This window comes from Manacus candei, unplaced genomic scaffold (assembly GCF_025592945.1).
Source record: "Manacus candei isolate 608988 ecotype Guabito, Panama unplaced genomic scaffold, ASM2559294v1 h1tg000008l, whole genome shotgun sequence".
Taxonomy (NCBI): domain Eukaryota; kingdom Metazoa; phylum Chordata; class Aves; order Passeriformes; family Pipridae; genus Manacus; species Manacus candei.
Genome location: NW_026138056.1, coordinates 13,939,191 through 14,011,279, shown reverse-complemented (window position 1 = coordinate 14,011,279; position 72,089 = coordinate 13,939,191). Strand labels below are relative to the sequence as shown.

General features: G+C 37.4%; 2 protein-coding genes across 2 annotated transcripts; one reads left to right on the top strand and one right to left on the bottom strand.

Moving 5' to 3' along the window:
- Window positions 1-28,236: 28,236 nt before the first annotated feature.
- On the bottom strand, window positions 28,237-41,099 carry LOC127465438 (translation initiation factor IF-2-like). The gene is made up of 2 exons (XM_051775915.1): window positions 40,381-41,099; window positions 28,237-28,917 (listed from the first exon to the last, which is right to left on the bottom strand). The coding sequence occupies exons 1-2, from the start codon at window positions 41,097-41,099 to the stop codon at window positions 28,908-28,910; spliced, it is 729 nt and encodes a 242-aa protein (XP_051631875.1). The 3' UTR covers window positions 28,237-28,907.
- Window positions 40,824-66,562, top strand: DSC1 (desmocollin 1). Its single transcript, XM_051775051.1, has 16 exons — window positions 40,824-41,136; window positions 43,617-43,701; window positions 46,288-46,490; window positions 46,969-47,088; window positions 48,301-48,456; window positions 49,336-49,480; window positions 50,652-50,818; window positions 53,035-53,169; window positions 54,515-54,700; window positions 56,077-56,336; window positions 56,547-56,689; window positions 57,856-58,071; window positions 58,304-58,537; window positions 61,220-61,341; window positions 62,401-62,637; window positions 63,411-66,562. The coding sequence occupies exons 1-16, from the start codon at window positions 41,098-41,100 to the stop codon at window positions 63,606-63,608; spliced, it is 2,646 nt and encodes an 881-aa protein (XP_051631011.1). The 5' UTR covers window positions 40,824-41,097; the 3' UTR covers window positions 63,609-66,562.
- The last annotated feature ends 5,527 nt before the right edge of the window (window positions 66,563-72,089 follow it).

Genomic DNA, 72,089 nt, shown 5'->3' with positions numbered 1-72,089 from the left:
TAGGGTCCCTGAAATAACTCCACACCATGGAAGCCAGAAGTGAGAAATCTTTGTCTATCTTCTGGTCAGTTTGATGAACCTCATAGTTTTCAGACTCTATGTAATTTCCAGCACATAGGTGAAATCTGTAGGTCTGCTACTCCAGACCAGTCAAGTTCTCAGGATATAACACACTTACCAAGTCAGCCTCACTGAAATCAGAAACATTTATTTACTTAGGAATTTATGATTTCTTCAGCTCAAACTTCTATTTACCGTCACAGTCAGAAATCACATTTATAGAGAAAAATCAAATAAAAAAAATTGCTTATGTATCTCAAATGTTTTTCCCTATTGTTAGCCCAGGAGGACTGAAGTTCTTCAAGGACTATCATGCCTATCTATATGACAGAAATCCTCTGAGCAACACCTTCCTCTTACCTGGCAAGACAGTCTCTCTCTGAAGATCACTATTTTATATCTGGGGTCAAGGACATTTTTCTGGCTTTGTCTTGTAAAAAGCTTCAGTGATTTATGAAGAAATCATTTAACATTAAGAATTAAAAAGCCTTTTCCTTCTTGTTTGTATTTCTTTAAAAAGCTGTATTACAATGAATCAATATCCTTTGACAAAAATATTCCAATTGCTAGGCATACACCATTCCCACAAATTGTATCAGAAATCCTATGGTCTTGTACTACACACTTGAATTACATCTTGTTACAGTAAGTATTAGAAGAGATTTATTACCAAAACTGAAGGAGATGAACCTGTGCATGTTCCACTCAAAGTGCATTATTTTCCCATGAATTAAAGCCATGTAAACAAAGAAGGGATCAGTGTTCTGCAGTGTCACCGAGGTTATAATTAAAGGACAGCAAACAACACATCTAATTATTAGGAGATAGGAACCGGATAACTTTGGAGAAAGGACACCTCTGACGTTTTGCTTACAACAACAAGGAGCTGGACTCAGTGAACCTGTAAAAGTCTTTTATAGCCTTATATTATCAATGTCAACTGTGGGCTGATTGTTTTATCGCCATTTAGTCAGCCTGAAGACAATGAGGACAAAGATTTGCTTGAACGTGTCAGTCTTTTGAATGTCAAGCAGATTTTGAATGCTTATTAAAACTTTGTCACTCTTTGGCTCTTACAAAAATATTTATTTTTATCAGGTTATTTAATCACTGAAAATATATCACTGTTACCCTGTATTACCTAAAATTCATTATGATCTGCTTTTCACCATACAATGGCTTGGCTGGGAAGGGATCTTATCTAGTTCTAACCCTTATGGCCAAGGGCAGGGACATCTTTGAGTAGAACAGGTTGCTCAAAGGCTCATCTGACCTGGCCTTGAACACTTCTGGGGACAGGGTATCCACAACTTTTCTGGGCCAGTGCTGAGCTTCTTGCCAAGAAGCTCCAAGTCCTTCCCTTCAGGGCTGCTCTAAACCCATTCTCTGCCCTGACTGTATTTGTGCTTGGGATTGTCCCAACCCAGGCACAGGACCTTACAATTGAAACTGGCCTTGAACTTCACGAGTTTCACATAGACCCACTCCTCAGGCTTTTCAAGGTCCATCTGGATGGCATCCCTTCCCTTCAGCACGTTGACCACACCACACAGCTTGGTATTGTCGGCAACCTTGCTGAGGATGTGCTCAATCCCACTCTTCATGTCACCGACAAAGATGTTAAACAGTGCCAGGCCTACTAATGCATTTTCTAAAAACAAAAGTTAGTTGTAAAGTTTGTATGATCTTAAAAATATATTTCTTATACATGGAAGGAGTGCGACTGCTGAGCCAAACTAGTGACAGGAGTGAGCTAATTGTTGGTAGTGTAGGATGGTTTACAAGATTAAGGTTTCTATTTTAAGTGTTTTAAAATGAAAAAAACTTGAAGTATTAGACAATTTAAAAATCACTCCTAATCATGATCTGTCTCTGAGACATCATTACACAGTCTTGCAAACCAATAAAATATTCAAGCCAGCAAAGCCCTGGATAAATCACTGGATACACAGATTGAACATACGTGATTGACATTGGTCAGTGAATGTGTTTCATGGACTAAGACGGAAAAAAGGTATCATACATGATGGAAGGAAGTAAGAGCTGCATGAAGTGGTGGTTAATGCAGCTTTCTACGAATAATTTAAAAATCCTGCTGCAATGGAGGAGGCAGATAGAGTGTTTCTGTGAGTGACACCCCAGGCACAGCACCACTTACTTCAGAGATGTGCAGACAATAGATGCTAGATGAAAAACTTATATTTGATGGAGTGTGTTTGCCTTCTATAGTTTACTGGTGTACAGCATAAATGTAATGGTCAGACAGAAACCAGATCCCAAATTTCATTGTCAACAATGAAAAAAGATGTAGGACCTTGTTTCTACTTTCACAATCATATGAACTTCAGATCTGAGCAGTCTGGTATGCAGGGAGCCTCACTGTGGCAGGTTTACATATCCTTTTTCATTTTTGTTTCTGTCTACACCAGTTAATCTGTATGAATTGGTGCAGAATATTATTTGCTACTATTAGCTCTCTGTGTCTATGAACTATCTACATTATTTTAAAACCTTTCAGACAGGATATACATTTTAAGCAAATGATAAAACATTTACCCCAGGCACTAAAGAGGTACTTTAAGCCTCAATGATATAGATTTTTTCCACAGTTTGATTAAAAATAACAATATATAATCTTTGGAGAATAAAAAATATGCCTTTGAAAGTAATAAAATTACTGGTTGGAATAGCTACTAGAATATGTTTGGTAATCTTTGATTCCCATTAATATTATTGGTGGGGTTTTTGTATTACAGAAACATTAATAATGCAGAAAATGCTATGGTGGGTTTTTTGTATTACAGAAACATTAATAATGCAGAAAATGCTATGACACCATAAAAACCTAGTAACTCCACTGAAAAGCTCTGGAGCATGTTTCTAAACAAAACTGAAGTAGTGAGATGGCCAGAGACAAACATGCAGTTTCTTCAGATTGTTATTTTCTCTGAAAAAAATGCTTATTATGTCTAACTTAAGTAAGAGGGCACAAATGACATTGACAGGGAACATGTGAAAAACATAGGTCTCAGAGAGTTTCTGGCTTTTACTAGTTGTTACTTTGAAAAGGGAAAATGTAAATGAATCAAGTTTCATCTTGTACAGAAGAGAAGGCCCTTCAAGTGATCGAAAAGAGTGGGAGGTGTTGACAAGTGATATCTGCAAGAGTGCTACTGGGAGAACTTGTATTGCTATTTCATTTGGACAGTGATAGGGAAATATAATATTCTTCATTATTATTAATTAGACTAATTCAGAATATTAGTACTGACCAAAATTAATTGTTGCAATTGTTAAAAATAATCAAGTTCTGTTTTCTTGATTACCAAATTTTCTTGATTATCCAAATGTTTTTGTGTTTATTACATGAGAAAATCAACCCCTTATGTTGCAACATCTCACATGTTAATGTGCAAGCTTATAAGCCAAATATTAGACACAAGATGTGCAACTGACAAACATCTAATTTGTATCGACAGTTATCACAATTATTTGCACAAATTGAATAATGTCATATACATATGTATAATTAGAAACGTTCAATAACCATTTTGTTTCCATACTGAAGTGTGCATCTTCCATAATTTCATGCTTTAGATCTCAAAGTTAAGCATTTGCTTTCTCCAAATAATACCCAGAGGTACATTTCTAAAGACACAAAACCAGCTGTTGTTTTGTTCTGTCTATATATCAGCTAGAGGAAAGTCATTGTGCTATCTTCTATCTTAGTATATTCTTCTTCTCTCTTAGTATAAAATATAGATATAATTACTATACTTAAAATACTGTAAATCTTCTTTCCCTCTACAATCGTCAAATCCCAGACACATATAGTTTTCCTCTTGCAGTGGAAACAACATGCAATTAGGCTATGCCCAGAGTAATTCTTTAAAAGAATTTAAACTGATGATGGAAATTAATCTTTTTTATGAAACCATCAGAGGTAGTATGGCAGTAATACTGAGGATGTGAAAGAAACCACAGAAAACAAAGAAGAGGCACTGGGTGAAGTTGCAGCCACTTACTGGATCAAAGTCACTCTTCTGTCTCACAGCGGTGCTTTTGCCTCTGGCTGTGATCCAGGAGAAGGGTGGAAAGGAGCGAGTGCTCCGTCCAAGGCCACGCCAGCTCCCTGGCGAGTCATGGCGTCTCTCCATGCAGGCATGACATCACCTACAAAATCAGACTTGGCCTCACCCTGCCTGAAAGCAACTCTCTGCCCAAGCTAGGAGTATCTAAGTTAACTTCTAAACTCAGTACCAAGCCCATTTTTAATTGGCAAGTTAATCGTGTGAAAATGCTGACTGAATGTCAGTCATAAGTACTAGCCTTTCAGTTAAGTACATTTGTAGGTGGGGCATATATAAGCATGAAAAAGCCTCAGGATAAATTAGAAATTGAGCTCTGGCAGCCACATTGTACCCAGATTGCAGCTCATAGGAGATGTCCACCAAAGCTACATAAACTTTGCAAACTATGTACAGTCTGGTAAACCCCATGAAATACAGCACTAGACAAACTTGACTTTCTCTTGATATTTGCATGTTGAATCCACTTTTGTGGTTTTCATCAAATTTTGAACATCTTTATACGACTGCAATTAGGTTGGATTAAAATCTGAATTAGAAGTGCAATAAAATTCTAAATTCTGAGTAATTTCAAACTAAAATCTGAAATGAAGTCAATAAAGCAAGTTCTCCATATCTTCACATTTAGGTCATAGACATGTCTTTGAAGTCAATTGCGTTACAATCCTCTAAAACAGTGTTACTGGCCTAATTCTAATTTAAAATCCAGTTTTATGACATTCCATTCATTTCCATGATGTTTGTTTCTCATTTTTAAAATGAGATTAAAATCAAATCCAGTGAGGTTTGCTGCAGAAGGTCAGATAACACTGAAAAAGTATCTCCAGGCCTTTTTTCCTATGGAAACAAGTCTTCTAAATCATGTTGGTTCTTGCAAAAGTATCAGGAATGATATTAAACAGCAGTTGTATTGTCTTAATTTTACTTGTTTGGTTTGTGTCTTATAGAATTATCAGAACTCCTCCACAGATATCTAAGGTTGTAAAAGCAACTGTACTGAGTTCAACTACATCTGGCCGAGTTCCCTCTCTCTGATAGTGGCCAATAATGGATCCAGGGAAGTGTATATCAACAAGGTAGGTGTATAGTGTGTTAGAGAAGTTCCTAACGAGCTCATGCAGCCTACAGCAATCTTTGGCACAGCGACTTCCCGAGGAAAAGTATGACATGCTTGTTTCTTAGGCAGAGTGCAAATCAAGAGTAATTGTACTGAAGTTTTGTGGAGTTATAAGGGTATACAACCAACAACAGCAGGTGTATTTTTTTTTTGATAGGTCTAGGCAAAACACTTGATTTAAACATCTTCCTGTCCTTGTGAAGTTGAAATTACGTCTAAAAATACAACATTTTATGACAATATCTCCTTACTTTATGGTGGTAGTAACGCAACTAGAAAAATAGTTTTGAAACATAAATGATAGTTATACTGAAGTCTGCTTGCAGTTATTACATTTGAATTCAACTTATTGATGTAAGAATTAACATTAAAATATCTTTATTATCAGTATCATTTATATGTTCCAACCATAACTTATATTGTAAACTTTAAAAGCTGATTTTTTTAAAATAAGTACACTGAAAAAGAGTTTTAGACATGTCTGTAATTCACTAAGAAGGTTCATGATCATTTACTGTCCGTATAGTGCCCCAGGTGCAGTGTGTGGATGGTGCTTTACAAATACAAATTTAGATAAGGTTCCTGCCCTGAGAAATTTGGAGCTTACTTAGAAAAACTACAAGACTAAAACCATTTAAGGATTAGGCACAGGAATAGATGTAAAGAGACAGAGGAGGTCCAAAAGGTTACCTGAAGGAGGTGGGATTTAATGGGACATTTGAAGATCATTTGACTAGCAGGTAGAGTAAACTTGTTCCAAAAAGAAATAGTGTCATGCAAGATTTCTTCAAAATATTTTTCGAAGGCCACTGACCTTCACAAAATACAGGAGATGAGAATTGATGCATATGATCTGTTCATATCTGAAAATGATGACTTCCTATGACCCGAATTTCATTCCTTTTTGCTTGCAACTGGCTGGCAAGTTAGTTCCTGAATTTATAGCTTTTGCCTTGTTCCAAACTAGTAAGAATTGCATGATTAGAGTTTTAATTTGCTCTAATCTGTTTCTATTTACAACCTTGAGGCCAAATTAGAGTAATTGCAGGGAAAGCCAAAATTTTCTAGAAACAAAAGACCAAAATTGGAGGACAGTCCTAAAACATCTCTTTCCTCTACAAACACGCAATGGGGCTGACACACTCCCAAGCCTTTTCCTTTGCTCTCCTTACTTTGTGAATTCATCCTCTGTCCCTACTTAGAAGGGGATGGTTGTGCCTGGTGGCCAGTACAGCTCACTGGAGAGCTTTCAGAACATACCCTTTGCCCAATAGCCTTACGATGCTTAAGGCACTGATTGGGTTTTGTCATGGCTAATCCACTGAACAGCTTGGACATGGACTCTGTAAACCTCTATGTGCTCCCAAGGCCACCCAGATAAGACATTTGTGGCCATGTGTTGTCTGCTGGAGCAGCTAGAACTTGTTACTAAACGTTTAAATCACTGCTAGCTTATACAGCATCTATAAATCACTTATTCACCTTAAAATATAGTGCTGACCACAATTCCTGGTTTTTGTGTCATGACATTTATGACTCCAGTGTTTTAGAGCTTAATTCATTTAAAAAAGAATCCAAGCCTGTGATTTTTTTTCTTGTTACAATCGTCTTCCTTCTCAGCATGAGCAATTGATTTTGGTTTTGTTTTTTTAGCTAATATGCAAGACACCTGCAGTTAGCAGCAACAACCATGACAGGTGCGACTGTGCCAAAAGTGTTGTGTAACTTCAGAAAGAAAACGTATAACTTGCTATTTTGAAAGTATCATTTCACTATTTGATTTTTTATTAGCAAATTAATTTTACGTGATGAAATGAGTAATTCGGGTTAGTTTTAAAGGTATACAGAGATGAAAGGAAATCCTCTAGTTAAGAGAAATACTGAACTATAACAAACCATCTCCTGAAATGTATTTTTTTGGAAATGTATGAGAAACAGAACAAATGCAAGCAGAAGCACATACCTATCATGTTAATGAGGTACCTTTACAACCTGGGTGAAGGGTATGCAATGCTGTATAGTATAGTAGATACTTTGCAATCTTTGCTTTTGCTTTTCAGTATTTTATTGCTGACTTTAGAGAGTTTGAAAAAAAATATAGCATGAAATTGCATAACTAAATCATAACTGGACCTCAATATAAAACTTAATCCTTCGAAAAAGCTATCATGACTGAAATGAAGTTCATGTCATGAAAGCAAGTAGGAACCTGTTAAATTATGCATTTTAACACAACTGTCTTCAAAAGGACACAAATGCAAAGGATACAAAAAATTATACTTAAAACCAGAAAAAATGAATAAAAACTACAGACACTTTGTAAATTGTGCTTCTTTGGTGCCACTCAGACTATGGTTGGAAAACTGAGATTTCAGCTCATAATTATAGAGACTTATCCTTTGTTATAGGTTGGTATTCATATGAAAAACAAAACAACAAAGAAATAATTTAGAATGACCAACAGCACATGATTCAGTCTCTATACTTGAGAAGGTACACAAAGACTTGCATGAAATGTATTTACTTCACACTGCAGCCAATGAAAGGAAGGAAATATAACCTAATAAACATCTGCATTTCACACAATATACTGTATCCGTAGAAAAAGAAATAACAGAGGAGTGGAAATGTCTTTTTTTTTAATCATATTTTAAAAGACACTGTGTTGATATTTCAAATCAGATCAGAAAAACAAAACAACAACAACAACCACCAACAACAACAAAAACCAAACCAAACCAAAACACAAAAACAACAAAAAAACCCCAAAACCAAACCAAAACAAAAACCAAAACAAAGATGAAATGTGAAGAAGAAACGCTGAAAAAATACATGTTTTAACTAATGGCACTGGAAATGAAGATGAACAATAACCACAGTGCCAAATGACAAGTACAGTTGCTTTCTCTGAGCAAACTGAAACAAGCCAAGACAGCTCCAGAGCATAATCCTGTGAAGCTACAGACCTGGCAAAGGTGGTGCTTCAAACACAGGGCTAAGGAGGAGCAAGCACAGCTGCAGCATACGCCCCAGTTCTGAGAAGTGGCCTTAAATATCCTTTCTGCACTCCAATCCAGCTTGGCTCTCCCTCTTAAGAACTGAAGCTGTTTCTGCAAGTCTGTAGTGGAAAAGCAAAAGCAAAAGGACTAGAAAGTCACTCTCTCACTGACAAAGTGGCCATAAAAGCAGATCAACTATTAACTATATTTAGTTAAACCACAAAAACCATTTTTAAAACAGAGCTAAATGGGGTCAAATCTATTTCCCATATAAGAAATTAATAAAAAGAAAATGCACCAATGGAAGCATCATCTTCTAAGAAGAGTTTAGCTTCCATGTCAAGAAACACAAAACTTGCCCGTATGTTCAGTTTCTCCCAGTCACTTTCTAACCCAGTCTGAACTCTGATTTTATACTTATGTATAAAAAATATGCTTCATGTGAACCTGTAAAGACTGTCTCTTAATTACCCAGGACTGGAAGAGGGACTGTTCATTTGACAATGGAAATGCACCAAGTCTTCATAGCTGAGGTCCATCCCTACAGACCTGAATAAGCCCCACAATACTGGTCTCTCTCCAGTAATGCAACAAGCCGAACATGGCTCAGCTCCCACATTCCCAGGACTTTCCCATGTACCTGTGTTTCTCTCTTTATTTTTCCCATGCTGAACCTTTTTTTTCAACACACTTAATAAGCAGGGAGAGAGATGCACAATTTCCATCACAGTGACCCAGGAAACAGGGATAATCGCCATAGGAGAAAGCTAGGAGATGGCACCACTTCCTGTCACTTATTTTCTGTCTCACTAGAGGAGAATTTGATTCCAGTCAAAATGGGGATCTCAGGGTGAATTTCTAAAGGAGTTAAGGGCAGGGAACACAGGGGCCTGGGGCAGCAGGTGAACACAATACCCTCCAAGCTGGGAGAAAGATGGGGGATAGAGAGACAGTGGTCTCTTGGCAGGGTGACAAGAAGAAACTTTGAGATCTCTGTTACTGTTTTTTTCTCTGCGAAATTTTGTAATACTGTGGGAAATCTGGGTTTAGGTTTAGGGAGGATGTGTGTGTGCGAATGTAAAATGTGAAAAGCAATGCATACCTGGAAAATGATGACAATAACATAACATATATATCACAAATCTTTTTAAGGAGAATTGTCTTATTATTTCATCTGAAAAGTTACCTATGAAATACATTTAATTTGTATCTCTGTTTGAAGCTAACTGTGAAGCTTCCTTAAAAAAACAAAGGAATAAAGGCATGCCCCCATGTTTGACAGATGTGGAAGTAGGATTGTAATCTTCAATATTGAAAGCAGTAGGGTAATGGGAGATAGAAACTAGCAAAAATCTTAAAAATAAATCTTAAAAATATTTTAATATTTATAAAATACTCCCTCACTTCCCCTTGAAAATCGCTAGAACTGTATGAATTGTAGAACTGTCATTTTCAAACTACTGAACTTCAATGTCCATGACTTAAAGATGCTTTAAGAGTCCTACTTTGGTAAGAGAATCTATAATCAAGATTTTCAAAAAGGATTTTTATCCTAAGGAACCCGTGTTGACAGAAGGTATGTTTTTTGGCAAAGAAGTTATTTACACAGACTGTTTACCATGGTGTTTACTTCTACTGATTAGTGAGTAGTGACTTCAGAGTTAGCAACTGGGTAATAGGACTGCTATTTAAATGGGAATTTCATGACAGTTTTCCAAAGCATGTATCTTTCTTGATCTCATGCATATACTGTAAAAGGTTTGTAGCTGATCCAAATTTGTTGGCCCTAATTAATAGGAAAACATATAATGGTAGTTCTATATAAGTAGGTCTAGGTAGACTCTACTGATCTGTGAATAAAATTGGATCTGCGAGACATGAGTAATATAACACAGGAGTCACTGATCTTGCTTTTTCTGTTGTTCCTTTGAGTAGGAACACATGAGAGTTTGCAGATCTAATATTTGAAACCGTACAGGAGTTTACTAATTATTTTTCAGAACCTTGATATGAAATAAAGAGATCAAAAGCTTTAAAGTACTAAACACAGTTATGAAATACTGCAACAGATGAAATTTCCTCATGAATCTGAAATATCTGATAAAATATTTCTGGCATGTATATACTACTATTATTATTTCAAAATCTGGTCTTGCAGAAGTGAGAAGCAAGGCAAACTTCTGTACAGTGACTACACCTACAATGAATAATTCAGTTGCAAGAGCACGTGAGTCACATTAAGATTTCACCTGACTGCCTGTTCCCTGGGATAAAGATTTTAGCAGATGCACTGCTACCCAGGGGAAGGTGTGGCTGCTGTCTTTATTTTTTACAAAATAGAAGTATTGATGTGGTTTGATTTGATTAATGAACTCAGATATAACTAGACAAGACCATTGGTAAAAAATTCCTTTGGGGGAATGGAACAGAATTATATTCAGAGACACCACAAGAACACCCCCCAATAGCTTATTGGAGCTATAAATAGTCTCAGTGAAAAATGTGAGACTATAATTGTTTTCAGATGGTACACTGCTCTGGTCCTGGACTAGGGAAGGTAGCTGGGTACAGAATGGCTGCAGAAGTGACACCTCACTTTTCCACTGAAAGGAAAAGTCACATCTGCTATTACACAGAAGGAGCACTTGATTACTCCTTCTCCTGACAGAGATGGCTAAACTCTTCCTGACTTCAAAGAGTCAGGACACCAATGAATTTTAACAGAGAGGAGTGACAGCTTCTGATAGATCTCCACAGAGCATTTTCTGGGCAAAACACAAGGTTGCCAACAGACTCTTCACCTTGAAAAAGAACCTTTCCACACCAATTTAGAGGTTAGAATATTTGCTAGAATAGCATTTATTAATCTTAAGATTCAAAATTCAAAAGATTGCTTTTCTGGCAATCTGAGGTAATTGGAGTGAGTCCAGAGGTGGGCCACCAACTTGTTTAGAGGGATGGAACACCTTTCCTATGAGGAAAGGCTGAGAGAACTGGGATTATTTCAGACTGGAAAAGAGAAGGCTTTGGGGTGACCTAATCATGGCCATTCAGTACCTGAAGAGAGCCTTCAAGAAAGAAGGAAGGAGACTTTTTACAAGCGCTTGTAGTGACAGAACAAGAGGGAATGGCTTCAAACTGAAAGGACGTAGGTTTAGATTAGATATTAGGAAAAAAATTTTACTGTGAGAATGATGAGGCACCGGAACAGGTTGCCCAGAGAAGTTGTGGATGCCCTATCCCTGGATGTGTTCAAAGCCAGGTTGAATGGAGCTCTTAGCCGCCTAGTCTGGTGGAAGGTGTCCCTTTCCACAGCAGAGGGGTTGGAACTAGGTGATCTTTAAGGTCCCTTCCAATTCAGGCCATCCTATGATTCTATGATACTACTGAAAATTTATTCAAACCTGTTGTACACTTCTCACAAGGATTTGTAACACTTTGAATAAAATGGACATTTAGAAATCTTGGTAGATGTGCCACAAACTACACTTTTGTTTTGAAAAGCCCTAATATTCATGTTGATGTATAATGTAACAGGCATATCTTCATATATCAAATGTCTAAACCACTCTGTTGCATATGTGCCAGTAAGTTCAGTGTGTGTGGGTATGTTGATGTGCATATGTGAGTGTTCACACAAATGGAACAGTATAGCTTACTTTACTTTACAATACTTGCCAAGATAAACATTTGTTTTGGGAATATACGATAAAAATACCTATTTTTATGAGGGTTGCAAGTGGAGATTTCTGTCATCTTCAAGATTTTCTTTTTCAAGTAGAGAACACCTTTCTCAAAGGCGTTATTTTTAAACACAGCCAATTCCAGAATCACAGAATTGTTAGGTTTGAAGGGACCACAATGATTCATCTGGTCCAACCTCCGTGCTCAAGAAGGGCCATCCTAGAGCACATGGCATATGATTGCACGCAGTCAGTTCTTGAATATCTGCAGTGAGAGAGACTCCACGACCGCTCTGAGGAATCTGTTCCAGTGTGCAGTCACTCTCACAGTAAAGAAGTTTTTCCTCATGTTCAGGTGGAACCTCCAGTGCATCAGTTTCTGCCCATTGCTTCTTGTCCTATTGCTTGGCACAGTTTCTGCACACCTGCTGAGATTCAGAATAATATGACCCTGAAATACAGCCAACAACTCACAACATGACAACATACATTTAAATGTTGAATATGTAACATTGCTTATTAAGAAATGTGAAATAAATTATTAAAGGCAGAGTGCAACTGACCTTTTCTTAGGGGACAAGGTAGATATTACTGTGTGGTTCTATCTCATGCCTGCAATAACCATGTTCCCAAAAACGTTATCCCAAAAACTTTCAACATGCTATGTATATTTCCGATTTTAATACTGGACACATTTCTTCCCTTCTGTGGTGAGTGGGCAAATCAAAGGCCATTATTACTTCCTATCATGCAAATATCAGGGAGTGTATGGGACTACTTTTGTATAAGAATACATGTCTTTTTAGGAAAAAGTTATACATTTAAATATACTAATAACTGCCTACCTACAACTGAGTATATAAGCAGATAAATGTTATAAAGATCAAGAATACAACTGTAATCTGACTTTGGTTTCTGAACTCCAGTTCTCCAACCAAATGCAATGCAAGTGTGGATTAGTAGAGTAGACAGATAATTTTCTCATTAATCCTTAGATAAAAGGAAGGTCTAAGTTTTGTGCTGTGCATAATATCGCCAGTGACTTCATTTACATTAACGGTAAAACTATTTGCTTAATTCACAATACTCAGCTGACGTGACAGCAGTGCAGTGCTCTTGCCTATCCAAAAGGCAGCTAAATTATTGATCAAATACTCCTTCTAGTATTACATTAAAAGTGTAATCACTTGCCTATTTTTTAATTGAAAATCCATTCTTGACTGTAACCTCTAGTTTACAAGTAACTATACCATGGCAGATACCTCTTCACATTTCTCTAACAGTGAGAAGAAAAAGAGTTTCTGGAGTTGTATGTACCTAATTTCAAGGCACTGCAGAATATTTCTCATTCTTTTCTTATTACTAGTTATACGAATGTGAAATGCAACTATTTTCAAAATTTCTCAGTCCCTCTGTGACATTTAGGTTATGTGTTCCACACAACATTTTTTTTTTCATCACTACTCATTTTTTGATTCAAGTCGTGATAAGAAAGGCAGATATTTCAGCACGGATTCTCACTGGGTACACATGTTCTGCCAATATCTTATTTGGCTTTGTATGTTATGCAATATAAGAATATTTGTTAAGCATATGTAAATAATCTTTTCTAATTCCCTAACCAAAAAAATGTCCTAATCTTGAAAACATTTAGTGATGTGCATAAGAACTACTAGCAATCTCAATGACTTACAGTTTAGCATGTGAAGAAATGTTTTTGAAGCTAGAGGACAAGAGTGTGCTTGAATTTAAAATACATTAATATTCATGGCATATAATATACGAAATGTATAAATTATATAATGGACTATGCATAAGCTTTCACATGTGTGAGCTTGCAGCCCATGGGAAACATCAATAACAAGCTTTCTACCATAGCATAGGGCTGGTTTCTTGCAGGAAAAGATCCTCAGCATATTGTGATTCTTGTAACTATTCATCTGACACAGGAAAAAACTTTCAAATCAAGAAGGTGGTATGTACAAGCATGTAATTGTTGAACATTGTTTCTTCTTAGTCGATAAAAAGTGTAATTTTTCATATTAGGTTTTTTACATAAAGTCTTCACTCCTGTCCCTCAACAATAAATCCATAGAATGTTGAAGAAACCTCAGTTCTACAAAACTTCAATGAATTATAAATATTGGCTAAAAATGTCTTGCAATGATAGATTCACTATGTAAACCCAGTTGCTGTGCACATTTTTTTCAAAAAAAAAAAGAATATATCAAATATGGTGCTTATACCGACTACAGGAAAAATTTTCTAAAACTCCTTCACAATTTTAATTTATTCATATTGCAATTTTAAAACCCAAACAAATAGAAAGAAAGCAGCAATTGATCTTTGATCACAGATCCACTTAAATTCGATAAGTAGATTAAAACATGAATTATCACACTACGTTTTCATCTTGTTTAGAAAAAAATTTTAGGAATTTAGGAGCATGACTGATTCAAAGGCATCAAACTATCATAGATTTTAAGGTCAGAAGGGACTATTATTTCACAAAGGTCAAACTCTGTAATCTGCATCAAGCCCATTACTACTATTTGAAATATGTTAGTGTCAAATAATCCTTAAATTAAAAGCACAGAAGGTGCCGGCTATTAGGACTAGGACACACTGAGTGCTTTAATCACTAAGCTCCCGCTTGATTCCTTTCATTGTCCATTCCTGAACAAGTTGGGCCCAACCTCAATAGGAAAAGTAGCTCCACCCCAATTAACCTGATATTTAGGATAGTTGCAGAGGAAATAAAAAATACGTGGCCTTAATTGTGCTGAGGCTGGGCAAGGCATTAATTTAGGATTCCCTACTACTATTTTAGTTAAGTACATGCCTACTTGCCTTGGTCTTCTGTGGGCACAGTGTGTTGTCACCCCTGCTCAGGTCATCCATGGAGCACTTAATGTGCCTGCTCCCAAATTCATCTTGGCATGAAGAGTATATCACATTTGAAATCTGGAGTGTGACCTTATAAGCTAATTTATTTATACATAGCCATGTGTTTATTGCATAGCCAGCAACTTTAGCTATGGTTTGTTATGAATGTTTTGAACTGGTGACTGAGTGTCTAATAATAGGAATTCATAATTTTGTTTTCAGAAAATACTGAACGTAAGAAACAGTACTATTTTTTAAATTTATTTTGTGTGAAGAGAAAGCTCTCCTGAGGGCATGCAAAAGTAATAATTTAGTATTCACACAAATTATTTTCAAGGCACTAGCATTTTCAGACTATTAAAAGTATTTACAGACATAAATGAAAGCTATTTGGAGAAAGATGATACTGAACTACCTACTAATAGAATAAAAAATAAATTAGAAGTATGCATTGTATTGAAATAATGTAAACTCACGTACCTTTCCTCTTCTCCCCTTTAATCACGCAATATTATAGCATGCATATTTCTGTGCAGGTATATAGTCTTTAATACCATATTTACAACACAAACAATTTTAAAATTGTTCAGATCTCATAAGAGATAATAAAAAGAATGATGATATTAACTTTTCTATTTTTGGGAAAAAAACTCACCAAATGTATTATTACTCTGTTGGCAGTATAAATGTGTTATTTTAAAACTGAACACTTCCAAGTGACTACATTTTTCCTAAGGAATAGTTCTTCTGTGTAGAGTTATTTTTTGAAGAAAGTAAACCTTATATATTTTGTCAATTAGGAGAACTTTTTTGAAACTTTTTTTTGCAATGGAAAGCTATTCAGTGATAAAGAGTTGACAAGAAGGAAGCCAATGAAGAGATGGTGGTTGAAAGGCAAATGATTGTGGTATATCTGATGCAATTATGTATTTTCCATTCAGTATCAGATTTTAATTGTTCCATTTCTATACATACGCTAACCTGGATATGCAACTTTCCTTTCACTGAAAGGTATTTTATAATTTAATCCAAGAAGAAACTATATAGTTCAGCCAAAGTTTTAAAGGGTACATGAATACTATCATGATAACTAATGGAACATTAATACATACTAAACACAGAAGACTTCATCCAAAAATCTGTACCAGGTGGTCTAGCCTTTGCACTGAAGCATACTACTGCCAGGTAACTGCTTAGCAGCAGCACTTTAAAATAATGATGCTGATGGAAAAAAGAAATAAAAAAGAAATAATAATAACAAAAAAAAGTTGCTTTCAGATTACACTCTTGTTATAATTCTGATCTTTAATAAGCATTTGCATTCATCTTCTTCCTGCAATCAACTCCATGGAAAGAGCCTATTATTTTGAAGTGGCTTTTGAGATTTTTCTGCCTAACCGTAGTCAACCAATTGTGTTTTTATCTCACTTGAGATAATACTATGATATTCGATATTGCTGATATTAGTAAGGCCTTGGAATGAACCTACATGAAGCAGTTACACATTTCATAGGAATGTGATTTACTTTAAGTCTTAAGGAATGTTTCTTAATACAAATATATTGAATTTATCTTCAAACAGATATGTCTGAATATTAGCTTTTGACACAGAAAACGTGAAAGAAAGGATGATGACTCAAAGATTTGAAAGATGACCCAAAGAAGTGAAAGTTAAGAGAGTATGCGTTGAACCAGGTTTTTTAATTCTGCCCACTCAGTTATAGAAGTCAAAATCATAACTGCCTTGCTCTTATTTTTCTTAATAACATTGCTTGACTACTTTGTTGATGCTGACCTGTAAATACTTCTCTTATGTACCTACGTAATTGCCCTGGAAGAGAACCAAGTGTTTACAGGTGTTTAGGCATTTTCCACAAAAATTCTAGCTGCACCTCGAAAGAAGGACTTAACAGATAGGTTGGTAGTTAATCACTCAAGTGAAACCATAAATTACTGGAAATATGGCAGCTCTCAAAGATATGCTTTAGTCACATTACTCTGCATTTGCAGTAAGCCTCTGCTAAAAGTTACTTCTAAGTGCCATAAATACCTGCCTGAATGCTTCATCTTTTTTTTTTTTTCTGGAGGACTACTTTACCACCAGACTGCATCAGAGTCAGCCTTCAAAACAGGGAAACTTGGCAGCTCTGCTTCTTACTGTTTTTGTAGAAGGCTAGCTCTTAAAACTGTTAGTGGCGCAGACTGTGTTTACATGCAAGCAGGATGTCTTGTAAGGAGTTGGTGCTGTTCTTGCACCAGAGTTGTGTTTGCCTCCATTGCCACAATCTGTGCTGGTCCTCCCTCCCCTACCACCCCAGGTGGGGTGGGCCAGGGTGGCTCTGCAGTGGGAGAGCAACCCCCAGCCCCTCTTGTACACCCATGCAAATCCTGGGAATGTTTCATGTACACAGAAATGAATGCTTAGGGTAAAAAAATAACCACAACACTTAAGCTAACTTTAAGTAGATTGTTTTTTCACCCATACCAAGTATTTTGCTGTTTTAGCTACAATGATTGCCCACATTCAAATGTAATTGCTCATCATGCTTTGAGGTTCCAGTGCAAAATCTCACAGCTGGGTGAGGTTCAGTTTTCTCACCCAGCTGGCATGACTGAGCTTGCCTTGCTGAACTCATCAGAAATCATATCACTTGCTGCAACTCTCTTAAATTTATTCAAAAAATCTTTTCACCAATTGGATGCATTTGTTTTAAAATGATATATTTTAGACAATTAAAATAAATAATACAATATACTTATAAAGTCTTATCAAGGTATTCTGCTGTAAAAGAGTGGAATATTCAGATGTGATATAGCACATTCAAAAAGAAGATAAGCGTATGGGAACCATCTATATATTTTCCCAGTTCTAGTAAGTGAGATGACAGGTTCACTTGCATCCACATGCCTGAGGTATGTGGGGAGTTTGACGTTCTTATGTGACTAAACACTGTTCACATGAAGATCAAGCAAAAAAAACATGAGAAAACCCCCACAGTATCATGTCCTTCTTTTTTTTTTTTTTGTTTGCTTGTTTGTGTATTTTTGTTTTGTTTTTTACCTAACCAAAGTCATAACAATATATGCATGTATTAGATGAGGGTACAGACCCTTGAATTTGCCTTCTCTAGACAAGACAACAAGTCTAACCTGAACTTTGTTTTCTTCGCAGTCTACTTACCTGCTTACAGACTGGAAACTACTTAAACTAAATCAGTTGGACTGTTGAATAATGCACAATCATACACAAATGTGTTGGCCTAATTCTGCTGTGCCCCGTTAGCCAACAGAGGACATCAGGTGAAGCAAAAAGGTAATCACTACCACAAGGACAGCAGTTTTATACCAGCTGAGAACAGCACAGCTGATGAAGAAAACTGGGTCTCCCCATTCCATTTATAAACATGCTCCAGGAGTCAATGTTAAACACACACAGGAGAGAAGTATAGAGAGTTTTTTGCGGTCTACCAGCAACTCTAAGCCACCTTTTTTTGATTCTGTTTGGAAAAGGAGGGAAGCATGAGTTTTGGTATGGAGGTGTCCACCCCTTCTTCATGCTGTGCATGCGTTGGGGTTCTCCTGGAGTCTCTTTCCAGTCTGTGAATACCACTCCTGAAATGGAGACAGGTGCTGGCTACCGGGTGAGCTGAGGCACTCCTGTCTGCCCTGGGGCTGAGACTCCATTAGGCAAACACTCCCAGCTCAGGGAGTGACAGCTTATTACCAAGGAAAGGAGGAGGAACAAACATTAAAAAGGCCTTCACTACTCCTCTACCTTCCATTTTACCTTTTTTTTTTCCACCTGCACAACTTCCCTCCTTGTGTTTTTACAATTTTCCTGCTTGTTTTCATATTTCTGTGTTTATGAATCATGTTCGTAGTTTATGCTGTGACATTTCTCAGACTAGTATTTATTTCTACTTTAGCACTGAAATAAAAAAATATTTTTTTTAAAGCTGGTTTTTCAATATAGTTTTATTTTTCTTTGGTTCATTTTTTTTTTGCTTCGTAATTATTTTTGTGTTTCTATATTCTTTGATTAATTACATTATTTTATTTTGCTTCTTGCCCAATCTTGTTACCTTACTGCCTCCATTCATTCCTTTTGTCTCTTTTCTGGATTTCTTCCCCATCTGTCCATTCAGCTCTTCCCTCATGTTCCTCTTTTACTCTTTTACTCGTTTAACTGTCCTCTAACTACTCTGTTTTTCATAATTTTCAGGCAGGGTCCTGGATGGCTTGCTCAGCCTTTCAAGCCCTGGGAATGGGAAGGGAGAGGACTGGGAGGAGAGAAAATGAGAAAGGAGTCTGACTTGAACACACTGTTGTCCTACAGAAAAAAAAAAACAAAACTGCTATCTTTGCAAAGTCTGTAAACACAGTTTGACTGACTCACTGTACGCCATACTGAGTAGCAACCTCCTTTCCTAGGATAATGAGAGCCTTGGAGGGATGGTGGTTCCCTGAAGTATGAAAACATGAAAGAGGACTTCCCCAAAGCCATTGGGTGGAGCACAAAGGATGTGGAAAGACTGGAGGGCTGGAGAGTAAAGATGATGATAGATAAAGATGAGGAATTCAAGCACCATGAATATCAACAATTGAATAAGTTGGCACTATAAACATCTTGGTCTCCATTGAGTATCAACTGGTGAGGCTGTTTTGTATCTGCGAGTCTGAATAAGTCTAATGCTACAAATTCTAGAATGAATACATAAACCAGTATACAATAGCCAAGCACAGGATGAGTCTATTACAAACTCAGTTCATATTAGCTTAACTGGAAAAAAGACTTTTTTATTCTTAAATGTCTGAGAGAAAAACTTTACTGCAGGCATAGTTTTTACAGGTGGATAAGTGATACTGTATAAAATACCTCAGTAATACTGATAAGTCACTTCATGGATCTCTACTCATGTGTTTGAACACCACCATTTATGTCAATAATGTCTGACTTCTGTATTCATAATTTTTATTTCTTTTTCCCTTTTCTAATACCAGTTCTTTGGATGGTTTAATAAATCCAACTGGATGTTATTGATTACCCACCCATATTTTCTTCCTTTCTTCCTTCATGCATTCTGATTAGCACATTTTCATTGCAGCTTATTGTAATGGAAAATTATGAAAAAAATGTATCTCCCTTTAAAAATTGTTTGCTAATTTTTTGATAAGAAAGAAACGTGTGATAAGACTGTACTCTTCTGTGACCACCTTCATGTTTTTACTTAGTGCTCTAAAAAGTGAGGACAAAGTCATAAAACAAGGAAGTCTAATTTGCATTTATTTTACAAAGATTTGAATTTCTATTAAAAGCTCCAAGAAGCAATGTTAGGCCCATAAGGAGGATTGTCATGACCATATTTCTGATTCTGAATTCCAGCAAAATAGTAGTTGGTGATATCACCTGAAATCTGTAGGACCAAACCTTTGTTCCAATGTTTAGCTTAATTATTCAGACAAAAACTCAAGAAGAAGTTTCAAGATGGAAAACCCAGGAAGGTTTGCCTTGTAATGGACAGCTCACGCTCTCTGTATAGTTGTCCACCCTCATAATGCAGGGCTCTGTCTGCTGGATCTGCACACATCAGTGAGAGGTATATATGCTGGCAGTGTTATAGATTGTATATGATATTCTGATATAATATGAACTTCAGTCTGCTTAATTTTCACAAAGTTAGCTAACAACAATACAGTGATGTACCGAAGATAAAAGCTTCTTAGTGTCATTTGCTCACTGCAACACAAAGAAGGAAATTAAAACTATTTAATTTTATTCTTTTTTAATAAGATGCTTTTTCTTTTGAATATCAGACAAAAGTAGAGATCAAATGTAAGAGAGAAAAGATACATAAACCCAACTGATTACAAGAAAGAGTATACTATACAAGAAAGGGTATATAATATATATTAATTAGACTGGGAAGTATTTTGGTTTTGCAGCCATCTATCTTCATAATCTCAAAAAACATCTAAAATAATAAATGTTAAACATGTGCCGAAACTAATGTACATGTATCAACTTGTCTATGCTTACAAATGGAATAATTTAAACAGAACATGGCAAGGGAATTAGAGAAATAAAGAAACAACCACACCTATCCTTGTAAAGCATGTAAAACTGAATAACATGAAAGAGCATGAGTGAGTGAAAAAAAATTGTGTGTGCGTGTGTATAAACTACTTAAGGTGGTGATGCTAAATTAATGTATCGCTAATGCAGGGTGGATGAGGTGGACCTGGTCAGCTTCCTCTTTCCCCAACAAAATAAGATCTGATCAACGCATTAATTAGACAAGCGTTTCATCTGTTAATTACTCTGTTATTGTCAGAGTTTTAACATTTCTTGTGAATGCAAGCCACAATGCTGAGATTTTACAGGAAAAATCCTTATGACATTAAACTGCTATAATTTCAAGATTTTAATAATGGATGCAGTCAGGATGAAGAAACTCAAAGTGAATGTTTTTGGGATTATAAATTTCTCCAAAATATACTCTACAATATAGAAATCACCAACTACAAACCTTTTGTAGTTTCTGTAGCCACCAAAGTAGAACCTCATAAAGAAATTATACAGAGCTTGAACATGATCTTAGTAGGAAGAGTGTGTCTTCACCAATGCAAAAAGTTCAAGTAGACACTGAGATATTTAATTAAAAATTCAAAATTTTTCCCTAGTAATGCAAGGCAATGTGAAATTTTTTTTAAGTCGGATACATATTTGCAGATTTTTTGAGCATTATAAAGTAAATGGAAAAAAAATTACCAAATGTAAACCATCTGGCAGCAATATGCAAAGTGAAATATGTGAAATTATCAATAAATATATACTTACTATGCAATTTGAAAACATCTTTTGTAGTCTAACAATTCTATGTATATTTTAGTACATATAGTGAGACTTGAGAATGTTCCAACATCAAGCAGAGAACCTCAACCACATCCTGATGAAAAAAAAGCATCCCACCTTCCCACCATCTCTTCTCCTCCTCCGTGTGCTGATTTTCACTGGATGAGAATTTGTGTATGTGGACAGCCCCTTGTATGACATATGCTACATAATACTATGCCACATATTTCTTTGGGCAAGCCCAGGGCCAAAACTGCAGGAAAAACTGTGAACACCCAAGCTCACCAGTTAAATCATAGAATCATAGAATGGCCTTGGTTGGAACAGACCTTAAAGATCATCTAGTTCCAACTCTCCTGTCGTGGACACACCAGGTTGCCCAGAGCTCCATCCAACCCGTCTTTGAACGCTCCCAGGAATGGGACATCCACATTGTCTCTGGGCAACATGTTCCAGTGCCTCATCACCTTCACAGTAAAGAATTTCTTCCTAGTGTCTGGGCAAAACCTAGTCTCTTCCAGTTTGTAGCCATTCCCTCTTGTCCTGTCACTACATGTCCTTGTGCAAAGTCTCTCTCCATCTTTTTTGTGGGCTCCCTTCAGGTACTGGAAGGCCGCAATTAGATCACCCCAAAGCCTTCTCTTTTCCAGGCAAAACAAACCCAATTCCCTCAGCCTTTTCTTGTTAAGAGAGGTATGCCATCCCTCTAATCAACTTGGTGGCCCCTTCTCTGGACTTACTCCAACAGGTCAATGTCCTTCCTGGGCTGGGAATCCCAGAGTTGGATGCAGTACACAGGGTGGGGTCTCACCAGCCATAAATGTTACCAATGCAGCCATAAGTGTTACCAACGCCTGCAGAATTGCATGAGGATTTTTACTGAACAATACAGAGAATGTGCTGCTAAAATTATGTCAAGCATAAAAGTGTTTCTTCTTTCTTCAATTGTCATTAAAAGTTTCAGTTGGGGTAATTTTCTTTGGTGTCATATAGTATACAGAACCAATCTCCATTCAGAATTATAAGAACTTAACCAGAAAACTTTTACAGTATCTGATCTTTTGACCTTTCCTACATTATAGGTCAACTCCTCTACCAATAGGGTCAGTAATTTGTGTTTGAGTAATACTTAGGCATCCTTTTGGGCTTAAGAAGCAATTCTTCTGAAAAGTCTCTGGTTTTGGTTTAAGATCTTCAGCAGCTTGAGTCTCCAGTTCCTTCACTCCTCTTTTTTAAACATGCTCAGCTTTTACAACCTCTCATTGTGTAGAGTATTTACCAATTTTCAAACCCTATGTGCAGCTCACTTTGTCGCCTTCAAATTCTTTAACATAAGAATTAGGTACTTCGTTTTAGTACTGTTCTCACCAGTATTGGATACAGATGTAAATTTTCTGGCTTTTTTTCCCCAATCTCCATATATCTGAGGATCATATTAACTCTTCTTTGTTGACTCCTAGCATTGGAAACTTGTGTTCAGTTGCTGCTTCTGTATATTTCCCCTGCCACAACATGAAAAAGGCCAAGGTGCTCCACACTTCCTTTGCCATTGCTTTTGTTGGTAAGACCTGCTTTCAGCAGTCCCATATCCCTGAGACCAGAGGGAAAGTCTGGAGTCAAGAAGGCTTACCCTCAGTGGAGGAGGATCAGGTCAAGGAACATTTAAAGGTACTGAACATGCACAGATTCATGGGACTGAGCGCTGAGGGAGCTAGCTGATGACATTGTAAAGCCACTCTTGACAATCTTCGAAAAGTTGTGGGTATTGTGGGAGGTTCCCCAGGCTTGGAAGAAAGCAAATGTTACTCCTATCTTCAAGAAGGTCAAGGAGGAGGATCCAGGCTATTATAGGCTGGTCAGACTCACCTCAATGCCAGGGAAGCTCATTGACTATGTAATCCTGGAAGGCATTTCCAAATATATTAAGGATAAGAATGTGACTGGGAGTAGTCAGCATGGATTTACAAGAGACATCCTGTCTGACCAACCCGATGAAGTGACTACCTTGCTGGACAAGATAAAAAAACAGTGGATGTTGTTTGCTTTGACTTTAGCAAGGCTTTTGACACTGTTTCCAATAGCATTCTTTGACAGAATATTTAAGTATGGGCTAGATAAGTGGACAGTGAGGGAGACTGAAAACTGGCTCAGCTGCTGGGCTCAAAGGGTTGTAACCAGATGCACAAAGTCCATCTGAAGGCCAGGCACTACTGGAGTATCTCAGGGGTTGGCACTGAGGGATTTGATACTTCACTACTGACCTGGATGGTGGGACAGAGTCATAGGTAAGACGGAGTCTGTATCCTCAGAAAGTTTCCAGATGACACAAAACAGAGGAGTAGCTAACACAAGAGGGTCGTGCCACCATCCAGATGGGATGGCCCAAGGTGCAAAGGAGTCCAGCAAAGGGCTATAAAAGTGATTCATGTGTGGAAGTATCTGACTCTGACATGAAATCAGAGGGTGAGAGACTTGTGACTTCTGGGTCAGAAGTCTCGGGTGGGATCTTGTCAATGTGTATAAATACCCAATGGCAGGAACAAAGAAAGTGGACTCAGGCTATTCTTGGTGATACAAGAGACAATGAGAAAATGAAACAAAGGAAGTTTCACTTAAATGAAAGAAAAAACTTTTTACTATGAGAGTAGTCAAGCACTGGCAGAGGTTACCCAGAGAGTTGGTAGAGTCTGCATCCTTGTAGATATTCAAAATCCAGCTGGACACAGTCCTGAGCAACCTGCTACAGCTGGACCTGCTCTGAATAGAGGGTTTGGATAAAATGATTTCCAGACGTGTCTTCCAACCTCAGTATTCTATGATTTTGTGGTTCTGTAAATCACAACTTGACAGGGTATAGTGTTACATTATTAGGTACAGCATAACTGTGCTCTTTCAACAAATAGGCACCTTTGATTTTAATGTAATTTTTTTTTTTATTATCCAGATATGGTTCAAGTAGAAGAAACTTTAAAAGCCTCCAGGGGGAATTTCCTTAGTCTTTATTAGTTGGTGATTCCCTTCACATACCACATCTTATATTATAATGTTATTCTAGCCCTGGAAAAATTGTTACAGAAATACATGGAACAGTGCAAAACGATCATGTTAGGGCCAGAATGAATATGATAGTGTCTTTATCACATGATGGTGATAAAGACAGAAGTTTGAAAGAGCTTTAAAGATGGGTACCAGATGCTTCTGTGTAAAGTGACAGGGAAAGTAAGAGTGATAAATTACTGAAAGGGAAAAAAAAGGTTTATACTTTCATTTTTTAAGACTGTATCATTTTATATACTGCTCCCTCTCCCCTTCCCCCCAATAATCAAAGACAGAATTGCCTGGTTTTATATCATGTAATATAGGACAATAAGATGAGATCCCGACAAGCAGTGACTAAAAGTAGAGAGGAGCATCTCCCAAAGGCGAATCCCCTCATCGCCAAACTTTTTTGCAGGGGGACCACCTTACCCTCCAGAGGAGTGAAAGGAACTTCATAGACTGTGTTCACAGCTTACTGTGAATTCAGTATTTAAACTGCAGAAGACTCTTGGACAGTCTTTCAAACCAACACGCACCAGAGTTAAAAGCTTCCAGTAATTTCAGGTGATTGGTAACAAAATAAATGATTCATAGTTCTATGAATGCTGTTTTGAGATAATTATTTATCTGAGTTATGGTAGGATAAAGACTGGGTAGTAACATGTTTCTGGGCATGTATATCTCAAAACTAATCTCAGAACTGGCTTGAGGCACCTCAGCAATGTAGGCAAAACTAGATGGGGGCAAAGGGCATTTCACATGAGAGTGAGCTGGGATAGGGGAAACTGGGAGTTCAATCAGACATTGGATATCTGGTGGAGTAAGAAGGCTAATGGGTTACTCAGGAAGCAGCAAATGAGGGAACAGGAAAGGGCTGCATGGATTCTGGGGCCTGGGAGAGCTCAGCGACTTTCCAGGCTATGAAGCTGGGAGAGGCCTGGGACAGGAAATGGAGTTTTCAGAAGGCTGTAGCGTGTCAAAAAGTTCTGGAAACTTCTTTTTTCTTCCTATTTTTTCCCTTGAAAAACATCTCATTTACAAGGTGTTTTGATTTAAAAATCACAGACAGCAGCCAACTTAACCTCCTACAGAGTTCCATGGGAGGGTTATATGCGTTATCGTCCTGTACCGGGTGCCATGTTGTGCACTGGAAGGGTCTGCTGAGGGCCAAGGGACAGAAGTGCACTGCTGACCTTCAAACAAAACCTGAGAGATGAGCAGAGCAAGATGAAACAGCTGTTAAAAGAAGGAACCAAAACCACCTACCGGTCACTGATTTGGACTGATTCTTTGGAGACAACTGTGCAGCCACCACGTTCAGTGTGAGTACACAGGGCTGTACACAAGCACACATCCATTTCCTCTGTCTCTTTCAAAGGCTGTCTAACACTGTCCCAGAAGTGTACCTGCTTATTTTGCTCTTTGCTAAAGTCAGCTGTGCAATAGCATTTGTAAAACTTAGAAATAGATGTAATTTAAAAAGAAAATCAGTGTAAAAACAAATATGCTATGTGTATTCCTATGTGTAGCGAAATTTGGCAGGAGATCAATATGGTCTGAACACCAGTAAAGTCACCCAGGTATGTCAGTTAGGATATTACATGGCTTTCAATGTAAGCTACACAACACAATACATCTTTATGTAAATTTCTAAGAATGTATGCAGGTTTCAAGATTCCATTTTATTGACTCTGAATACTTATGACAGCATTGTCTTAGCTTCTGAATAATTTTTACTTTTCCTTAAATAATGTTAAAGAGATATGCATAAGGAAAAAGAATTTCACATTTCAATACAATTTAACTTTTTTTTTCAGACTGCAGCCTTTTTTGGACTAGTGTTCATCATGTATATATGACTAGTATCAGTTCCGGCAAACTCTACTTTGTAATGTTGAAGTCACCTAAAGAGTCAGGTAAATATATAGAGACAAAATTGTAAAGACTTAAACAAATTCTAAAAGTACATATTTTACTGGTTATATCCCACACCAAACCATTCAAATCAAGATTAATAACCCAAAAATGATATATTACGTTTGTCTTTCTTCAATCAATACTGTAAACAGTTTCTTTTGTTTGAAATGAAGTACTCTCTTTAAATATTTTAATCACTTTTATTCTTTATTTGCCACGGAAAATTGTGAAGAATACAAATGTAAACAATATAAGTAGGAAGTTTTCAATTAGAAACATCAGCTGATCAGGTATGCAATTTTTTCATATGTTGTGGACACTGTAGTAACCCTAGTGAGATCACAGACAATATACTTCGTCTTAAAATGTTCATTTCAGAACAAAGAATGAAACTTCACATAGTTCAGATCAAAGAAGGTATTATTTAAAATTCTATGGAGTTAAATCCAGAAGGTAATATATAAAAACTTTCTGAAACACTTTCCCCTAAAACTTGTCACATAAGAGTTTGATCGTGAGTGTATACTTTCAAACAGAGATAAAGAGAGTGCTCATCTCAGTCATTATCTAATCCATACTCTAGGAAAGTTCCAATAATTTCATCCCATATTTAGTGAAACGGCACCTCTTTTGCAAACCTTGTCCATGATTTTTGGTAGCAATTCTAGATTCATACAGAATAGCAGCAATAAGAAAGCCAAAGTACTGGCAGTTTTTTAACCTGCCACCTGTATCTGTACGATTGTGTAATTTAATTGTACTCACAGAAGCTCCAGTTGTCATTTGATTAAAACAAATTTGCCACTGGCATTTTGCCTACGTTGCTATTTCAACTAACTGAATTGGTCTAATTAGTCAGACTAACAGATTTACAGAAGTTCATATCAACTGAAAGAAAAAATATTTAGAAACAAGGAACATTTTGTAATAAGTCAAAACTGTATTTGTGAAATGAAAGTTCACAGCTTTATTTTCAATTTCAGTACCACAACTTTGGAAATCGGGTTTCAAAATTTTCTGTTCCCATCTTTTTCTTCTCCTTGAGCTTAACAGTTATCCATTTCCTCATTTACAAGAAATAATACTGTCCTTTCATAATTCCCAATCCTCTGCACAAAGACATTTTCAAATGTTGTATTTCTCAAAAATCTTTTGTATCTGCATTTTTTACTACTCTCTAGGAAAAAAAAAAGTGAGTAAACCCTTGGAGTTTACATTGTTCCCAATGGGAGGGCATATTCAAGGACACTTTGGAGACATGTCCCAGGAAACTTTTAAATGCAAACATCTGTGTGAGACGAAAATGAAGAAGTAAGCTAGAACTGTACAGATTTCTAAGTCAAGAGAAGCCACAGGAACATTGGGACTTACCTCTTTTCTTCTAACAAAAAATGAAATGCTGTAAAACAATTCCCTACCAACATCTCCATTTGCTACCTTCACCTATATACGAAAAAGCAAGATTAACAATTAGTGAAACAGAATGAAAATAGAATGAAAATGTCTATGCACAGCCATCAAAAGAAAGACCTTTCTGGGTTTCCAATGCAAATGACTATTTTAGAGTCTCAAGGCTAGTTTAATGCATGTCATTCATTAGCTGAAGCTTTACATTTCTGTACACATTTTTAATTTTCTTTATACTGTTAGAGTACTTCTCTCTAACACACTATAAATTCCCTTCCCTAGGATATTTGTATTCAGCAAAGGAGAGCAAGGAAGCAGACTAGATGTACCAGCAAAAGATGCAGCAATAGAATTACAAAACAATAAAGCTACAAAACTAGTACGAGCTGTAGTAATATTTTCAAAACCTGTTTAGTCATTCTACTTTCTTCCTTGTGTCTGTAATACTATTTAATTTTTTTCTGACATGCCACAGTGTAAAAATACCACCAAAAGCCTGTTTTTATTCCAGTATTCAAGTTTTATTTTTTGATTATAAGAAAATTAAAGTTTGAAGACATACTTACTTATTTTAGATTCATACTTCCATTTGTTAAAATAACTCTTTGATTTTTTTCTAATTAATCAGATGAACACAAACAATAAATTTACACAGAAAAAGAAAGGAGGGGAAACCATTTTCAGGCCATTCTCTGTTTGTATATAAAATCCCAAATGGTTGTGAATAATTTTTGTTCTGGCTTTCATTCTCATTGGCAGTTCCTGAGTTTTTTCTTATATTACTGATGTATATAAAAATGTTGAAAGTTGTCCTAGAGAATTTCCCTTCCAGGAATGTTCATCTTCCAGAAAAAGTTTTCATCTGATGCTGTAGGAAAGAGAAGAGAGGAACATGTCTACAGTTCAATGACTTCCACATAGAATATAGCTCTGTCTTCAACAGAAACTTGTCTGAATGATAGACTAATGTATTAGGAACTTAGGCACATCTTTTACCAGAAAAATAGGAACATGTAACTTTGAACCAGAGCCTCTCATTTGCCTGAACAACTTGTGTTTGAGTCATTAATTGGAATTAAACAATAGCTATTGTGGACAGCTTTCAATGTCAGAATGCCTCTTTTGCCTTTTGTTGTATTCCAGCAAGGTTCTTTCATTGCTTCTATAGCAGTTATCACACATATTCTGGTCAGAACTTTGTATCATTAAAATAGATGTAGAGATTTAGGTCCTTGATGTTATATCCTCTTACCTTCTGTTCTATTTTGTCCACATCACCATACTGCTACTCTAGTATCTTGTTTTTATAACTACTGCATCAATTACTACATTGCTACATAGAGTATAACCAAAGAAAAGCAATTATAAAAAAAATGTTAGTGAATCAATATTTTCTGTTAAAAATGATGCCCTAATATTTACTGTCATGCTTCAACTGGAAAATTTTCTATCATAATCTGCATTCTAAAATCATCTTTATTAATATAATTATATATTTTAGGTCTAAATATTTGCCCAAGGTTTGTTAATATTACAGAAACATTTTAATGTTTATATGCATAGATATATAGAGATTAACTCCAAAAAAGTAGTGTTGAGTTAATTTTTGCAGAGCTGAGAACTAAAGAAAACTTATATCAGGTTCTCCTCTCAAATTTCCTGAGTTTTCACCATTGCAAAAATCAAGGTATGGGAAATCACACTAGGCTAAATGACAGAGGAATACAGTCCTTATCTTTTATGTTGGGCAATTTAATGAAGCCCAGAATACATATAAAGTCATGAATGCAAGACAGATAAATCTCATCTTATTAGTGAGCTGAGAGGACACACTGACTGATGTGGTACCATCAGCAAATGAGCAAGAATATGAAGTCAAAAGCGGAGGAAGTCAGAGGGAAAGAAAGAACATAAGGTAGGAGTCAGATTTAGTCAGTATAGAGTAATTGTTAAGCATAATTTCACAGAGTAGCATAACAGTGTTCTATCACAGTGGTAGTATTACATTCCTACTGTTTCAGTCCCCTGTCTCAGTTCTAAATCTGTCCTGGTAAAGATTGACTTTCTGTGGCTTTCGGACACAAGGAAACTCTCATAGTTGCTCTACCATATCACTGTGTTTTCCAAGTGAATGCTACAGTGAAAGCACAGGAGAGAAATCTTGAGATTTTTGCCACTGATTTCAGCAGGGACAAGTTTTCACACCTTAAGCTATGCAGAGTCCTAACCATTGAGACACGCGCAGCTGGTTTTCAAAGTACAGAGAACTTAGGGAGCCATTCCTTCACCTTCTGTCACTGGGCATGACTGAAAAGAGTCTGGTTTTGCCCACTTTGCACCTTCCCTTTATGTGTTTATATACACTGCCTTCTCTAGGCTGAGCAGTCCCAGAACTCTTGGCCTTTCCTTGTATGTGAGGTGCTCCAGACTCTTTATGACCCCTCAGGCCCTTTGTTGAACTCTTTCTAATATGTCCATGTCCCTCTTGCACTGGCTATCCCAGAACTGGACACAGAACTCCAGGTGTGGTCTTATCAGAGCTGAGTAGAGGGGAAGGAACAACTCCCTCAACCTGCTGGTAATGCTTCACCTAATGAAACCCAGGATGCCACTCACTTTTTTTTTTTTTTTTTTTTTTTTGCATCAGTGGCACTGCTGGCCTATGTTCAACCTGGTGTCTGCCAGGACTCCCAGGTCCTTTACTGACAAGTTGCTTTCCAGCTGGGTGGCCCCATGCATGTGTTGTTGCATGGGGTTGTGCTTTCTCAGATGCAAGACTTTGTGCTTCCCCTTGCTAACTTCATGATGTTCCCATCAGCACATTTCTCTAGTCTGTCAAGATCTCGGTGGCAGTACAGCCCTCTGGTACATTAACCGCTTCTCTGTGTGAATGATGACACTTCCAAGACCCTGAAACTATATATTAAGGGGGAAAAAAATATCAGTATCAGATGTTATATGGGTAAAATATTTTTACAATTATCTGACATATATAATACGTACTTGGTCAACTCAGCATGAAAGTAATAAAAACTAAAAAAATCACTCTTTTGTGTTCAAAGTAAAGTGGTAGGTTCTTCATGACTGAGAGTAGCAGATAGTGCCAATGAAGTCTTTTATTTTAATAGCAAGGTGGCTTTCCTTGCTATCACTATTTTCACTTGCTCGAAAAATTCAGTAACAGCAAGGTCAACAATTGCTGTTTACTGTTTTTTTTCTCTGCCCAGATCTGTTGGTTTCTTTCTCACTTGACTTTCTTTGAAAGTTACAGCACATTTATTTTGATCTTAATTCAGTCACAAAGAGGAAATTGGGGCTTGTTGGTTTCTTTTCATTATGAATGAAAATGTAACTACATGATCTTAGAAACTGTCAAAGTAAAAAATTGTTTAGCAAATATTTGGGCATCCCAAAATTACTTCTGTTAAAGTTAACAGACTTTTAAAAACAGTATTCATGAGGAAGTTGTAGCATAGAATTGCAGAGACTCGTTTATGTTATAAACTCTAGCTAGCTCTCCAGTATCACAGTGGAGAACGGTATTATAGTCTTTAATCGTTGGTAACTCCAAAAGAATCCATTAGAAAATGTAGTTCATCTACCTGACCTTGCACATCCACTGGAAAACACTACAGGGACTTCCTGGCATTTGTTACAGAAGATTTAGATTTTTAGTAAAAAGTTATGTCTTGGGATATGCTCTCTCTACACAGAGAGAGAAGGAATGTTGCTTTGCTCTCTGATATAAGAAAGATTCAGAGCATGAAATGTTTTAAATTACCTGATCCAAAGAAATAAAATATCAAGCATTCTAGAAAAAGATGCAAAAACAAAGGAGAAATTCCAAGACAAGGGCTAATGATACTCTTATCTGAGGGGAAATTACTTTCTGATTCTAAGTCAATGATTATGGATGTCTTATCCCTGGCTGTTCCCTGTCTTTAATACTTTTCAAAATTGGAAGAAAGGGAATTAGAATTTCCCTGCAGCCTATGCTGTGCATCAAAACTTGTAAAAATTCCTTCCTGTCTTATGTACAAATTAAGTGAATCCATAATCCATGGGATAAGCTCAATTCCATAAAAGACACCACAGCAAATATTGCCAACATATTAAAAGCAAGTATGAGTCTGTAAAACACTTCATAAACTCCATGAGTATCATATTTAAACAACGAGGGTTTCTTGCCTATTTTACTTCATTTGAAAAGTACATACAGTTTTATTCTTTTAATAGTTACTGACCTTATACATCCAATGCCTTCTGTATGATCATTATGCCTAAAAATATCTCCATCTCTAATGATTATCCAAGTGAATTTTAAAGAATAATTATAACTAAAAATAGTAATTATAGTTATTTTAAAGAAGAATTATATCTCCTCTAAAACTTCAACTTTGATAGCTTAAATAGCCTTTTAAACTTTCTAAAATACCTTTTCCTATTATTATATTAGCCTTTCTCTACTTCCATTCAAATTTATATTACTTTGGAAGCATGTATGATAAAAAATTGCAATGACATTTTTAAAGAACATCTTGCTAATACTATGCACTATAATGCTAAAATTCTTTAGTCCTTACTGAAAATTATTTTTGTGATCCTGAAATGACTTCTCGTCATTCTAAACAGGATAGTTCTCCTGTGATTTTCCAGTAAACCCAGTTCCTTCTCTTGAAGTACCAACTCCTGTTGATAAGCCTATAATTTAGAGCAAAAATTCTGGATTTAATCCCTACATGCTTTACTTTCTACTATGCTATTTTATCCTACATTTGTAATTCCAGTTCATAATGTGCGACCCACCTGTTCCTATGGACACTGGCTGGATTTTTCAAGTGTTGCATACCATGAATTAATAATCCAAACATTGAACTAAATTTTTTTTAAGCAGTGTCATGAGTAAAGATATTAAGCAGAACTTGTTCCAAGACATGCTCTTGGAAAATATAAATTCTAACCTTTATCCATGTGGACAACTTTCTTGTCATTGTAGTCTTCCCTTCAGCTATCATGTTAATCATTCTATAGTCCTTGTCTTAATTTCCACTTTCATTTCCTTTCCTTTGATATCAACTTCAATTCCTTTGAACTGCTGTTTAATTTAAACCTACATTATTGTTTTCATTGATCCCATCTGAAGGCTATAAAAGAAAGATATATTATAACATGGCAATCTACTTTTGCCAAAATAATATTGAATTTATCTTATTTAAACTCCATATTCTTGGTTATTCTTCCTTACAAAATTTGCTATAGCATGGTGTATTAGGGAGAAATGAAGAATTCTTTTGGGTATTCTACCTATCCTTTTCAGATACATCTATCTCATCTAATCTTCTTTACTGGGAAGTAACAAATTACCACTTCCCAGAATGCAGCTTCTTTTAAAATGAGTGATATTGGACATTATTCAGGCTGTTCAGATTTCACACAATATAAGCTTATTTTTGTATTCACCATGGATGTGATCATTTCAATTTCCTATCCTTGTTGGATAATCTTTCCTTAATTGTATATATAATTATTTCCGTTAAAAAAGATCTGTGACATCCAATGTCCCTTAATCTCTACTTGCTCCTCACAATATGGCCCCAGCAGTTGCCTTCATATTATCTCTATAGCACTGTGGTTAGAAATCTTCTTACCATTTCCTTAGTCACTTCGAAGAATCTATCTCAGACAGATATTTTGCCTTTCTCACAGTAATTTTGTACTTTCTGAGCCATAGACCGATAGATAACCTAATTTCAGTAAATTGCCTTATTACCTACAATGTCCTGCATGAGGCACTTAATGGTCCAGGCAGGTCCACATTTTTTTCCTATCTACGTACTTCTGCTTGAAACTCAGCTCAGATTATTGACATTTTATCTTCATATGATTCCATGTCTCATTCCCATTTTAGTCCATAGGTGCCTCTTAATTGCATTATGGCTTCAAAATTTCAATCTGAAGCTTTAATTATTACCAACCTGTTTGTTTACCCTGTAAATGAACGTACTGTGGGAGTTTTGAACCTATCTGTGCTCACTCATTCCAAGAAAACTGCCTCAAATTACTTTTCTTTCCCCGCAGTATCTACTCTTAAATTAAGATTTATGGCTTTTAAAGTAAATATAACATGGAGTTACATTCTTCTGCTTATTAAAGAAACCTGTACAGCATTGTCTCCAAGAACACCTGAGCTGCTATCATGGTATGATTAGTATTGTAACCTATTAGTCCTTTTTTGCCAAAACTGTGTTTAGGAAATCTAAAATTTCCCATAACTCAGAATACTATGTATTTTTTTCATAGTTTCTAAGACTCTTCTAAACCATATCCAACTTTGTTTTGTAGATTTTTATAAAAAGTCTTAAATGTGTTGGTAAGTGCTCTTGGCTTTTTTAAAAATAACATCATCGAGTTCTTTCTCACTAATTGTTCTCTTACATGAAAGGAATATGAATATAGGAAGTTTCAGTTTTGATACCTGACATGAGTAAAAAAGGAGTCATAGGATTAGTAAAGATAGTACATGAAAAAAAGTTTGATGAGTAACACTCAAGCAACTCCCACATCAGCCCCTCCTATGCAATTTTATTAAGCATCTTTGATGTAAGACAAAATAAAGTTGTGCAGAAGAAATGCTTCCTGTTTTAAAACGTTTGACAAGCTATTTCCATTCTGGTTTCCATTTAGATCTATATAACTAGGAAAATAGAGAAGACAGCATGATGCAGAATTAAATCCAGGCTTTAAATGTACCCAATATGCTCTTTAAATAACAAGAAAACATTAGTCTCATAACACCTAGCACCCTCACCTCTGCTAGATTTCTAGGAAGATTCAACAGAGAGACTTTATGAGAAAAAATAAAATTAAACCGCTTTACCATGTCCTACTGAAAGTCCATTACAATCATAGTATCTCTCACAGCAAATAGAAACTGATGTTTAGGTGGGAAGTATAAGAAGCAAAGCATTTGTGGCAGGGTCTTTCCCCTGTATACTCTCCAACTCTGCCAATCAGCTTTTAGGGACTTCCAAAGTCAAGCGTTCAGACCTGTGTCTCTAGCAACCACTGATGAGCACACTCTGTGTTATATTTTTTCTTATCATTTTTTGTGACATATTTATTCTTCTTTCCTTCATAATATGACAGTAGTGAGTACACCATTTGATCATTTACTGTACAAATAAAAATGCCTGCTTTTATTTGTTTTATCGTGATTGTATCAGCATTTCCCTTGATACCTTCTAAAATCTCAGCTTGCAAGAAACTGTTTAGTCAAACATGACTATTTTTCTCTATATGTCATTTGTTATGTTGCAAATCTCTGTCATAGTCCTTTTCCTCACATATCTGACCTACTACCCACTGCCTTCCATTACTGGCACTAGACTTAGTTTCATTATATGAAAATCAGTCATTTTTATTTCCATTCTTGATAGCTTTCTCTGCCTCTTGCAGGTGTTTTCTGAGATGACTGGACAAGTGTGCAGAATTTTCACAGTGTAAATCCATGGATCTACACAGTGGCATCATTGTGTTTTTGATTTTGCATTCTTTCTTCCTTTTCTGATAATTTTTAAGGTTCACTTGCTTTTGAAATGCCCCCGAGTAATGACTTGAGGTTTTGTGAGAAACAAAAGTCACCTTTTCTTTGAGGGGTTTCTGCATTGAAACCTGTTCATGCTTTTATCTGTAACTCAGGATCAAGTGTGTACAGTTACAGAAAACAGACATTTATATTTTGGTAATACTGAAGATCAATTGGTTAAACTCTTGTTAAACATACACAAAAAAGCTGCATTAATTTCCTGATTACAAGATATATTTTGACTCCTATGGCTGAATTCTGGATCCTCGCTTCCAAATAAATTGACCAAACAAACTGATACATGGTTTTTTACCTGAAGAGACAGTTTTGTATCCAAGTGTTAAATATGCCCATGAAATAGTAAATAGATCATTTCAATTTAAATTCAAGATTGATTATCTGTATATAAAATTATTTTATTAAAACAAAAAATATTTAATATAATGTTTAAATTCCTGAAAAGATCTTTTAATATAAAGATTAATATACTTTATACTTTATAGATACTTTATATATACTTTTATAGCAAAGAAAGAAATTATCTAGCATTTGTTTGAAATTGCACAATGAAATACCTGATTATTTCCCCTTTTGAAAAAAACATATGAAAATCAAGATCTGCTGTGACAAGAGGTACACTCAGATGATGAAAAGAGCACCTTTTGCTAAGCAAATAGTGGTTGTCATATAAGAATAATAATGAGAATTACTAAGTGCAAACAAGAAAAGCTTGCCTAAGTACAGAAGGTGCATTTTATTATTCTGTGATGTAAAACTGATATAAATTAAAATTTAGATATACATTTAAATGAAAACAATTTCAAAATTGGAGATTTAATCTTAAATTTCAGAGTAGGCTTGCATTTTCTTATGAGAAAAAGAGAAGTGCAAAAGTGTGAGGCTGTAGGCTCCAGTGTCTTATTCAATCCAACCCTCCTGTGGGAATGAGTAATGTGTAAAGCTTCAGACCACTGATAATAATTATTCTCTAAATTAAAGATGAGCTTTAACCCATCCTCTTTGATGATTAAGAAAGCCAAATTTTCAAAGCTAATTAGTTTCTCAGTAAGGGTCATTGTTGTTTATTGTTCAGGCACTCTTAAGGTAATTAGAATGCCTGACCTAAATTAAGCACATTTTGCACATTTTATTAACAATGCACAGTAACAGGAGGAACCCCTGGCCAAAATACATGCTGTGCCTCTATCTTCTGAGATGGCCTACCAAGGAAGCAAATTTCACATCCAAGGATGCTTCCAGCATAAATATCTGGCGGCACGTTCTTAGTGGCTTGAATAGCAATGGTTGCACCATCCTGCTGCATGGGGAAAAGTGGCTTCTATGTTTTCCAAATCCTTTGTTGGTATTACATTGCTTCACGTGTTGTGAGGAACTGAGCACAGACAGACAGGAAAGTACTCTGAACTACCTAAGGAAGCAGTAAGGACTGGTTTGCCCTTCTACCTCAATAGTTTGCTGTTGCAGCAGTAGAAAATAGGTGATTTTTACAGAAAAAGAGTAGAAATCATAAATTATTGAATGATTCTTCCTATCAATAAAGACATATAAGATATACAGGTTCCAACCATAAGCATTTTAGAACTTTCTGAACCAAAGTTAGAACTGCTTTTAATATCCACAGTCTAATTATTCTGATATTTAGATTATGAGAAACAGTAAGCAGTCCTTCCCAGCTCATCTTCTCTGTATTGTTACCAATTGTGTAACCATACCCTTTCTTTTTCCCAAGCTCAAGAATCCTGCTCAACTTAGTCCTCATAACTACAGTCTTCTCTTGTTGCTTTTTTTTGTACATGTCCTTATAGAGAATATAAAAAATTAAACATGAAGAAGTTTATGTTGTTTCTTTCAAAATAATTATTGCTGGTTTATTTCCCTTTGATTGACATTGGTCAATGAGCTCAAGATATTTGCAGAGAACTATCTCAAATGTATTCTCGCTGAGGTAGCAGCTAGGCTAGAGCCTGAAATTCTTTAATTAACTTTAGTTAATCTTTCCATTGTTACATTAATTTAAAATTTCAGCTATCAATTCTGCACATGTTCACTCAATATGGTAAAATTCTTGTGTAACTTTGGGTAGTTAGCCTTAGATATGGCTGTCATGAACATGAATTCTTCATTGTTACTATGTTACTATTAATCTCCTTCCTCACATCTTTATGAATAGATGGTCAGGTTCCAGCTGTCAACCTCTCCTACAACACAACTTCCATAATTCTTCTTTTCCCCATTTAAAACCGCCTATGATCACAGCAAAACCTCTCCTTCTATTGCAATTTTAATTGAGGATTTTTTTTTTTTTTGGTGATAGGCTTCATCAAACGTTTGGAATTTTCCTGCACTGACTGAATAGGTGAAACTTACCAATATGCTTATTGAGTCCAGCATTACACTATGGTTGATTTTTAAGATATAACTTCCCTCTACAAAAGCCACGCTAACTCTTCTCCAATATTTCATATGCATTCATGTGGTCACCGAGCCTACCATTTAATAATCCCATATACCAAGTGGGCTCTAAGATAATCAAATTACAGGTAAGGTTTTTTCTTGTTAGATTTTTTTCCCCCAAGACTATCATGCATATCAATGCTATAAAAGCTTTACTTTAAACTGTTGGAGGATTCATTCTGCAATTATGTGACTCTGTTGTGGAAATTTGTAGGGTCTCTGTGCCCAAAGCAGCATGACAAAAGAAATGCTTTTCCCCCTTACATTCTTATTGCTTGGCTCTAGACCTAAGAATGCACCCATGGGAACTTCAAATATAAGCATATCCATGCACGCCGATGGTCAAAAGCACGGGAAGGGAAGAAAGTTAATTTAGACCTCTAGCCATGAGAGGTTCCTCACAATCAAACGAAAGCCTTGAAATCTGTCTGTAAGCTCACGGATACACAGCATATAGGGCAGGGATTTACTGCAGTTACACAACATAACTCTTCCGATGGGCAGGCCAGCCCATTTTCAAATACCTCTCTGCTGTACAAATGCTTCCTGGTGATGAAGTGAATGACTCTAAAAAGTGCTGCGACGAAAAGGTATTTACTCACTCAGGTGGAATTTCCAAATGAATTTTTGAACAGCAGAGCAACTTTGATGCAACTGACACTAAGGAAGGCTCAAGACTTTCTGGGAGAACATCTTGGTAGCACAGGAGTACACAAGAGACAAACCATGTTGTGTCAGAGGCAATGGCCTATCCAGCCCAGTGTGCTTTCTCCAGCTGTGTCTGTAAGCCAACAACCAGGAAAAGTAAGAAAGAATAAGGCTGCCAGCTGACACTTCCAACAACCTTGGGCTGAGGGTACCATGATCCCATCTCGTTACTATTCCTGTCTGTATTTGCCCTGTCTCCCCGTGAACTCCTGCAGGCTTCTTGCAACCACAGCAGCAGCATTACATTCAGTGTAGGGGTCCAATGTGTTACTGCAAATACTGATCAGCATGTAGGAGGAGGAAAACACGAGTGGTACGAAGCCAGGCCAGACTTTTAAGATTGTTAATTAGGGCTTTGAAAGAGACAGTCTGGGTCAACCCACTCTAGGCATCTATTCTGACAGATGTGGGTTTGTCCCACACTGACACTAAATAAAGAATTAAAAAGCTTAAAAATGAAGTTTTTACCACAAGGTTAGTATTATGGTTTATTAGGTTTGGATGGAAATTATTGCAGGTCCAGACAATTCATTCCTTTTCTATGTCCACAATTGCTTGAATGGAGCATAACGAATTAAAATAGTTAGAAATTAGGCCCTGTGCTTCCCACCAGGCTGCAAACCCCACTATGGCAAAGTGAAGGGTCTGGTGCAGCTGCAGGGGACTGTAGGGTCTTACCGTGTGCTTATATGAACACCTGAAGTGGGACATGCCAGGTGAAGGTAACTGACAGCCGGGGATGTGGGGTTGCTTCTTAAGACAAATTGGGCTTTACCAGTTATAACAAAAAAATAAAGCATTACTGCCCTTTATCCTCTGGTCCCACTGAGTCTGTGTGATGGAATTCGGTGCAGCGTTATTATGTTTATGGTGCAACCATCAGCAGAGCCAGCCTACGACACCAACGTGCCATGGGGTTCTGCAGCACATAGCTGTGAATGTTATCGCAGGTCATCGTAGCTTACCACAGGTTATCACAGTGGGCCCAGAATGCACTCATGTGTAACCAATCAATTGGACACACACCTCTATGGATTGCACATGACTAGAATGGGGGCATGGCCGTGTTTTTAGACATTCTAGCATTCTTATGCCCACACAAATGTGCACGTCCCACTACAACCGCCCCATGGTTTCACCTCTCCCTTTCTTGCCACCTACAATCACTACTGGTGACGTCCAGCAGTGAATGTCTCACACTTTCAGATGCAATAAGTCACTGATCACCCTCATTTACATGAAATTGTAAGAAAAAGACAGGACTTTTGGGAATTTTTGCTTCTTACTTGTGCATTTCGATGTAAACATAAGTAAAGAAATATTGCAATGTAGCTACCAATCCACTTGATCTTCTTTTTGAAGTGCTTTGTGACTGGCTGATAAAAAAGCTACAATTCGGTAATAGTTGCTTCTGAAGCAGAGCGTGGAACAAAAGCCAGAAACATTACACCTTGCTTCAGGCTGAAAAGTCTTTGAGTGCAGGCTGTTCCCATGGGAAGCCCACCTTCTGTGTGTGCAACCTGCGACTCTGCGCTTCTTATTGTTACTTCGGCCTTGATTCACCTGAGCCACTCCGAAACCCAGGAGCCATAGGTGAGGACCCGCGGCCTCAATCGGACCAGCACAACAGCGCCGAGAAGAAGAAATTCCGCTGAAAAGCCGAAACTTTGCTCGCAGTCACCACCCGGCAGCGTCGGCGACATGGCGGCCGCAGGCTGGAGCCGTCCCAGCGGGCGGAGACCCGCCCGCGCGGAACCTACGCCCCGCGGGGCGCGGCCTGGCAGGGAGGGGAAAGGAAAGCAGAAAGGGAGAGAGAAGAGAAGGGAGAAGGGAGGGGCGGGTGCCGCGCCCAGGAGCGGCACGCTGGGGCGGGGGGCAGAGCTTCCCCGGGCGCGGCCCCGCTCCGCTGTGCGCGCAGCTAGCGCCGCGGCGGGGCGGGGTGGCGTGGGGAGGAGAGGGGAGGGGAGAGACAGCGCCTGGCCGCGGAGGTGGGCGGCGGGCGGGCGGGGTGTCCCAGAGCCGAGCCCGGGACGGGCATTACCCAAAAGGCGGAAAAAAAAAAACGAAGGAGTAATTAAAGTCGCCGCTGCCGCGCGCGGTCCCACCCTCCCCACCGGCCGGCTCCTCTGGCAGACGGGAGGGGACAGCAGAGACGGGCTGCCGCGGAGACACGCCGCCACCTCCGCCTCCACCTCCTCCGGCTCTTCGCACTCGCTCCCTCGCCCGCCGTAGCAACACCGACGGCGGCAGATCCCCCTTTCCCGCGCAGCCCCGCGCACCATGGCCCCCGCAGCCCCCCGCCTCGTCTTCGGCCTCCTGGTGAGTGCGGGAAAGGAGGTAGTGGGTGGGTGGAAAGGCGCCGCGGGGAGCGCAGGGCTCCGGCCGCTCACTCACCTGGCCGCGCCGCCGCGCCTTCCCTCCGCGCTGTGACTGCTCCACTGCGGGTGTGCGGCGCCAGGACGGACTTCTGAGCTGGTGGTCTCTGCCGGGCTCTTTATTCCAAACCAGCTTTCCCCTCGGCGCGGTCCTTGCCGGGGTCGCGGAGCAGCGCGGAGGCTGTGCGGCCCCGGGGCGCACCTCGGGGGTCTTCGGCGCAGGGAGGAAACCGGCGGGTTGCGGCGTTCGCTTTGGGACGGGTCGGGTCGAGTGGCTTTTAGACCGCGAGGTTACGCGACGGGCACACGCTCGGGTCGCTGCGGCTGGTTGTTCATAGAAAAAATTAAACCGCGGTTGGTTTTATTTAGATGTCCCCCCTCTGCCTCTCCCCACCCGGTTGTCCTTTTTTCCGTGGGAAGGATTGTGCCACAGTGGGGAACGTGTTGAGCTCGGAAGAGCTAACTCGGGAAGAGTTAGCTGTGCATCGAACAATTTCAGCGATTTCCTTTACCTTCAGTTTATTGTATTTGTGCATAATTACCAGCTCCGGAAAGGCCATTGCCGGGGAAAGCCGGGGAGTTCTCTCGCTCATTTTCCTTTTTTTTTCTTTTTAACCTACAGTGGATGAATAAAAGTGATTTTTCTTTTGTTTCTTACCCCCTTTCCCTCCCTGTTATCATTCTATTCGCAAAAAGTGGGCAGGTGATCATTTGAGCCTGTGAAAGAAAAATACTTGGTAGTGGTGAACCACTGAGAATGTATTAGTTTTATATTAATTACGTATGTATATTTTAATGAAAGTGTTACTATTCCAGACACTATGCATGCCTGCCTTTGCAAGGATATTAATAGCAAAACCCGAAGAAATGCAAGCAACTTTACTCATGTATTTAATTAAAAAAATTCTCCTGTTAAGGAGAAAAAAAAACGCCTAAAGAAAAAAAATCCTGAGGTGTCTTCTTTGTGTAAAGGACATCACAGCTTCTTTTTACCTGATGTTTCCTTACGTCCGTGAATAACTACCACTTACTTTTGTTTAACTTATTGTTCTTTGTGCTGACATCAGACTGAGCTTGGCATTACTATTTCAAAATTAGATGTCATTGATTCTTAAAATATTTTAGAACAGTGTAATAAGATATGATTTCAGTAACTTAAAAATTCACGTAGTGTCGCTCAGGAGAGAGTGTTTTATTAAGTGCCTGTTACTAAGGAAAGTGCCTACTAATACATAAGCAGAGATGTTTATTTGTATATACACATATTTTTATATCTGCATATATACATATCTATAAGGAACTGTATGAAGAGCTCTTATGGTGCAGACACAGCATATATTGTTTTTAGCTGATCACAGTTTTTCTAAAGATTCATAATGTCTTAAAGTGTTTAAAGTATTTTATTTATTTAATTTATTTAAAACATTTATTCAAATGTTTTCTTAATAAGCATCACAATTAATTTTCAGAATTTCAATTAGCTATTTACTTCTTTATACCTTTAATCCCAAAGGAATGTGCAAAATAAAAATTGTTTTCCTTTTTTGCTAGACTTTCATCCTGAAAGAATAAATGCACAAAAAAGGGTGGATAGATGTATTTACATTCCTCTATTTCTTTGTTTAATTGACTATGTGATTTTTGGATTACAATTTTAAACATAGGGGATAGAAACTAGGCAAAATATTCACACATATGATCTGAGATCAGGACTCACTTACTCTGTGCTGAGGAAAATGTTTGTACCTCTGTGTGATTCTTTTTAGAAAAAGGTCTGGTTATCTACTACTCATTTGAATTTTGAGGAGGACCCCATTTTGTAACTGGTTATATGGGAGTGGACTGCTGTAATACTTGACGTTTTATGTCATATCTAATTGCTGAAGCTAGATTTAATTAGTTTGTTGAGAATGTACTTTGAAGATGCAAAGTGATATGTAAGTGCAAGTGTCGTCATGTGGCTTTAATAAGACGCTTGTCCCTTTAATGTTCAGCATCACCAGAGTTCTACCAAACTGAGTGTTGATGGATTAAACCTTAATACTTAGAGACCTTGGATCTAAATTGGCCAGGAATACTGTTGGAGGGAGTGCATGGGGAAGCTGTATTTTATCTTTCCTCTACTAAAGGTGAAATTTTCTAGTTAAAAGAAACTCTTGGTGTTAATGTCGGTGCTGCAGTGATTTTAGAAAAAAAACTGAACACAAACCATGGACAAATCCAGTAGCAGTAGTCAGACCTTGTTTCCAGTTTGAAACTTTATATGCTGTGCTGCACAGTACCCAATTTTTTTAGCAAGGAGTGCTTTCTGTACTGTTTGACTTGCTTGTCTTAACAAACAAAGTCAGCTTTAGTGTCTAGTTATTATTCAAAATATCACTTAATTATGTGGTTTTTTTCCTGATTTCTTAATTTGTTTTCTAGGTACTGAGTTTGTGCTGTGAAGCTTGCAAGAAAGTAATTTTTCATGTTCCTTCTGAACTAGAGGCTGACACATTAGTTGGCAGAGGTGAGAAACTGTGAGATGCCCATCTTAACAACACAACATTGCACCTTTGCTGGAGATGCTATGAACAGTGGAGGAGACTTTTTTAATGGAATGAATGGATGACTGGACAGCCAGTTAAACAGCTGGATCAGCCTTTTTATGAAGGATACGCCCTGTGTTTGTTACGGATTTGAACACTGGCTCTGTGCATCCACTTGACTTTTGCGTAAACAGCTATTGTTAAGTTACGGTATTTATCCTAAAACTAGAATGCTAGAGTTTAATGTTTTCAAAATGTGGAGTCTAAGGCTTAGTATTCAAATAAGTGGCTTGGTATTTCAGGGTGCACCCCTCACCCACAGTCATATGAAGAAGACAGTAAGTCATTTGGACAATGGAAAAGATAAAAAAAAGAAGACAAAACCCACATAACCAGGCACCAAGAAGCTGTTGCTCTGTGAAACGTGGATGTGACTGCTCAGCAGTGCTGGAGCATTCAGGGCATACAAGGGGATGTGTTGCAGAGGTGTCCTGCATCGTATCTGACTGGAGAATGCTCCTGTCTGACTGGTTGGTCTGTCTTGATTTAGAGCAGTGTACAGGTGACTGGGAGGAATAGGAGAAACCAGAAAACACCCCACTCTTTTTTTTTTTTTTTTCAGACCAGTCTTTGAAAGGCAGCTTTAAAAGGTGTGGCATAAGAACTCCTACAGGGTTCTGTTGTGCCTGAGACTGAGTTTGAGGATTCAGAGGTGCCCTTTATGAGTCCTACCACAACAGAGGAATATGCTGCAACTCTGCAATCTTAATCCACATTCCTACGGAAGGATAATATATAAATAATAAGTGGATTGGTAGTTCATCACAATGCAAGTGCTCAGAAAATCTAGCTGTATAGTGGAAATTCATTGACCTTATTTTTAAATTTTTAAATGAAGAAGCTTGCTATAGCTGTGTGAATTCTCATAGACTTCAACATTTCTCTGTGTAAATAAACTTGGATTTATATAAAAATAAAACTTCATGTTATTGCACTGCTTTGAAATAAATTGCATAGCATTCAACTTAAACTTTTTTTTTCACCCAAACATTTAACAAAACCACTATAGCTCAAATGACATTACTTAAACATTTATTGAGAAGTATTTTGCATTTATACAAGGACTATATCTTGACAGTGAAATCAGTCAGGATTTTCCTGGTTGTTGTTAGATTTTTTGATACTTTTAACTTAGATCAGAGGCTTTAAAAAAAAAATGCCACAAAGCTATAACTAACTGAACGTAGTGTTGACTCATATAACCATCAGAAACAAAATCTTCAGTCTGGTATTTTTGAAAATGCAGTGATGTAATGTGCAGCAGTATGAAACACATTTAAGTAAGGCAGTGCTGTTTTCAATACTGCGTTTTCACTGTATAGGTGAAAAAGGACAGGAGTCACTGCTACAGTACCATAGAAAGTGTAGCAAATATTTACTTAAACAGATAAAGGTCAAACTTAAGAGAAAGAAGAAATCATATCATATTTAAAATTATACTTCATATCTGTCCTTGTAGTTTTGAAAGAGAAATGGAATATAGTTTATTGAAAATATCATCTGCATATATGGGATGAAATTCTGAATCTACTTTGAGAATTTTGCAATCAACCTTGATAGAGTAGTGTCCCACCCACTATGATAACATTGAAGAAGTATTGAAGAGTTCTGATTTGGAGAACATGACATTGAGATCTCTTGTACTCAGCAAAGATCATTTGTCTGGAGTTTGGTCTCTGGCTTCCATCTTTTTCAGGGTGCCAAATCCTTCTTGCTTAGTGCTGTAGTCCTATTGCAATTCATTGGAAGTATCCTGGTTTTTCTCCAGCTGTAATGCTGAATTACTTGCTGGTAAACCAAGTTTTTTGCAGCATGTAAGAATTTATTTTAACCACAAGTGATAGCAAATGCAGTGAAAAATATCTTGGAAGTATGCTAAAATTACCTGGTACTTTCTATAAACCTGGGATTCTATCACATACATATTAAAAATTTGCTAATAGTTTGTTCTAGAGTTAGTCTTTATCTCTCCCATCTGTCTGCCTCATAATTTAAAGGCCTTTGTCCCCCCAAGACTATTAAATCACACAGTACCAGTCAGTGCTTTCCTCCTGAGGGCGAAACTTCCAAGATGTAACATCTCCATTGGGTATTTGCATTAATTAATCGTCTTCACTGATATTGTAGGGCATGGAGCACAAGGCAACTGTAATAGCTACTGATCAATAATGGACACGTCTACAATGTTTTTTGCACTTAAATGTATTAATTCATCTCTGATGCTTCAGTACTTTTACCATTGTAATAGTGTTTTGTTGAGAGATATCCATAATGCACCGATGTTTTTTAGGAGCTACTTGTGAACACAAGGGTGGAAATTAATGTAAACTGGGTCAAATCTGAGTGCGTACATGGGTTCTAGAGTCTGTATTTGTGGTGCTTAAATACTGAATGAACAAATACTTGAAGACTCTGTCAGTAAATGTAATTTTTACTTGGGGCACGTTTTGTTGTTTTATGAGGATGTTATTTTTTTGTGTTTGAGTTATTGTCCATTTTTCTTGTAGTTGATTTGAAAGAATGCCTTCAGTCTGCAGAGTTTATCAGTAGCACTGATGGGAACTTCAAGATTCTAGAGGATGGTTCTGTGTACACAACATCTGCTCTTTCTTTGTCTGCTGAGAAAAAAACTTTTACCATATTACTTAAAGACATTCAAGAACAAGTTGAAAAGAAAATACATGTTAGCTTAGTGGAAGAAGAAAAGAAGGTGAGCTTCTGATTTCAAGATACCTTACTTATTTGAAATTCTGTTTCACAGAGTACAGCTTCATGCTGGGTGACTGTAGTTGACTTTTGGAATTCAAATAATAGGGCAAAATACTGGTACAGAGTGTAATTTTATTTAGCAGATGTTGATTACTGGGTTTCTTAAGTCAGCAGATTGCTTTTCTCAAAGGGGAGATACTAGCAAGTAGTTTAATCAGGAATGTCAAGAATCTTAAAAGCCATGTTTGAGGAATTAAAGCAGATTTTATTCATGCAAAGTATTACAGCAAATGAAAAAACTTGGAATACTATCATAGGTATAATCAGAAATTAAGACCTTGGAAAAAAAAAAGGATCCGTAGGAGGACTGCAACGGAGGGGGGGGAAGATGGAGACACAAGACGGCAGTTAAACAAAAATATACATGGTTAAGAATAAATGGATATATTCTTATCTGTCTTTTTATCTCCTGGACCCAGACACAGAAGACCAGGCATGCTAGAGATACAGTTCTCAAGCGAACCAAAAGAAGGTGGGGCCCTATTCCATCCGTTATGATAGAGAACTCACTGGGACCTTTTCCTCTACAAATTCAGCAGGTACGTTTTATACAACCCCCAATTTTATGTCCCAAGCTAGTTTTTTATGTGACTTTGATGATGAAGAAGAAAATGAGCTGTCTTGTGTTCCCTACTGATGTTCCTGCTATTACTCCTCTGTCTTGTTCTGTCCTGTTCATTGTATATCTCATGGTCTTGTAGCTGAGATAACTTGTGATCATAGTTGTTGGAGTGAACTGGAATTGTGCAAGAGTTGAAAAAAAGGAGAGCAGCATACTATCAAAGAGAGCTCTTTTGTCCTGGAAATCACTGAAGTGTATAATTACAAAAAAAACCCACCAACAAACAACCCTCCACTAAACGTTGCCCAGAAAGAGGTTTTGTAAACACAGACTGGGGTAAATTTTACCTGCATGTCTTCATCCTTTCTGGAGCTTGAGGTGTATGCCTTCAGCCTTGAAGACTGAATATGGCCTGTGTTATTTGGAACAGTACTTACTGGAAGAAAACAAGTAGGCGTGAAAGAGAAATGAAAGAACTGAAGTTATCATAGATCTATCTAGCCTTCTCTAGATTACAGAGTGGCTGGGAGCAGATGTGTAGAGACAAGTGTAATAACAGAGTCTGTGCAGAGCAATCATTCTTCTAATCTTACCTTCCTAACTTCTGGCATCCAGTAGGTAAGGAAAGTATTTTTGTAGAAGAGTATTTATAAATAGATAACTAATGTTACCTCCTTAGTGCTTGTAATGAGATGCAGAGAAGCTGTCTGAATTGGCATATGTCTGGACTATACTCTAGGTCGTCTTCCTTCCTCCTCTCCTTTCTCTGCCTGCTCTACTTTTTCTTCTCTAGTTGCAAACCAGCTCATTCTCAATGAATGCAATAAAAATAAAATCTCTTGATCAGGACAAGGATGTGCCTTGTATATGCAGTATTCTAGAGAGATTAGATTTCAATATTTTTTTTTTTTGCATACTGTCATTTCTTTACTTGTTTGATAGTTCTAAACATTTATGAGTTTTATGAATTAACTCCCCTTCTCATGTACACACATTATAAAGGAAGGCAGTTACATGGCAGACTGTTCTCCTATTCTGTGAAATTTAAGCTGCTACGGAAGTAAATCAAGTTTGGTGGTTTTTTTTTTTTTAAGAATTCCTGTTTGTGCTAAATGTGATAATGAAAAGGGGGAAATGTATTAAAATGATCCTGCTGTTTTTCCTTGGACTTAAAAACATCTTCTTATAGGTCCAGTCAGACACAGCTCAGAACTACACAATTTATTATTCTGCAAGTGGACCAGGAATTGATCAAGATCCAAAGGGTTTATTTTACATAGAAAGAGAAACTGGAAATATCTTTGCTACTCGTGCAGTAGACCGGGAACAATATCCAAGCTTTCAGGTACAGGCCTAAGTTGTGTAAATATGATTACTTTTTTTTTTTTCTCTCTGTCATGCATTTATTTGACAACTGGGTTACAGGGGAAACTAGCAGCAGACAAGGTGTGGAATCAGCTCTTTGTTCTGAGTAATATCCTTGGTGTTGAAGAGATGAAATCAGTGACCAAAATAACTGGTCATCTAGACTTTGAGAATAGTTTTGCTTTTCACTGCTTAGACTAATTACAGCATAAAGGTAGTGGGCTATTTGGTTTACATCACTTTTAGGAAGAGTTTTTAAGGGGAGGTTGAAAAGGTCTACAAAACCCAAAATAATTATAAACACTAGACAGCTGTGGTTTTTTGAGTCTCTCCCAAGCTGTTCAGTTCTGATATTTTGTTAACAAGGTGCACTGCTCTCTCTACTGGCTGAGAAGTGTAAGAAGGCGATTAGTAGAAACCCCTTCTAGTTAGGTAATTTCGCTGCATTTTATTGGATTATGTTATAATGGACAAATTGCTGTCATTCTTGGTTTTGCTTTAAATAGCAATATTTGTGTATAAATTCTGGTAATGCTGAGATTGCCTCATAAACACCCGGAAAAAAATGCGTTCAAGAGATTTGGAAAAAGTCTTTGATAGAGTTGGGGGGATGTCAGGAAGAAAGTGATTCAAATATTTGTAGTGTGAGGAATGGAAAGGGGGAAGATTAGAAGCATTTAAAGGTTTTGTGTTGCTGTCACTCTTAAGATACCTGTCACTTTCCCTTCCATGTGTCTGAAGAGTCTGGTCTTGAAAAGGGTATGCTGTTCACATTGTTTTTTATTTTATTGGCTCTTTCATTGAAGTAAAAGTGTAATAATACTGCCTGTTGCTTAAGCACTGAATTTACATCCTCCAGATCATTTGCTTTGCAACCACTCCAGATGGTTATTCACCAGAAGTACCACTTGTGCATACAATCAGGATAGAAGATGATAATGATAATGCTCCATATTTTACAAAAGATCTGTTTGAGTTTTGTGTCCCTGAAAATTCCAAGCCTGGTAAGAATTGTTTTAAATCTGTGAACACACCACTACTCAACCTTTTAATGAATTTCAATGAGATTTCCTGAGGAGTATTTTGTTACAGCAGAGACTGAATTTGCAAAGAGCAGCTCAAGATTTCTTAATTATTAGAAATTCCAAAATGTCATCTCCATCATAGTGAAAAATATTGTTAAAAGAAATTTTTAAAAACTGAGATGATTCAGTGTTCTGAAATGGTGTAAGAATTTCAGAACATTATTATTTTTATTTTATACAAAAAATCTGTTTCCCTGAAAAGTTTTTAGAAGTTTCCTAAATAACTAAAAAGGCGGTATTCTAAGGTGTAAAATGCCTTTGGTTAAGCTTGCAGCGTTTGTCCAAGCTAATGAACTAAGGTGAGACTTTTCCTGGGAGAGGTGGAGAAAGTCTTGCTTCTGCCCATAGCTGTAAAAGGCTGGGATTTGCCTGTTACTGACTTTCATGTGTCTGTGTAACAGGCAACAAAAGCAGGGAGAAGAAAGGTGGACCCCAGACAATAAGGAATGTGAAAGCCATGGTTTGCCATTCCTCGCCCATCTCCTAGGGTAGGGCTGTAGGGTGGGGAAAGTCTAACTTGCTTCACAAAAAAGGAAACAAAGTGTCTTCCCCATCACCCCAAAAAACCAGTTGCATTTCGTTCTCTAAGCTGCTTTACTTCTTACTGTGTGAGTTCCTGATTTAAAGTGAAGTTCCAAAACCAGTGGGGCTATGGGGAGGAGGTATAGCAGTGTTCGTGTGACGGGGTAGTGCAATTTGAATCAGGTCAGAAAGCTCCTGAACCTCCTCGTCCATCCCCTGGCAACACCTTTTCAACTGTTTTAGAGATGCTCAATTAGAAGTCACTGTCAAAAACACTGACTGAAATGTAAACTTGCAGTGTTTCTTTGGATTGTTCTTTCTGACAGCTGCAATAATCACAACTTTGTCTAAGAAGGCAAAAAAAATACCCGGAGGGTTAAATTAGATAATTTTACACTAATACTGTTTTTTTACGGCTATTTACTGTGTTTTAAATATTATTTTAATTTATAACTAAATGACCAAGTAGCTATTTTCATGTGTTTAAAACAGAAATACCTGTTCAAATAGTTTTTTTTATTATATGCAGATTTTTCTGGAACTAAAAATTCCTGTATTGTGTTTACAGGTGTTGTTGTTGGACAAGTGACTGCAGAGGACAGAGATGAGCCTTATACTCTGCATACTACATTGAAATACCGCATTGTGTCACAAAATCCACCAATTACTCCAGCATTTTCTTTACATGGTGACACCGGTGTCATTTCTGTATTGCTGCCGCAGCTGGACAGAGAGGTGATCTTTCCTGAAGCCTCTTTAATGTCTTATCTAGTGCACAGAGAGATAGCTTCTTAACCCCTCTCTGCTCTGCCCTTGTGAGACCCCACCTGGAGTACTGCATCCAACTCTGGGGTCCTCAGCACAGGAAGGACATGGACCTGTTAGAGCAGGTCCAGAGGAGGGCCATGGAGATGGCTGGAGATCTGGAGCAGCTCTTCTAAGAAGACAGGCCTGGGGAAGAGAAAACTCTGGGGAGACGTCATTGCAGCCTTTTATTACTTAAAGGGGAGCTTATGAGAAAGGAGAGTGACTTTTTGCATGGGCAGACAGTGTTGGGACAAAGGGAAATGGTTTTAAACTAAAAGAGGAGAAATTTAGGTTAGAGGTTAGGAAGAAATTCTTTACTCAGAACGTACAGAGGCACTGCAACAGGTTGCCCAGAGAGGTTGTGGTTGCCCCATCCCTGGAGGTGTTCAAGGCCAGGTTTTACAGTATCCTGAGCAAACTGATCTAGTGAATGGAATCTCATGGTAGATTGGAACTAGATGATCTCTCTATGGTCCTTTCCAACCCAAGCCTTTCTATGGTTCTATGAATTGCTTGCATGAGAATCACCGTATACAGCTTCTGTTACCCACTTTTGTTACCCTCTCTAAGGAGCTTCTGAAGCTTTTCAGAGACCTCTAATTAGTCCAGAGAGTTTCTGCATAGATCTACCGTATTCTATCTAACCTTGGCAGGGGACTTCCCCATGGCTCTGCTGTTTGACCTATGGATTTTTACTCTGTCTGTGTCCATGAATCCTGTAAGCCACTCTTTCCTCCTAATTAAGTTCCATTTGCTGTGCCTCTTGCTTCCTTACGGAGATGAACCAGTTTCTCTGGAAGTAGTCACTTATCCTATATTCGACAGAAATATCTCCAGTATTTGAAATCTAAACAATAATATAACATTTTCTAAAATTAGGGTGCCAACCATTTATTCTTATCAACTAGCTTTTGAGCAAATAAGATACAGGATTTTTTTTTTTTTATAGAATGTCACGTGAGAGATTTTTTACACTAGAAAAAACTGACAGGCGCATGTAATTCAAAATAATATTTCTTGCATAAGACAATCATTCTAGAAAAGAACGTTGCTACAGGCACATCTTTTCTAAAGATAAAAAGAATTACTTTATGATATATTTATGTTGTTTTGTTTCATGGCTAAAAATCCACATAAACAGCATGTTGCAAAATTTGCACTTGCAGGTACAGTGCTCAACTTTTTTAACAAGAGAAAAATGCAGTGTTCCGAAGCATCACTGTGACTACTAAAGAAGCTGTCACAGTGACTACTTGAGGGAAGGAAGGGAGGATTGAAAAATTAGTCCACTCCATATCTTTTAAAGATAAACTTATGAAATTGAACAGGAGATTTCTTTCCTGCACCAGAGAAAATGAATGGTGCTTCCAGGCGTTGGGAACTGGAGTTACTGTCTTGATTTACAAACTCCCTCATTTTGTGCCTCATCTATCTTACTATGTTGTGTCCTGTCCCCTACTCCTCTGCCCGCACCATTTCCCCTCCCCGGGTCCTCTTTTCTGTGGTTGTTCAGGTACTAGCAAGGCTAAAAAAAGCTTTCTGCTGTTGACTTGTTGACTCAAGTCAGTGATTTAAGTGAGCTGCTTATCAGGGAACCCCTTGGAACTGATAAGGACACTGACTCCTTCAATACCAGACCTTGCCAAATGGCAGGCATTGCCTTATCATGTATAGCCCAAACAGAGGCTGATTGCAGCACTGTTTTTTGTTCATCCTTAGTGAAACAAGGGGCGTACACTGAAACGCATTACCTCCTGGCAACCTAAGGGAATACTCTGTTGCTTCAAAGGAAAGACATAAATAGCAGGTGAAGGTGCCTCATCTGTATTTTCCAAAACTTCAGGTTTTGGAAAATAATGCTGACATTGTGAGAAGCTTTATTTGATACAGGATATATCCTGCATGTTGCCCACAGAAACTGAACTCAGTACTGCTTAGCCACCAAAAAGCATTTTGCTGCTTTTCCTTTTGGAACTATATGGTAGAAAGCCCCGAAGCTAATTGCCTCATTTTGTTGGGGAGTGCTGAATTAAGAGCAGAGTTGTGGAGCAGGGGTGAAATATTTAGTTCTACTCTTGTATGTAACTATGCGATTAAAAAAGTGAGCATGTCAGACTTCTGTATGCTTTTATTTTTCTTTTCAGCTTGTTCCCAGTTACACTTTGTTAGTTGAAGTGAGAGATATGGCAGGTCAACCTTTTGGTTTGTGCACTACAGGAACAGTGGTTGTAAAAATCGAAGATACAAATGACAATGCACCATCCTTTAAACAGATACAAGTAAGTGCATAAATGAATTGTCAGTATAATGATTTAAAAAAAAAGGACTATTTTCATCCCCTTTCTAATTTCCTGATGGACTGACCTTCAGATGAAGCCTAATGCCCTAAGACAGTTAATGCCAATATAGATGTTTCAGAATCCCCTGTTGGTTGTTGTGCTGTTTGGTAATTAGACCTATTGGTATATGAGTTGTTTTGAGTCATTTACCTCATGCATATTGGGAGAAAGCAGATGTAACTCTTTCATTCACTTCTCCTGCAGTGCATGGATTTAGAAATCCCATAATTTAACCATTTTTTTGTGGGGGAAAAACAGATTCACTCCTAAGCATCGTCATGACTGCATTACCATTTGACCAGCTTTTGGCTACTTCTGTGTTGCAAATGAAAAAGCACTTGTCAGTGAAGTAGATGCAAGGATTTTCACTGAGATTCCTGTGATTTTCCAGCATATTTTTTTCTTCTATAGAAGTATTTAAGCCACTTCTTGTTCACTAATAGCTGTAACTCAGCCTTATGGCTTTGCTTATTCCTGCCATCTGTATGATTCAGGACAGAGAGTATGTCTCAAAAACCATGTACATAGCTCAAATACCACAGGAGATTTTGTAATATGAAATTTATGAAAAATAATTCATTATTCCTGAGGAATACATGTACTTTACCTTTTGCCTTCACTACTGTAGAATATCGTCAGTAATATTAATTGACATTTTTTCTCTTATTTGCTCTTCTTGACCTCGTAGAGAATAACAAAGCTCTTTAAAAAGATAAAGATAAGAAAAGCCCTTTTATCCTTTGCCATCTAAGTAGAGAAGATGTATTTCATCCTTTTTGGCTTTTCTTCAAGTTCTTGTGGTTAGTTTGGAGATATATATATATGTGTGTGTGTATATATGTGTATATGTATATATGTGTGTGTATATATATATGTGTATATATTTATTTTTTTTTTTTATTTGCCCAATACTCTTTCTAATTCTCAGTTTGATCATGTTGTATGTAAATTAGAATCTATAGCTTGTGTAAGTGAGGGGAACTGTGCTAATTTACCTTTCCTGGAAGAAGAATTCTAGAATTAATTATGTCAATGACAGTTTGAGTGTATGAAGAAGCTGAGATTTCAACTGTGCTAGCAGGAAAGGGTTACTGTTTGACCTAGGATATAAGGGAGGAGTGGGGAAGATACGATAATGCATGAAAACAAAACAAATCATTTCAGCACTTTGGTAAATTGACCCCTTGGGTTTAAGTAGTGTTATTTAAATATGGTGTTCTTCAGTCCTCCATCGTGGAACAGTATTCTCTGATTTAAATTATTTTTTTTTTTTTGATATTCCAAGTATGAAACGCGAGTGGAGGAAAACAGAGTGAGTGTAGAAATACTGAGAGTCTCTGTTGTTGATCTTGATGAACCTGGTTCACCTGGCTCAGGAGCAGTGTATGAAATTATAAGAGGAAATGACGATCAGGCCTTTGAAATTACAACAGACAAAAACACAAACGAAGGAATACTATGTGTTGTCAAGGTAAGTAAAAGCTGGAGGGAAAATTTATGTTTCTTCAGGTTTTACTTTTAATAATATAGGAGTCATTTTTATTCAAAGAATATCTGTAACTGTAAGGTTTATCAGACTTTTGAGCTGAACACTCTTCTAGAGCAGATTACACACAGCGATTGAGGCTTGTGTATGGTACATAACCCGCAAAGTTCACCTTCCAGACTACTGCTCAATGTTGTGTGCTCAGAATCCAAGGAATTTCCTCTAGTTTGTCATTTCAGAAGAGCTTGGTGCTTTTGCCTTGTTCTACAGTTGTTATTTAGATTTAGGGATGTAATTTGAGGAATGCTTCGTGGCTGTTTTTTTTAACAGAGGCAGGAGAGTGGCAAAGGAGGGGAAGGTTGAGCACCTTCTCCAGTCTTGTTCTCTCTTGGAGTTGAATTAAACTTATTATGTCAGCATAAAACTCTCCAGAATTTATTTTGCAGTGTAGTGACTTGTGGTTTGCTTTTCTGGGCGTGAGAGAGTACACGTACACTATTTTGTGTATTAGTTTAGTTACTTGTTATACCCAGTACTTTACAGATGTGAGGTAAAAGATCCATGGCATCTGTGCTCCAGCACATCCCTTTGCCTTTTCATACCTCTTTTTCATCATCTGTTAAAACTGCTTTAAGAGGTAACTTCTCAGGAGCAGAGAATATTAATGTTAAAATTTGAAGATGTAGAGGTAGAGCTGCCAGTAATATTTTTTTAGTTATTTATTATGGTTTTTTTTACCAGTAATCATTAGAACTTTTTCTTAAGCTCTGTCCCTGGTATATGAAGACAGTTGAAATTTCTTATCTTTATTGTAATGCTGTAGTAGAGTAGAGAGTATTGTGACTTCAGGATAAAATTAGCTCTATTAAAAGCATATGATGACCTTGGAGAAAAATGGTAGGTCTGAAGAATAAATGGTAACTACTTACTGTCAACCCTATAGATTCAGATGTATTTGTAGGTACTGGAAAGAAGTGTGATTGATTAGTGGTGGAAAGGAAATGTATGTAAGCTAAAATAATAGCCAACTAGATATGGAAGAGGAAAATACCTCACCACATCTAATTGTTTTCTCAGTTCTACTAGTAATTCAGTAACAGAATATTCATATAAAATTTGGCAGGGGTGCTGCTTGTCATATTAGGGGTATTTCCTCAGGCTCTTTTCTTTGACTAACATTTTTTTCAAAAAATCGTGTCCCTTTACTGTGTCTCAAAATGGATGTTCAAGAAGGATAGCTGGTTTCTTTTGTAAATAAGTGTGGTATGGTTTTATCTACTTAATAATTCAGCAGTGAAAGCAATACCAAGTTTTATATTTGTTTGAAGGAAAAAAAAAACAACACCCCACCTTTGTTACAGGGACTGGACTATGAAAGTGCCAAGCAAAGGGTCCTTGTCATTGGAGTCAACAATGAGGCACCCTATCTGCTGGCACCACATTCACAACAACTTTCCCAGAGCACCTGCTCTGTTACAGTGCACGTCCTGGATGTGGATGAGGGACCAGTGTTTAAACCATGTCTGTTGCGCTTAGATGTTAAAGAATGTGAAGATATTGGGACGGCTATTGGGAGATATGTAGCAGAAGATCCAGAAACTGGAAATAGTGAAGGCATAAGGTATGAAACAACTTTACCTACTAGTTTTTTTGGAGTACAGCATGAGTGGGATACAGGAAAGGGGAAAAAGTTGTTGGTGCTGTATATATGTGTGTGCACCTGCACGCCTGTGAGAGTGTATATGAATACATGTATCTAAATATTTATGTCTGTACATATGCGTGTGTATATATGTTTGGGATCTTTAACAAGACAAATTATTCTTGGCAGGTACCGGATACCACCTGGACAATGTAATTGGATCAACATAGATGACAAATCGGGTGAAGTCAGAACTGTTAAAGTCTTGGACCGAGACATAGGAGAAATGAGACGAGGCCAATGCAATATCACAGTCCTTGCAATAGACAGAAGTGAGTACTAAATGTTGTTGGCATTCTTTGTGGTCTGTAACAGATGTTTATGAGCAAATTTAGTGTGGGGACAACTTTAGTGGTTCCGACTAATGGCCCACCTAGTCCATTGTTGTGTCTTTGGGATAGCTCCATCAAATGCTTAGGGAATATTACACAGCAGAGAAAGCCTTTAGAAAATCAGGGCAAATTCTCAGTGTTTTGGAAAGTTATCTGTCCCCATTTAAAATCCTCTAGTAATTTTAAATTGAGAGATTTTCCTGTGGATTGTATTCTTCTATTCCTCGACTGTTGTTTTTTAAGTGATAGCACCTGGCAGCTGTGAACTTGTCAACAGGGAAAGTTGAGAAAACTTTTGGAAAAGAAATTGTTGACATTGCAGCTAAAAATTCTATGTCCCAGTTTGCATATTAAATATAAATAATATGAATTTCTGTTGTTTAGAATTTCTGTTGTTTAGAATTTCTGTTGTTTATAAAGATGATATATGAATCTGCAATCAATTGTTTCTAGAGAAAGGATTAAAAAGTAGTCTTGATGTAATTTCACTGGAATGCATATACATGCATTGACCATTTGTGTACTGAAAAAAATGGAATTAGGAGGAAGAGCTCATTCAATTCTTGCACGTAGATTTTGGTGGCAGTGCCACTGATGAACTCTGCTACTGCATGGTGACTTAGAGGGCAGAGGACAGAAAGAAACCCCACTGTTTCTTAAAGTGTTTGTATTCCCAGAAGAGGTGAGAGCAATGAAAGTATAATTTATTTTCTCCTTCCAGAAGTTAAAAGGCTGGAGATCTTCACTTTTTGCTTTTTACTCTGATTGTCTTAGTGTCCTTTACTCCTGGTTTATGGGCTCTTCCGCCTCTATTCCTCCTGTTAGAACGCCGTGTATTCCCACAGAGATACACGTGGTCAACAAAATACATTGTCTGCACATGCAGAATATGAAGATTTGGGAGCTGTTGATTTATCTGCATCCAGCCAAGCAAAGAGAAGCAGCCAAGAGAGAGCCCTCTCTCTGGCTAAATCAGCAGTTGCTTTCCATCTTACTTCTAAACTTCGATGTTACAGTTGATGATATTTTATTGTGAAAGTTTGGACTAGGAATTAATATGCGAATGTTAGAAGTAAGTGCTGAAACTAGTTATTTTTGTCTCACAGATGGTAAAACAGGCACTGGAACAATTCAGGTTTGCATCGTGCCCGGGAACAAGAATTTCCCACGAATCGCTCAGACAGACTATATAATGTGCAGAGACAGAGAACCAATCTGCCTTACTGCACAGGATGATGATGAGGCTCCGTACAGCACACCCTTTGTGTATCGCATAACTGACCGTAACTTGGCTTCCATGTGGAAGATAAATGCACAAAACGGTACGTTAAGACTTGTTCTCCTCATTTAGCTGTAGGTTAAAAGGTGCTGAAAGTATAAATCCTTCCACGATGTAGTTTTTTTGTCACCCCATTTAATCTAGCTTTAAACTAATGCGGATCTGGTGGCAGTATAGCTGCAACAGAAGGGAAGATTGTGGTTACGGTCATATTTGTGACAACTGAGTTGCAGGTATTGTTGACACTAGATCTACTTTTGTCATTTTTTTTACAGATAATTGTGCATATCTTTCACCAAAGGGTGATATTCCATTTGGAATTTATGATATTCCTGTAAGTGTGATGGATAACGGAGGAAAGGTAGGAGAGTCCACTGTAAGAGTTAACTTCTGTGATTGTGTTACTCCAACTGAATGCGATGGTAGGAGCCGTCAGCTTTCTGGTGGAAATGTTACTCTTGGTCTCTGGGCCATCCTTGCAATGATCTTAGGATCGCTGTTATTGCTGCGTAAGTACACTGTTTTTTTAAACACAAAATGCAAAACCACTTAATTTTTAAAATCAGCTTAGAGAAACTGATTCAAATTTAATTAAAACATTTTTTTATTTTGACAATTGTATAGCTCTCATCACTGATTTAATGTATCTGCTCTATTTGTGTCAGTATCACAGGCTTCTTGCTCTCATCTTGTGCTGTAGTTACTCTGTGGCTTTTTGTTTATTCATTTAAGTATATTTTGTGTAAGATGTTCTGTATGTTCATGCTATTGAGGCCAAAAAACCTGCATTCAGCACTTGAACCAAAAGAGGATGGTATTATAGTGCTTATCAGGTCAAGCAAAGTTTGTGAGTTCTAGAAACATATCTGTTTCTAGAAATGCTGAAATTAATTTCCTTGAGCGTTTTGTGATCTTTCTTGTGTTGTGAATTAAAACATGGAGTATCTGAGACATTGGATTTCACAAAGGATTTTGCAAGAACCCGTATTATCATAGAATCATAGAATATGCTGAGTTGGAAGGGACCCATCAGGATCATTGAGGCCCTGTATAGGACACCCCAAGAATTCCCATATTCCTGAGAGTGTAGTTCCAAATGCTTCTTGTACTCAAGACAGGCTTGGTGTTGTGACCACTTCCTTGAGAAGCCTGTTCTAGTGCTCAACCACCCTTTGGGTGAAAAACGTTTTCCTGATATCCAGCCTAAACGTCCCCTGATTCAGCTTCATGCGGTTTTCTCAAGTCCTGTCACTGGTCATGAGATTGAAGAGATCTTTACCTGCCCCTCCAATTCCCCTCACAAGGAAGCTGTAGACTCGGATAAGGTCTCCCCTCAGTCTCCTCTTCTCCAAGCTGAACAGACCAAATGACTTCAGTCTCTCCTCATACGGCTTCCCTTCAAGGCTGTCTTTGTTGCCCTCCTTTGGACACTTTCTAGTAGCTTTTAATCTTTTTTACATTGTGGTGCCCCAAACTGCACACAGTATTCAAGGTGAGGCTGCACCAGTGCAGAGCAGAGCAGGACAATCCCCTCCCTTGTCTGGCTGATGATGCTGTGCCTGCTGCTCCCCAGGACAGGGTTGGCCCTCCTGGCTGCCAGGGCACTGCTGACTCAGATTCAACTTGCCATCGACCAGGACCCCCAGATCACTTTCCGTGGCACTGCTTTCCAGCCTCTCATTGCCTAGTCTGTATGTACATGCGGGGTTGCCCCATCCCACATGCAGAAATGTTGAAGGACAGGTTGAATACTTCCAAAGCAGACTAAAAACTTAAATATATGTTGTGCAACTGGAGTTACCCAAAACCTAAAAGATTCTGAGAAGGGTAATATTGCAATTAACCAGTGAGATAGTGACAGTGATATGCAAAAGCAAAACCAGATAATTTTTTTTTACCAGAATCAGATATAACATCCTTTAAAATCACAGAGGACATTTTACAGTAAACTAGTATTTCAGAGTTTGCATTGTTTTTGTTTTTTTTTCTTACCTCTTTCTTCTCTGTGCTTTTCTGGTAGTAATTAAACTGTCCTGCTCCTGTTGAATCTCAGCAAGCTGTTCTTACTCAGGTAGATAGAAGACTGGGACCTGGACATGTTGTGAAAGCTAGATAGATCAATGTTTTATCTCAACAGGGCAGGTACCCAAATTTGTGATATAGCCCGAAGGTAGAATTTTCAGATGTGGGAACTCTCAGTAGAGGAACTGTGTGAAATGTCAGCTACCTTTCTGTCATTGCCTCTTGACTGCATCCCTTTTAAATGGATCCTTTATTTTGTTGGCTAGGTTTTACCCTGTGTATCCTGTACTCAGTGCTGTCATGGATGTCTTCTTCCCATCTGTCAGCATCAGGAAGCAGACTGCCAGAATCACTGGTGCTGATCTTGCTGACAGCTGATGCTACAGAAGCTAAATTAACTTGAAAGTGGCTCTTGGCCAGTTTTCACAGAAATTTTTGTTTTCAGACATCAGATTGCTCAGTGGGCAGTTAGGCAGAACTGTTCTGTTCCTTTGGGCTTCTTTATTTTTAAGCTAACAATTTGAAAAGTGAAGAAAAAAGAATGGTTCTCTGCATCAGAGGTGTTAGTTGTACATGATTCTTTTATGCAAAGTCATTTCTGGGTGAGTCTTCATGACAACAAAAAGTAGTATTATAGGAGGAATAAAATGAATGCAAGGAATTAAATAAGATTGTTCTGTAACATAATGCTGGAGGCCCTCAGGGTTCTGCTGACCTTTTGTGTGAAACAGAAGTTTCTGGTATTGAGACCTTTAGCTTGCATATTAGTTCCTTATGATATAATTTGACATCTGCATATTCACAGATGAAAAATGTCTTATGTACAACCTTGTTGTAGGCATAAGACATGATTTTTCACCTGGATCTGGTCTAAAGTTTTTGTTACTGTGAAATTGTGAAGTCACAATGCTTTCATAAAGGATACTTGCGTTTCTTTTGGGAAACCAAGATGTGTTTTAGAAGAACGAAATAGTTCAACAAGGCAGTGAAAACTCCATATACTTTTTGAAAAAAATGTGTATGTATACAGCTTTGTATATGGGCATTTTCGGAAATTAATTATTTTTTAAATAATTAATGCTTTGATGCTTAGGCATTTAAAATTCGCTATGCAATGTAAATAGATACCATAATGAAGTAAAGTTTATAGTATTGTTTCCTTTCCATAGTAATCCTGATCACAATTTGTGGCTGCTGTGGCCGTGGAGTAATGCACAGACAGGTGACTGATGATTGTGCCAATCACAATTTAATCATTTCAAACACAGAAGCTCCAGGTGAAGAAGTGATGGTAAGTGATGTCTGTTTGCTTCAATGTAGAAGCTTGTAATTAAGATGTCCAAAGCATTGCAATTTAAGGACAGGACCATATGCAAGTGAGTGATTTGGTAAAGGAATTAAGCAGTCAATGCAGGGATCATTAAATGCACATTGTCGTTTTACAAGAATTTGAAAATTCTTACTTTAGGCAGACTTGGTAGTACTATACATTTAAACATACCTTGTAGTCGTTAGCTTAACTTAAATTCTTCCAGATTTTAAGTGTTTGGTTGGAAGTTTCAGGTGAACCTTTTAACTACTTCAGTCACTTTCCACTATGAGATTAGATGGAAACTTGCTGTTTTGCTTGTGTTGAATACTGTTTATGGCAAAGCATTATTGTTTTTCCTTGGAGAAGGATTTTTAAATTTAGAAGGTAACTGTTGTAAATTGCAGGTACAATTTCTGACCTTCCCCTGAAAAATGACCCCAAATACAGTTGATTTCATGAACTGTCCATGTTCATGAAATTTTTTCTTACTTTTTGGCATTTTAGTCTGCCATGAACATCATTCGGTCAAGGACTGTGTTTGTACACAAGAATTTAGCTCTTCAGACTCTTCCTCTTTTCTGTTGTTCCCCACCTCCTGACATTGTCCTCCCTAAGAAAAGGAGATGAGTTTAAAAACAGTAGTTTACTTCATGTTGAAACCCAAGAAACCCTAAGAGTGACAAGTGTCAGATATCCTGTTGCCTGTGAAGCATAATGTAGTGCCATTATAAGCTAGTATATGGATTGTAGCACATTTAACTGGGATTAAAACTCAGTTATTGGATCTCATATCATATTTAAATGCAGATTTTCCCTCTTCCCCCTTGTCATTGTATCCTTTCCAAAGACGATTTACTGACCTTTTTTGCTAAGTACTAAGGATAGCCTTTTATTCAAAATATCACAGTGCAGAGATGGAGACTTCTTAATTTTCGGTTTTGACTGGTTTTGATTGCTGTTTTGTCTTTTGAATTGAAAAAAAAGGAGGAAAATGTATCCCCACTATTGCCTTTCTTTTTTTTTTTTTTTTTTTGTTAGGATCACAATATAATTCCTCTACAAAATACATGTGATCAAGGAGGTTATGGAGTGAAAACAGGAGATCAGCAAACATTTGAAGTGGTAAAAGGAAGAGGGCATACCTTGGAATCAGTCAAGGGAGCTGGACACCAGACTTTGGGATCAGTTGTAGAAGGAGGAGGACAGACTATGATGGACACATGTAGATACTCCTACTCAGAATGGCGTAATTTCACACATCCTCGTTTAGGCGAAGTAAGTAGTCTGAAACTGATTTATTTTTTGAAGTGTAGGTTATGGTCAATATATACAGACTTTTCAAGGAAGAGATGTAAGTGTTCTAGAAAGGTGGCTTTCTGGTTTTGGTTTCATTTAATTTTTCCTCTCCTTTGCTCATCTGCATCCCCTTTGGAATACCACCCTTTCAAGAAGTCATCCTTGACATATTTCAGACATTACTGTAAAATACTTTCTTTTCTTGGCTTAAACTATAGGCAGTGTGCTATTTTTCATCTTGAATATTTAATAATTTAGAATAATTACTGAAGCTTTTGTGAGTTTTTCTGGGAATGTGTTTGCTTTTATTCTAACTGCTTGCTTTATACTAATTTAAACCTCATGCTTACCTTAGCAATGGAGCAGGAATGAATGTACAGCATTAGAAATGCAGTCATTCCATGCCTTGGAGATCAAAAAACTCTTCACTACTTGCCTAACTAGTTATGTGTAAATCAGTTGTTTAATTTTGAGTGGATTTTAGTGGCTTGACAAGTTATTTAAACAGGTTCTTCCTCTTTTATTGTACATACATGACTAGTAGAAATGATTTCTTTATTAAATACTTATATTTTGTAGTCTTAATGATATAGACCAATCATGTGCATTTTTTGTATGTAGGAATCCATTAGAGGACACACTCTGATTAAAAATTAATCAATGAAAGGTAAATCAAAAAGAAATTATTTTTATGCAATATGTTTAGGATAACAATTTAAGAAAATAATAAGATATGTTCTCTTCCTATCCAGAAGGTGCACCTATGCAGACAGGATGAAGAACAGAAGCATTCTGAAGATTATCTCCTTTCATATAACTATGAAGGAAAAGGATCCTTGGCTGGCTCTGTAGGCTGCTGCAGTGATCAGCATGAGGAAGAGGCACTTGACTTCTTAGATCAGTTGGAACCCAAGTTTAGGACATTAGCAGAAACATGCATAAAAAGATAAATGTGCCTTTCACAGTGCTGAAAAAAACCTGTAAATAAGTGGTTGTCGTACTTTTGTGATATTAGGTATTTTTGAATTGACGGGGGAAGAGGTTTATAAAAATTTATATAGACTGGTGAGAGTGTAAGTAACTCTTGCTTTAAATTTACATTTTCTTATACTGGACACATTCCATCAAAATAAGAGACTCAAAATATTTTGTCTTTAGGTTAATATAATAATGCTAGTTCCTACTTAGATTACATTTTGCATTCTTCATGATTACTTAAAATGCAAAACTTGGTGTTCTTTTAATTAATTGTTCAGCTTCAAAGTTTTACTATATTTGGCTTTGGAGAAGGAAAGCTTTTTAACTCACTGTTTCTTTGTTTTCTTTTAATTTTATAGAAATGAAACAAGAACTTTGTTGGTGGATATCAAATTCCTTGTTAATTTTTAACTTATATGAACTGAGATACAAAATATTTTTTCATTTTGGACATAAGAATACTCATAAATATATTAGAAAACTTTACATTTTGGTTGAAAATTAAATATATATATATTGTATATATGTAAAATAATATTCAAAAATATATTTTTCTCCTAATGGGTTACCACCCATCAAACTTGCTATCCTAAGGGATTTATGGCATCACCACGTAGGGTATCAGCATTGTATGCAAGTATGTATTTTTCTTTTAGAGAAATAAAAGATCAAAAAAAAAAAATCACAAAATAGAGGTAACTATCATATTTCAAATGAACGCAAGACAAATCTCATGTTTACTTCACCTAAGTTTGTACCTCAGTTTCTTGTGAGTTTTGACATAGTATCATTGCAGAAAAATGATGACCATTGCTGAGAGTTTTGTCCAGTGTAGCTACGACTACCTTTCCATTTGCCCTGTTATGGACTTCATTAACTGTTTCTTTTTGTAAGTAGAACTTGACAGAAGATGCAGCTCAAATGGATTGAGCATATTATCCATTAATAATGTGTTTTAGAATATCTTTTTATTGAGATGCAAAATTACACTGGGATAAACTGTCTGTTTTGAGTGTAATATGTGGTAGTTGTAGAGGTGAGCATTTACAAACATCTCTGGCAGAAATCATCTGAATCCCATTTCTTATTTTACTAGATTAAGCATACATATACACTATATATACATATATATATACACACACAGACACACACAGAAAAGTCTGAAGTACCTTTGGCAGATGACAGTAGTGGGACCTGAATGCTGTCATAAGCAGCAGGTGGAATTTCACCTCTGCTTCCCAGATTTTAAATGTTTCTTTTTTTTTTTTTTAATATTTGCACTCCTGGTTAAGTAATTTGTCCTCTGAACTCTGGGAATTCTCTTGTGCCTTAAAAGAACATCTCAGTGCCTATGAGAAACTTGTGCAATTACTTATTTCTGTTGCTCTAATTCTGCTTTTAGGATTTGCTCTGTAAACATATGCCTTAGGGATATTTTTAAATATTTACTATAGCTAATGATCTGTAAAAGGAATAATTACTAACAGCCAAGAGTCATGATGCTCTAAATCTCAGTTGCTGCTGACTTACAGTGGTTGCAGTTCATTCCACACAAATTATGGTCAGTGAAAACCTATAATAATAGAAAAACTTACCAGTGTTATAAAATAGTACTTTCAAAACCTTATGTTTCACACTGTAAATGGGTTTCAGTGTATTTCTGGTAAGAACTGGCTGTGGTTAAGAACTTCATAGACCAATGCTCAATGTATTTTAGTGCATCATTTGAAAGTGGTAATGAATTCATCCTGAACTAGGTACACTGCCAGTGACAAGAGTGACAGTCATCAGCAGCAAAATACTAGATGAAAACCATAGTGTTATGAACTTACTTTATTCAAAGAATGTGTGCTAACACTACTCTTCTGAACACTGCTCTTCTTTATCACTAACATAAACAATTTTTTCTGTACGTGGACAGTCAGATCTGTGACTGATGTAAGTCAAGATTGCTCTGCTGATGCCAGTGAAGCTATGCTGACTTTATGCCAGGTGAAGATCTGTCCCCTGGTGATTATCTTGCTGCTTTATGTCCTGCATCTTTATGTTTAGTTATTTGCTATACACTTTTTAAGGTAATATTAATGTCTCCCCCTTCCTCTCAATGTTTGCTGGTGTTTTTGTTTGTTTGTTTTTTTAAATTATATAAAAATCCTATGGTTCAGAAGGACCTAGGATAAATAACAGACTGCACTCTTTTGAAAATTACTTGGAGGGTGGTGTAGAGGAGCCTCTGGGAGTATGGTTTCTTTCCTCATGAAATATAATAGTAATACTGTGCTAAAAGAACAGACCAAATTTTTATGAGCTGAAATTGAATTGGCATTGGCTGTTTTAAGTGGATGGTTGCTAACTTACCACCCTGGAATTAAAATAATAAATTATTTAAATCAGAGTAATGTTTTTCTAATCTAATTTGCCTTAAAAATGTTTTTGTTCTTTTTTACATTTCAACAAACATAGATAATTAGTTACTTTAATTTTTGTCCATTTTTAAACAAAGTAGAAATCTGAAATCACTTCTGCTTGTTTGGCTCTTTGAAAAATTAAAGTTCTGAATTGAACCAGCTATTTCTGTAAACGAAGAGTAGAAATGAGATACTTTAAAAAATGAATTGTAGAATGTTGTTTTCATTGTATCTTCTAAATATGTGAATGGGAACTTTGTATAAAGCATTAAAGTTTACAGATACCAAGTACCAGATAACATTTGTGTAAAGCTTACAAATGGAATATGTTAAAATGTATAATTCACTTGTTGTTACTGTCTTGAACCGCCTTAAAAATTGTGATTTCTTCTCTTCAACTAGGTAATTTGCAAACTACCTAGCAGTGTCAAAATTATCTTAACATCATATTTTTAGGTATATTTTGTACAACAGTGAGTAATAAATTTTTTTCAAAATAAAAGGATCTTCTACAAAAACTGTTCATTTCTTGTACATGAACCAGTTTATGAAGATAAGCATGCCTATTTCTGAACAGGATTTGATTTATAAATTTTAATTGAAGTGGTTTTGTGACATTATACTGCTGTAATACTAGTAGTACTTGTCCTTGCAGTAGGAGCAGTGGTGGGTTCTAGCTGGAGTTTTATGGCACAAGCTGGTCAGCTGTCTGGGTCTTTACTAGTGCTTCCAAAATGTTCACAGAACGATCGACAAATTCAAGATCTTAAAAGTACAAAGCCTTACTCTCTCATCTCACCGATAAATTGTAAAAAATACGCAGCTCCTATTTTCAAAACCTTCATAAGGAAAACCAATGGCAGCAAATAACAAATAACAAATTTTCACGTTTGGCACATAAAGCTGCAGAATATCAGTATTGTAGGGACTATGATCAGGGGACCAGTGGAATATCAGGTTTGACTTCAATGTCTGGCTTCAAGGAAAGAGGGAAATTCACAATTGGCTGAGGTTGGAAGGAAGCTCTGAAGGTCCAGGGTGGGTCCAACCTACCTGCTCAAGCATGGCTGCTTACAGCTGTTTGTCCTGGAATACGTGGATTTTGAGTATCTCCAAGGATACAGACTCTACAACTTCTCTGGGAAACCTGTTCCAGTCCTCAGTCACTTTCAAAGTAAAAATGTGTTTCCTGGTCTTCAGATGGTGCCTCCTGTGTTCTGGGCACCCCTGAGAAGAGCCTGGCATGCACCTTCCATTCAGGTATTTATATACATTAATAAGATCTCCCCTAAATCTTCTCCAAGCTGAACAGTTCATGTGCCTCAACCATTCCTCATAGGAGAGGTGCTGCAGTCCTTTCATTGTTTTGTGGCCCTTCATTGGATGGTCTCCAGTATGTCCATGTGTCTTTTGTATTGAGGAGCCCAGAACTGGACATAGCAGATGTGGCCTCACCAGTGCTGATTAACAGGGAAGGAACACTTCCTTGGACCAGGTGACAGGACTCCAGATGCAGCCCAGGATGTCATTGGTCTCTTTTGTGGCAAAGGCACATTGTTGGCTCATGCTCAACATAGTGTCCACCAGGACTCTCATGTCCTATTCTGCCAAGCTGTGCTTTCAAGCAGCCACACTACTGCTTATGCCCCTCCAGCTGGCATCAGGGGGAGTTAAAATGCCCCATGAGGACCAGGGCTTGCAGATGGGAGGCCACAGAAGGCCTCATGATCAGGGGATCCAAGAGCAGACACTCACTACCTTGTCACCCATATCACCTGCTCTTTAATCCTTACTCATAAGTTCTCAGTTGGCAAGCAGCAAACCTGTTTGTAGAGCAGCTTGGGTTGGCAGCTGACCCCTGAGGTGGGACCCACTGCTGTATCCTACTCACTGCTTCCTCCTGGTGCTTCTGCATGGCTCAGGGCCAGCTGGCGCAGATGTTTTTCTTGAGAGCACACCTGATTCCTCCTTAGCTATGAGGATAGTGAACCTGCCTCAGTATTCACTCGTTGTCAACATTCAGGCCATTGATATTTTTCAACTCTTATAAAGGGTGCTCCTCCTTTCAGTCCTGTGTTGTCTTGGACTGTGGAACTGTAAAGGGAGGAGGAGTGTGATCACGTAGGCAGTGAAGAGGGTCTGTGGCACTCCATGTTGCCTCATCGAGCGATCAGCATCAGAGGGCTAAGCTTAGCATTTATGTGCTGGCCATAATCCTGAGATGAAGGGCGGTTACATCCACTGTTCTGAGTGCTGGGGTGACTGAGTTGTGGAGAAATGGGCGGGAGGGGAAAGAAAAAAAGGCCTGAAACTGAGCTGAGTCACCTCAAATTGGGACTATACTTAAGCATTACAATGAAAATGGGATTCAAAGTCTCCCACTGATCTTGCATTTTTCCTGGTTTTGTGTATTTTCCCAAGGGGGAAAAGAATTATTTTATGAGAAGGCTATTACACAAGGTGCCATTCTTGCTCTTTTAATCCCACTCAGAGTCTTCTGAATGAATCTAAGGCAAACTTTTTAGGTTAAAATGACTATGTTATTAGAACAGAAATGTACCGAGATGAGAAGGGCACCAGTCTGTCTATCACAATTACTTATATTGAAAAGGTTATGTATAAAAGTCAGATTTGCTGGATTAAAAGTTGCCTGGGTAATACTGATGATCAGCGAATCTAAAGAAATAATGCATTGTTTGGAATAGTTTTAAAACATCTAGAGTTTTATTTTGGCTTAAGCATGTTGAAAACTTTGTATGCAATGCTTTCTATCAGCAAGTACCTTGAAGAAATCTGTGACTCCAAAGTAGTAGCTACATAAATTATGGAGAACCAAAATTATTTATGTTCAAGCAAGTCTGCAAGCAATTTGTTCTGTTCTTTGATCCCAGCCTCCTCATACTATTTTAGAACTTGTCCTATTTAGTCCTAGCCTCTAGACCCCTCTCTTACCCTAGCTTTTCTTTTCCCCTTTACTTTATTTGTTCTCAGCCCTGGCCTTGGATCATGTCTTTGTGTGAATATTGGTATCATTTCTTACCTCCCAAAAGATCTGTTTTGTCTTTTTTTTTTTTTTCATATGTCTAATATCTTTTTTGCAATTTACCCTCTTTTCTTCCAGTCCAGATTTGATGTCAGGTGAGTGGGCCATCTACACACCAGGAGAGGCAGTGCAAGATATGTGAGGAAAAGGCAGATAGCTTAGCAAAAGCATCTAAAAATGTAGACATCTACAAATGAGGTAATCATTATGCAGTAAATTTCTAGTTAGGAGAGATTCAGACAATGGAGTTTGGATCATGATTCATTTAATCTGAAGATAAAGGTCTCTATTAGGTCGGATGACCTCTGTATCTAATTTCAGTTACAAGGCCTATGGTTACAGTGACAACTGAAAGGAAAGCCTTGGTCAGCTTCAAAGTTTTGTAGATGAAGCACACTTCAGAAAGGTCATTCTTTACAAATGAACCAACAGACACTCAGAAGTTGTCTGCAAAGTGCAAATCAGACTCATGATTTGATCAAGTGTGACAGGCATGATACCAATACACATAGACTTGACAGCAGAATAATAGCTGGGAAATAGTCAAACTTTTACTTATAAAGCTAGAGACACAGAAAATTTTGAACCAGAAGGCTGTGTGTGGGTTTTTTTCCCCACTTTCTAAGAAAGCATTATATTCTTGGGCTAAAGTTAAATATGCTGTCGAAAAAAACCCCAGCCTCCACCAGATCTCAAACAATGTAGATTTTCAATGCAAATGGTCTTTATCTGTTGAAATTATTATGAGTGATTGAAAGTAGTCTTGGGCAAACAAGGAAGCATTATGCAACTTTTTAAATATGAGTAACTTTGCTGGATCAACCTATAATTAAGTCATCCCATAACTACAACCAAACCATGACAAACTTATCACAGAAATACTAAACCAGATCAAACATGCCCATAAAGTCCCATCTCTTTCCCTCCACTTTAAGGAGGCTGTAATTTGACCAGATCAAAGAGTATATGGTGAGGTTTTATGACCCACCTGTGCTCTAGAACACACAAGCAATTGACACCTTTTCCTTGCCTTCCTAACACATGGTTTTAAGATCACCTTATATCTTGGGTTTTGTTTTGTACACAGCTTGATCAGTCACTATGTCAGCAACAAAACTAATGGGAAGAAGTTAAACATATAACACTAACATGAAGCAAATACATTAAACCTTTAGATAATAGTCAAAGGATATATGATTTTCTCGCGCTACTGTTAAATTCTGTAGTAACATGATGACCAGTGGCTGTCTATGTTACTGAAGGTAAAGTTTTAGTTGTTTCCTCTCAAATTTAATTAACTGCATGATATCTAGAACTCCAGACTCACAGTGCTGTTAGCAGCCAGCAAACATTTACACAGCAAATAGTCTTTTACAATTAAAAATCATGAAAAAAAATAACAGTACCAAAATGAAAATTCAAAGATCATACCATTATGTGAAGTAGCACTACAGACAACCATAACCTCTGCAGTTTTAGGTTTATTAGTTTTTATCTTACAGAAATTGTATGGGAAAAAAAATTGTTTGATAAAATATTAAGCCTAGTGTTCAGTGTAGATTCAAGACAGGAAACTCCAAACTTTTCTCAAACTAGTGATATCTTGTATAATTAATTTGTTTCCTGGGATAGCTGTCTTGTTTGTGTACTGGGGACAGTATGGCATGAGTCACACTGGTCTGTAACACGATTATCAGGAAAAAAGAAAATGTGGTCCACTCTTACCAGAAAAATGGTGGCAGGAAGGTGTTAGAAATAGTTATGTCCTCTTTGTTCACTGTAAGGCTCACTTGACTTTGAATAAAATCTGGTGTAAACACTAACCGATGAAAATCTATTTCCCTCTTCATATTTGCATTGGCACCCCTTTTCAGTACTGCAGTTCTATGTAGTAGAGTAAAGTTTAATATACAGTGTGAAGATCTCTGAGCCACAGCTTTTGGAGGAGTATGCATTTCTTTCTAAGTACCCCACAGAGTGCTTAAAAGAACATGTCCTCTGCTCTTGGTACTCCTTTTACAGTATTCACCCATTGGAAGCGTGCAAGAGGACAGCCCAGCTGAAAGGCTTACTTAAGTATGACCTGTTGGCTGGAATGAGAGTTCCTGGCAGCAATATCTGTGTCATTTCTTTCATCCTCCCCTGTAACAAGGGTGCACATCTCTGCACTATTCCCAGTCTGCAGCCTGGCTGCTGAACCACAGGCAGGCATGGAGAGAGGTGCCAAGCCTGAGAGAACATGCCAGGTCAGCTCTGCTCTGCATCATGTTTCTGGAAATGGGTTTGCAGGGAAGAGCAGAATTCAACCAGCAATGTAATATGTGACTGCCAAGAATGCAGCAGTATAAATTTTCTGAAATTTGATACAGTAACAGAAAGGCTGAATCTCCCAGTGTTTCCTGTGACAGTTTGCTGGAGTAAATTGCAGACTGCCCTTTGGACAAATACAGAGTTTGGAATTCATTTTCTAGACCAATAAATACTTTTTATTTTTTATGGGGACATATACATGCGTACAATAATCGATACATAAGAGGAAAATATGTAGATGAGGTGAAGAATATCTTTGATGTAATTTTAACAGGAAGGATGAACCATGCAAGCTATTAGGCAGTTAAGCAGTTCCAAGGCAGTTACTTCTGCTTGAAAGTTAAGAGATGGTTTAATTGGTCAAAGCAGGGTAGGTGTTGTAATAAAATAAATTACTGATTGGTTGTTATTGCAGTTGAAAAGCAGTTTGATTTAAGCAGGAGATAACCTTTACAATCAACTGGTCCTGGAAGCAAAGGTTATGTTTTCAACTGCAGATATGTAAAAGGTGAGGGACAGTGGCTATGTTTCACACACATTATGTACATAAAAATCTGTGAGTGCAGAGACTGACAGGCACGACTGACAGAATACTCCCTTTCCTGGCATTTGTGCATGAAGCGATTAGTGCTGCGCTGTTCACTGTTAACAAGGGCCACAGCTACGACTGAAAGTTGTTTTCATTAATGATA

What these genes read in the sequence shown, in the direction of transcription:
- LOC127465438 (XM_051775915.1), bottom strand. Translation starts at nt 41,099, where the DNA reads ATGGTGCGCGGGGCTGCGCGGGAAAGGGGGATCTGCCGCCGTCGGTGT.
- DSC1 (XM_051775051.1), top strand. Translation starts at nt 41,098, where the DNA reads ATGGCCCCCGCAGCCCCCCGCCTCGTCTTCGGCCTCCTG. An exon ending in TTCCTCTACAAATTCAGCAG is followed by an intron (nt 47,089 to 48,300) that starts GTACGTTTTATA and finishes ATCTTCTTATAG; the next exon opens with GTCCAGTCAGACACAGCTCA. An exon ending in AGGATCGCTGTTATTGCTGC is followed by an intron (nt 58,538 to 61,219) that starts GTAAGTACACTG and finishes TCCTTTCCATAG; the next exon opens with TAATCCTGATCACAATTTGT.